The sequence below is a fragment of the Salmo salar genome, chromosome ssa15, assembly GCF_905237065.1.
Source record: "Salmo salar chromosome ssa15, Ssal_v3.1, whole genome shotgun sequence".
Lineage (NCBI taxonomy): Eukaryota > Metazoa > Chordata > Actinopteri > Salmoniformes > Salmonidae > Salmo > Salmo salar.
In genome coordinates this window covers 28,503,442-28,568,075 of record NC_059456.1, presented here as the reverse complement: position 1 = coordinate 28,568,075, position 64,634 = coordinate 28,503,442, and the positions used below count along the sequence as shown (strand labels likewise).

General features: G+C 44.9%; 2 protein-coding genes, 1 long non-coding RNA gene and 1 pseudogene across 4 annotated transcripts; 2 read left to right on the top strand and 2 right to left on the bottom strand.

Moving 5' to 3' along the window:
- Nucleotides 1-15,579: 15,579 nt before the first annotated feature.
- LOC106571186 (potassium voltage-gated channel subfamily S member 3) lies at nucleotides 15,580-22,186 on the bottom strand. The gene is made up of 2 exons (XM_014143961.2): nucleotides 22,008-22,186; nucleotides 15,580-17,871 (listed from the first exon to the last, which is right to left on the bottom strand). The coding sequence occupies exon 2, from the start codon at nucleotides 17,751-17,753 to the stop codon at nucleotides 16,236-16,238; it is 1,518 nt and encodes a 505-aa protein (XP_013999436.2). The 5' UTR covers nucleotides 17,754-17,871; nucleotides 22,008-22,186; the 3' UTR covers nucleotides 15,580-16,235.
- Nucleotides 22,187-22,229: 43 nt separating this feature from the next.
- Nucleotides 22,230-26,581, top strand: LOC106571188 (uncharacterized). The gene is made up of 3 exons (XR_001320869.2): nucleotides 22,230-22,349; nucleotides 22,560-22,646; nucleotides 26,541-26,581. It is a non-coding gene; the product is annotated as an uncharacterized lncRNA (long non-coding RNA).
- Nucleotides 26,582-28,856: 2,275 nt separating this feature from the next.
- Nucleotides 28,857-40,748, top strand: LOC106571228 (uncharacterized; annotated as a pseudogene).
- A 13,961-nt stretch (nucleotides 40,749-54,709) lies between these two features.
- Nucleotides 54,710-60,763, bottom strand: zpax1 (zona pellucida protein AX 1). 2 transcript variants are annotated; one of them, XM_014144027.2, is made up of 21 exons: nucleotides 60,656-60,763; nucleotides 60,507-60,577; nucleotides 60,333-60,428; nucleotides 60,128-60,252; nucleotides 59,743-59,883; nucleotides 59,544-59,633; nucleotides 59,293-59,457; nucleotides 59,095-59,185; nucleotides 58,796-59,013; nucleotides 58,519-58,675; nucleotides 58,088-58,296; nucleotides 57,745-57,862; nucleotides 57,258-57,469; nucleotides 56,864-56,978; nucleotides 56,554-56,723; nucleotides 56,018-56,112; nucleotides 55,809-55,939; nucleotides 55,470-55,659; nucleotides 55,125-55,266; nucleotides 54,919-55,039; nucleotides 54,710-54,822 (listed from the first exon to the last, which is right to left on the bottom strand). In XM_014144027.2, the coding sequence occupies exons 1-21, from the start codon at nucleotides 60,673-60,675 to the stop codon at nucleotides 54,740-54,742; spliced, it is 2,760 nt and encodes a 919-aa protein (XP_013999502.2). In that variant the 5' UTR covers nucleotides 60,676-60,763; the 3' UTR covers nucleotides 54,710-54,739. The 2 variants fall into 2 exon arrangements, with proteins under 2 accessions (XP_013999502.2, XP_013999503.2); XM_014144028.2 differs by having other exon boundaries at nucleotides 54,957-55,039.
- Nucleotides 60,764-64,634: the final 3,871 nt, after the last annotated feature.

Sequence of the window (64,634 nt, the reverse complement as noted above, 5' to 3'; positions counted from 1 at the left end):
GTGCTGTTATTGTGAAGTGGAAACGTCTAGGAGCAACAATGGCTCAGCCATGAAGTGGTAGGCCACACAAGCTCACAGAACGGGACCATCGAGTGCAGAAGCACGTAGCGCGTAAAAATAGTTTGTCCTCGGTTCCAACACTCATTATCGATTTCCAAACTGCCTCTGGAAGCAATGTCAGCACAATAACTGTTCGTCTGGAGCTTCATGAAAGGGGTTTCTGTGGCCGAGCGTCGGCTAGAGGGGTGTAAAACTCACCGCCATTGGACTCTGGAGCAGTGGAAACGCATTCTCTAGAGTGATGAATCACGCTTCACCAACTGGCAGTCTGACAGCCGAATCTGGGTTTGGCGGATGCAAGGAGAACGCTACCTGCCCCAATGCATAGTAACAACTGTAAAGTTTGGTGGAGGAGGAATAATGGTCTGGAGATGTTTTTTATGATTTGGGCTAGGCCCCTTAGTTCCAGTGAAGGGAAATCTTAGTGCTACAGCAAACAATTACATTCTTGATGATTCTGTGCTTCCAACTTTGTGGCAACAGTTTGGGAAGGTCCTTTCCTGTTTCAGCATGACAATGCCCCTGTGCACAAAGCGAGGTCCATACAGAAATGGTTTGTCGAGATCGGTGTGAAAGAACTTGATTGGTCTGCACAGAGCCCTGACCTCAACACCATCGAACACTTTTGGGATGAATTGGAACGCAGACTCCGAGCCAGGCCATCTGACCACTTCCGCTCAATACGGAAGTGGTCAGATGACGCGGATGCTACGCTACAGGACTCTTTTGCTAGCACAGACTGGAATATGTTCCGGGATTCATTCAATGACATTTAGGCGTATATCACCACAGTCATCGGCTTCATCAATAAGTGCATTGACGACGTCGTCCCCACAGTGACCGTATATACAGTGCCTTGCAAAATAATTCACCCCCCTTGGCATTTTTCCTATTTTGTTGCATTACAACCTGTAATTTAAATTGATTTTTATTTGGATTTCATGTAATGGACATACACAAAATAGTCCAAATTGGTGAAGTGAAATTTAAAAAAAGTATTGTTTCAAAAAAGAAAAAGAAATAAAAAACGGAAAAGTGGTGTGTGCATATGTATTCACCCCCTTTGTTATGAAGCCCCTAAATCACATAATTAGTTAGATTGCACACAGGTAGACTTTATTTAAGTGTCACATGGTCTGTCACATGATCTCAGTTTATATACACCTATTCTGAAAGGCCCCAGAGTCTGCAACACCATTAAGCAAGGGGCACAACCAAGCAAGCGGCACTTTGAAGACCAAGGAGCTCTCCAAAGAGATCAGGGACAAAGTTGTGGAGAAGTACAGATCAGGGTTGGGTTATAAAAAAATATCTGAAACTTTGAACATCCCACGGAGCACCATTAAATCCATTATTAAAAAATGGAAAGAATATGGCACCACAACAAACCTGCCAAGACAGGGATAACGCTCTCGGTAACGCTCACCAAAACTCACGGACCAGGCAGGGAGGGCATTAATCAGAGAGGCAACAAAGAGACCAAAGATAACCCTGAAGGATCTGCAAAGCTCCACAGCAGAGATTTGAGTATCTGTCCATAGGACCACTTTAAGCCGTACACTCCACAGAGCTGGGCTGTACAGAAGAGTGGCCAGAAAAAAGCCATTGCTTAAAGAAAAAAATAAGCAAACATGTTTGGTGTTCACCAAAAGGCATGTGGGAGACTCCCCACACATATGGAAGAATGTACTCTGGTCAGATGAGACTAAAATTGAGCTTTTTGGCCATCAAGGAAAACGCTACTTCTGGCGCAAACCCAACACCTCTCATCACCCCAAGAATACCATCCCCACAGTGAAGCATGGTGGTGGTAACAGTATGCTGTGGGGATGTTTTTCATCAGCAGGGACTGGGAAACTGGTCAGAATTGAAGGAATGATGGATAGTGCTAAATACAGGGAAATTCTTGAGGGAAACCTGTTTCAGTCTTCCAGACATTTGCGACTGGGACGGAGGTTCACCTTCCAGCAGGACGATGACCTTAAGCATACTGCTAAAGCAACACTCGAGAGGTTTAAGTGGAAACATTTAAATGTCTTGGAATGGCCTAGTCAAAGCCCAGACCTCAGTCCAATTGAGAATCTGTGGTATGACTTAAAGATTGCTGTACACCAGCGAAACCCATCCAACTTGAAGGAGCTGGAGCAGTTTTGCCTTGAAAAATTGGCAAAAATCCCAGTGGCTAGATGTGCCAAGCTTGTAGAGACATACCCCAAGAGACTTGCAGCTGTAATTGCTGCAAAAGGTGACTCTACAAAGTATTGACTTTGGGGTGATGGGGGTGAATAGTTATGCATGCTCAAGTTCTGTTTTTTTGTGTTATTTCTTGTTTGTTTCACAATAAAAATATTTTGCATCTTCAAAGTGGTAGGCATGTTGCGTAAATCAAATGATACAAAACCCCCAAAATCCATTTTAATTCCAGGTTGTAAGGCAACAAAATAGGAAAAATGCCAAGGGGGTGAATACTTTTGCAAGCCACTGTACATATCCCAACCAAAAGTAATGGATTACAGGCATCTTCCGCATCAAGCTAAAGGCTAGAGCTGCTGCTTTCAAGGAGCGAGACATTCATCCGGATGCCTATAAGAAATCCTGCTGTGCCCTCAGATGAACCATAAAACAAGCAAAGCGTCAATACAGGATTAAGATTGAATCCTACTACACCGGCTCTGGCGCTCGTTGGATGTGGCAGGGCTTGAAAATTATTACGGACAACAAAGGGAAATCCAAACGCGAGCTGCCCAGTGACGCGAGCCTACCAGATGAGCTAAATGCCTTTTATTCTCACTTCGAGGCAAGCAACACTGAAGCATGCACGAGAGCACCAGATGTTCTGGATGACTGTGTGATAACGCTCTCGGTAGCCAATGTGAGCAAGACCTTTAAACAGGTCAACATTCACAAAGCTGCGGGGCCAGATGGAGTACTAGGATGTGTACTCAAAGCATGTGTGGACCAACTGGCAAGTGTCTTCACTGACATTTTCAACCTCTCCCTGACTGAGGCTGTAATACCTACATGTTTCAAGCAGACCACCATAGTCCCTGTGCCCAAGGAAGCGAAGGTAACCTGCCTAAATTATTACGCCCCATAGCACTCATGTCAGTAGCCATGAAGTGCTTTGAAAGGCTGGTCATGGCTCACATCAACAGCATCCTCCTGGACAACCTAGACCCACTCCAATTAGCATACCACCCCAACAGATCCACAGATGATGCAATCTCAATCGCACTCCACACTGCCCTTTCCCACCTGGACAAAAGGAACACCTATGTGAGAATGCTGTTCATTGACTACAACTCAGCATTCAACACCATAGTGCCCACAAAGCTCATCACTAAGCTAAGGACCCTGGGACTAAACACCTCCCTCTGCAACTGGATCCTGGACTTCCTGACGGGCCGCCCCCAGGTGGTAAGTGTAGGCAACAACATGTCTGCCACGCTGATCCTCAACACTGGGGGCCCTAAGGGGTGTGTACTTAGTCCCCTCCTGTACTCCCTGCTTGCCTATGACTGCGTGGCCAAACATAACTCCAACACCATCATTAAGTTTGCTGACGACACAACAGTGGTAGGCCTGATCACCGACAATGATGAGACAGCCTATAGGGAGGAGGTTAGAGAACTGTCAGTGTGGTGCCAGGATAACAACCTCTCCCTCAATGTGAGCAAGACAAAGGAGCTGATTGTGGACTACAGGAAAAGGCGGGCCGAACAGGCCCCCATTAACATCAATGAGGATGTAGTGGAGCAGGTCGAGAGCTTCAAGTTCCTTGGTGTCCACATAACCAAAGATCTATCATGATCCAAACACACCAAGACAGTCGTGAAGAGGGCACAACAAAACCTTTTCCCCCTCAGGAGACTGAAAAGGTTTGGCATGGGTCCCCAGATCCTCAAAAAGTTCTACAGCTGCACCATCGAGAGCATCCTGACCGGTTGCATCACCGCCTGGTATGGCAACTGCTCGGCATCTGACCGTAAGGCACTACAGAAGGTAATGCGTATGGCCCAGTACAACACTGGGGCCCAACTTCCTGCTATCCAGGACCTACAGTTGAAGTTAGAAGTTTACATACACCTTGTCAAATACATTTAAAACGCAGTTTTTCACAATTGCTGACATGTAATCCTAGTAAAAATTCCCTGTTTTAGGTCAGTTAGGATCACCACTTTATTTTAAGAATGTGAAATGTCAGAATAATAGTAGAGATAATTATTTCAGCTTTTAATTCTTTCATCACATTCTCATTGGGTCAGAAGTTAACATACACTCAATTAGTATTTGGTAGCATTGCCTTTAAATTGTTTAACTTGGGTCAAACGTTTCGGCTAGCCTTCCACAAGCTTCCCACAATAAGTTGGGTGAATTTTGGCCCATTCCTCCTGACAGAGCTGGTGTAACTGAGTCAGGTTTTTAGGTCTCCTTGCTCGCACATGCTTTTTCAGTTCTGCCAACAATTTGTCTATGGGATTGAGGTCAAGGCTTTGTGATGGCCACTCCAATACCTTGACTTTGTTGTCCTTAAGCCATTTTGCCACAACTTTGACAGTATGCTTGGGGTCATTGTCCATTTGAAAGACCCATTTGCGACCAAGCTTTAACTTCCTGACTGATGTCTTGATATGGTGCTTCAATATATCCACATCATTTTCTTTCCTCATGATGCCATCTATTTTGTGAAGTGCACCAGTCCCTCCTGCAGCAAAGCACCCCCTCAACATGATACTGCCATCCCTGTGCTTCACGGTTGGGATGTTGTTCTTCGGCTTGCAAGCCTCCCCCTTTTTCCTCCAAACATAATGATGGTCATTATGGCCAAACAGTTCTATTTTTGTTTCATTAGACCAGAGGACATTTCTCCAAAAAGTATGATCTTTGTCCCCATGTGCAGTTGCACAGTCTGGCTTTTCTTTCTTTTTTTTTTGAGCAGCGGCTTCTTCCTTGCCGAGCGGCCTTTCAGGTTATGTCGATATAGGACTTGTTTTACTGTGGATATAGATACTTTGTACCTGTTTCCACCAGCTTCTTCACAAGGTCCTTTGCTGTTGTTCTGGGATTGACTTTCACTTTTCGCACCAAAGTACGTTCATCTCTAGGAGACAGAACGCGTCTCCTTCCTGAGTGGTATGACGGCTCCCATGGTGTTTATACTTGCGTACTTTTTTTTTGTACAGATGAACGTTGTACCTTCAGGCGTTTGGAAATTGCTCCCAAGAATGAACCAGACTTGTGGAGGTCTACCATTTTCTTTCTGAAGTCTTGGCTGATTTCTTTTGATTTTCCCATGATGTCAAGCAAAGAGGCACTGAGTTTGAAGGTAGGCCTTGAAGTACATACACAGGTACATCTCCAATTGACTCAAATTATGTAAATTAGCCTATCAGAAGATTCTAAAGCCATGACATCTTTTTCTGGAATTTTCCACGCTGTTTAAAGGCACAGTCAACTTAGTGTATGTACACTTCTGACCCACTGGAATTCTGATACAGTGAATTATAAGTGAAATAATCTGTCTGTAAACAATTGTTGGAAAAATTACTTATGTCATGCACATACTAGATGTCCTAATCGACTTGCCAAAACTATAGTTTGTTAACAAGAAATTTGTGGAGTGGTTGAAAAACGAGTTTTAATGACTCCAACCTAAGTGTATGTGAAGTTCCAACTTCAACTGTATATACACTAGGCGGTGTCAGAGGAAGGCCCATAAAATTGTCAGAGACTCCAGTCACCCTAGTCATAGACAGTTTTCTCTGCTACCACATGGCAAGCGGTACCGGAGCGCCAAGTCTAGGTCCAAAAGGCTCCTTAACAGCTTCTACCCCCATGCCATAAGACTGCTGAAAAATTCATCAATTGGCCACCGGACTATTTACATTGACACCCCCCCCCCCCATCTGTTTTATACACTGCTGCTACTCGCTGTTTATTATCTATGCATAGTCACTTCACCCCTACATACATGTCACGTCCTGACCAGCAGAGGGAGTAGTGGTGTAGTATTTTGGTCAGGACGTGGCAGAAGAAGTCTGTATGTGTTGTCTAGTATGTCTGTTTCTGTGTTAGTCTTGTGACTCCTGATCAGGAACAGCTGGGGATCGTTGTTCCTGATTGGGAGTCATATATTTAGGAGTATGTTTGTCACTTGGGTTTGTGGGTGGTTGTGCTAACACTGCTAGTCTTTTGTTTGTACGTAGCCTGTTAGCATGTCGTGAGTGCGTGTTTATTGTTTTCCTGTGTATACTTTGCTTTAATTTATTATTCTTTACATTAAAAGATGAGTATCCACATTCCGTCTGCAGTTTGGTCCATACAACACGGCTTCAACTATTATGACAATACATGTACAAATTACCTCTAACCTGTACCCGCGCACACTGAATCGGTACCGGTACTCCCTGTATATAGTCTCGTTATTGTTATTTTGTGTTACTTTTTATTATTTTTTACTTCAGTTTATTTGGTAAATATTTTCTTAACTCTTCATGAACTGCACTGTTGGTTAAAGGCTTGTAAGTAAGCATTTCACAGTAAGGTCTACACTTGTTGTATTCAGCACATGTGACAAATAAAGTTCGATTTGATTAGAATCGGCCAACATCATTGCCCGACCTCACTCATGCTCTTGTGGCTTAATGGAATCAAGTCCCCGCAGCAATGTTCCAACATCTAGTGGAAAGCCTTTCCAGAAGAGTGGTGTCCACTCTCTGTTATAGCAGCAAAGGGGGACCAACTCCATATTAATGGCCATGATTTTGGAATGAGATTTTCGAGCAGGTGTCCACATACCTTTGGTCGTGTATGTTGGATGTCTGACCGTATTCACTGTCAGTAGCTAGATGGGATCTGATGATTGGACTTATCCCCCACTCCCATCCTTATAACCTTTCTCTTTATTAAAGAGCTACAGATGAGAATATATAGGCTCTGTTTGAAACGGCACCCTAATCCTTCTTTAGTGCACACTACTTAGGGTGCAAAGGCATAATATAATATGCCTTTCTATAGGAGTTGTGACCCCCACTTCTCTTTGCCACCCACCCGCCCTCCTTCCTCCCTCCCTCACAATCATTAGCAAGGCTCAGAGAGTTCTCCTTCCCTCTTTTTAGTACCTCAATAAAAGCCTTGATCTCTCCATCTCAGACCACCGTGGAGAGAGAGAGAGAGAGAGAGAGAGAGAGAGAGAGAGAAAGTGTGTGTGTGTGTGTGTGTGAAACAGAGAGAGAGTTTCACTCTATCATCTGAACTCATGGCAGCCTGGCCACTCTCTCATACACATTTTTCATCCTATTCATTTTAGCCCAGCCCGTCTCGGCTCGTTCAGATGGGCTCATCAGGATTGTTGGGACCAGATTAACGAGGTGTACATTTATACCACGCCTGGGCTGCTGATGCATGCCGTGTAAAGGATATGACCCAATCTGTCCCTGACTGACATCTGATGATGTACAGCGGAGGTAAAGTGGAGATAAATGTGACGTGGATCGGTGAAATATCTCCCTAAGTTCCCCTTCAAAAGTTGCTTTAAACTTTGACTGTTGCATTTATAATTTATTTCAAACCTCTTCATATTCAATATATGCCATTTAGCAGACACTTTTATCCGAAGCTACTTACAGTAATGCGTGCATACATTTTAAGTATGTGTAGTCCCGGGAATCGAGCCAACTATCCTGGCATTGCAAGATCAATGCTCTACCAACTAAGCTACAGAGGACCACTCTTCAGTTTCACTCTTCTTATTTGACTTAGAAAATAAATACAGTTACATAACAACCCCTGCTGCAACCTCACACAACCTTTACTTATCTGCCAGTACAGTTGAATCAGCAGGCAGTAAGTACCAAAAGTCCCAAGAGATGGGGGGGGTGTAACTGTTGCGGGGCTTGTGGACTCCCCCATGGGAGTGTATAGTAGGGTCCACCTGGGACAAGGCATTCTCCCTCTAATCCCCAGTCTCTTAATTGGTGAGGCTTCCTGGACACGCCTCTGATTGGAGGACAATAGAAATGTCTGTGTACAAAATGGCACCCTTTTCCCTATATACGGTAGTGCACTACTTTTGACCAGAGCCCTATGGATCCTGGTCAAAAGTAGTGCACTAAACAGGGAATAGGGTATAGGGTTTCATTTGGGACGTACCCATGGTCAAAGAGGTTAATTGAAAAGGCATTACTTGTTTTCTTGTCTGTGATGAAGTGAAATGAGATAAGTCTCACTCACGGCTCAAGGAGACGAGGTAGGGAGAAGGTCTAAAAGGACTTGAGGGGGAACCTGAAGTTCAGTTAAAATATTAAGCTGATGCTTTTGGGATATAAACATCAAGGAATACTTCTGTATGAAGGGAAAATATAGTTTATGGTGTTGCACCAATAACAACCGCAACACAAGCTGTGGTCACTGTAGTAAATAATGATTAAGTGGCACAATAAAAAATGTTTTCCAAACCCAGTGTGACAAAATGGAGCTGGGAGCTTTCCATCTGCACTGAGAAAGTAGAACTGAGAAAGGGCAAGACAAAAACAATGTAAAGTGTTTCTTTCTTGCAACACAAGCCCATAGCTAATAGACAACCATCAGTAATAGCCTTTGATGTTGGACTGAATATAAAGTACACAGATCAATATTCTGTTTATTAGGCTGGAGTCCAGAAATGTAATAATCAAAACCTTACAAAGAGTCATCGGACCAAATCGGAAAATGAATGCACAAATCAAACAGCTTCCTGGCACCAAACCTTGTTGTTTTCTTTCCTCTTAACCCCCAAAAGGAAAAGTAGTACTGTATTTTCTTCCCACTACTCCAGACCTGGGTTCAAATACTATTTGAAATCTTTCAAATACTTCTAGCGTTTGCTTTAGTTTGAGTCAGCCTGAAGTGCCAGATGGGTGGGGATTGCACTTTTATGACTAATCTATTGGTTCCACTGCGCTAGGCAAGCTCAATCAAGCCCAGATAAAGTATTTGAAATTATATCAAATAGTATTTGAACCCAGGTCTGCTCTACATCTGAGTTCAGCCAAGCACCGCCGAACACTTTCCAGCTCATTACGACTTCAAAAAGACATAAACATATGAGGTTGGCTGAGTGCTTTTTCTCGGCTATAGGGCCATTATCTCACTGTGGGCTAATACAGTATGCTGCTGAACTACAGGCAGTGTGTTCTTGGAAAAGCCTTTTATATATACACCATGATATAATACATTAATGTTTATATATCCATCTGGGTCGTTGTGTGCTCAAGTGAAGTGAAATCCAATGTTTTTTATGATGATGATTGGCACAGGTCTGTTTGAGTTACCTCAGGGGATGTGCCACCTCTATCCACCACATTTGATGGTTAAATGGTCCTGCTAGCTCTGAGGAATGTGGCCTGGTATTTCTGGTATATTCTGTGGGTGAAATACAAACCCACAAACAGTAGACACATAACATAAGGACAAACACGTACACATGTGCATTCCCCTCTGCTCAGGGGTCAGTGACCTTTCCCCATTCCAATCTTAGAGAGCTAAAAAGGTAACAATAGTTTTTGCAAACCCCGGGGCACTTTTTGTACATTACATTACTGTATGAATTCTGGTTCTTACCGCCCTGAAAGGAAATAGCTCTTTAGGAAATGGAGAATAGATTTTTCTGATATACAGTTGCACTCATCGATATAACTTCCATTGAAACCTAGCCATATACTGAAATATTAATATTCTTGATGGATGACATGAACTCCCATTTTCTTACTCTGTAAATCAACTAGTAAACAAGACAGTGGTTGAAATAAATGTAATTCATGTCATTCCTGCTTTATGATATTGTCACTGTGAAAGGACAGTGTTTTATCCTCCTTCGTAACTATGTCTGAAAAAACAGATTGATTAAAAAGCTTACCCATGCACTATATCCAAGCATATAAAGGAAGGGAACTGAATGGTTCTTTGCCACTATAGTGTATGCATTTGGGGGGCCGCCATCACAGAGTCAATGGGTTTGCAATCTTCACATTCATCAATATAAAATAGCCCCATGTGTCAGAAGGTTTCCCCGGTCTCCCAGGCACTTCATTCTCCCGTTCATCAACAATACCAGCAGAGGCCAACTTTTTGTTTAACATGTCAAGCCATGAAGCCAATATAGCTCTACGGCCTTTATAAAACAAGGCCGACAACCCTGAACCACACTGACATCTGAGAAACAACAGCCATCTTTCTGTTAGATCCACTAGGACCACTTGGTTAGAAATTGAAGAGTCGCACTGTTGAGCATTGATTAGGAATAAAAATCATAATGGAAATAGCTGCCACAAATTCCTCCTCCATCTTTTTATTCCCTGAAGAACCTTTGGTTTTAATGGCCATCTTGACCGCAGTGTCTTTGACTGAACTTTTTCAAAACTTAATGACACTACATACACTATTAATTGAATGCTATTAAACCACTACCACATCCAAACAGTAATGGCTGTAAAAATCCGACTTCCTGTGAAAGAGAACTGGGTATGAACAGTATAAACAAAAACCCAGACTCTATCTATATATAAATATAAGAGAGAGAGATGACTCTGCATAAACCCATGTTCTGAAGATTTACCTGAAACCGAGAAAACACACAACCACCACACAATATTGTCTCAAAGTTAGGGTTGCAAAATTCCAGGAACTTTCAATAAATTACCTGGTTTTTCCGAAATCCCGGTTAGAGGATTCCCAGAAGTATTAAGCAGGAAATCCGGAATCCTTCAACCAGGATTTCTGAAAAAAAATAGTGAATTAATTGAAAGTTCCCAGAATTTTGCAACCCTACTCAAAGTTGACTTAAAGTTATTGACCTCAACGTGAAGGTGCATAAAATCATTTAAAGACCCTTCCAGTCTATGCCTACTAGCCGTGGGTCATGTTCATTAGGGCGTGCAATGGAAAACGCATTGAATTGTTTTTAAAATGGTAGTTTCTCCATGTCAGTTTTCCTACATTTGGTACCTAATGAACACAACCAATCTCTCCCATAACCATTAGACCGAAGAGTAATTTCTTTGATTCATCGTGACAGTATGTTGATCCGTCCTTGGTGCTGAAACCCATACAGACCCACGTCTCCACTGACCCATATCCCATAACAGAGGAGGGGTCTGTCTGCATGGTTGAGTAGCCTGGGAGAGACAACAAAGACAGGGGCCACCTCTGATCTGATCACTGCCCCCTGGCATAAAGCTTAGCCTACTCCTCCCTTGCCACACTCCCTGGCAAAAATCTAATAGCCAAATATATTGCGTTGGCAATAAATACATAACTGAATATTGAATATTTCCAGGGAGGTTACTGACTGCACTTCCATCAATGTATCTCTTGCTCAAATATACAGTATTGGGGAGTAATGATGTATAACGCATACATTTATGCACTATGTTGCAGTGGTTTGGATTCATTGCCATCTGAAACTCCAGGGATGGTTTCTATCAGAACCAGACTGATCTCACTGTCAACTAAAACACAGAATCAAGGAGTTTCCTTGATAACGTACTGTGATTCAAACTCATTGAAGCCGAGGGAAAAACTATGAATGGTTGTACCAACTGTTAATTCATGTGTTGGGAGTTTGGCATTTGACATCAGCAGAAAATAAGTAGATTAAGCGATTGATATATCTTAAAAGGGATAGTTTGCCCAAATTACAAAATTACATATTGGTTACCCTGTTAGCAGTCCTTGGACAAGGACAGACAGCAATCAATGCTTTGGTTTTGTTTACCTGGCTGCTGTCACCAAAAGAATGCTAGCTTTAGCATTTTTTGTCCAAAAACCAATGCAAGTCAATATCCCCGAAGTTAGCATACAGTATATATACAAAAGTATGTCAACACCCCTTCAAATTAATGGATTTGGCTATTTCAGCCACACCCGTTGCTGACAGGTGTATAAAATCGAGCACACAGCCATGCAATCTCCATCAACAAACATTAGCAGTAGAATGGCCTTACTGAAGAGCTCAGTGACTTTCAACGTGGCACTGTCATAGGATGCCATCTTTCCAGCAAGTCAGTTCGTCAAATTTCTGCCCTGCTACAGCTGCCCCGGTCAACTGTAAGTGCTGTTATTTGAAGTGGAAACATCTATGAGTAACAACGGCTCAGCCGCGAAGTGGCTCACAGAACAGGACCATCGAGTGCTGAAGTGCGTAGCACGTAAAAATCATCTGTCCTCGGTTGCAACACTCACTACCAAGTTCCAAACTGCTTCTGGAAGCAATGTCAGCACAAGAACAGTTTGTTGGGAGCTTCATGAAATGGGTTTCCATGGCCGAGCAGCCGCACACAAGCCTAAGATCACCATACGCAAAGCCAAGCGTCAGCTGGAGTGGTGTAAAGCTTGCTGCCATTGGACTCTGGTGCAGTGGAAACGCATTCTGATGAACCACGCTTCACTAACTGGCAGTCCGACGGACACATCTGGGTTTGGCGGATGCCAGGAGAATGCTACCTGCACGAATGCATAGTGCCAACTGTAAAGTTTGGTGGAGGAGGAATAATGATCTGGGGCTGTTTTTCATTGTTCGGGCTAGGCCCCTTCCTATCGCTTCAGCATACAATGACATTCTAGACAAGTCTGTGCTTCCAACTTTGTTGCAACAGTTTGGGTAAGGCCCTTTCCTGTTTCAGCATGACAATGCCCCTGTGCACAAAGCGAGGTCCATACAGAAATGGTTTATCGAGATTGGCATGGAAGAACTTGGCTGGCTTGCACAGAGCACTGCCCTCAACCCCATCGAACCCAACCCTCCGCAGCAACTGGCCCATGCCCCCCCCCGCTTCTCCTTCACCCAAATCCAGACAGCTGATGTTCTGAAAGCTGCAAAATCTGGATCCCTACAAATCAGCTGGGCTAGACAATCTGGACCCTCTCTTCCTAAAATGATCCACCGCCATTGTTCCAACCCCTAATACTAGTCTGTTCAACCTCGCTTTCATATCGTCTGAGATTCCTAAAGATTGGAAAGCGGCCGCGGTCATCCCCGTCTTCAAAGGGGGAGACACTCTAGACCCAAACTGTTGCAGACCTATATGCATCCTGCCCTGCCTTTCTAAAGTCTTCGTAAGCCAACTGAACAAACAGATCACGACCTTTTCGAATCCCACCGTACCTTCTCCGCTATGCAATCTGGTTTCCGAGCTGGTCACGGGTGTGCCTCAGCCACGCTCAAGGTCCTAAACGATATCATAACCGCCATCGATAAGAGACAGTACTGTGCAGCCGTCTTCATCGACCTATACAAAGCCTTCGACTCTGTCAATCACTGTATTCTTATCGGCAGACTCAACATCCTCGGTTTCTCTAATGACTGCCTCGCCTGGTTCACTAACTACTTCTCAGATAGAGTTCAGTGTGTCAAATTGGAGGGCCTGTTGTCCGGACCTCTGTCAGTCTCTATGGGGGTGCCACAGGGTTCAATTCTCGGGCCGACTCTTTTCTCTGTATGTATCAATGGTGTCGCTCTTGCTGCGGGTGATTCTTTGATCCAGCTCTACGCAGACGACACCATTCTGTATACATCTGGCCCTTCTTTGGACACTGTGTTAACAAACCTCCAAACGAGCTTCAACGCCATACAACACTCCTTCATGGCCTCCAACTGCTCTTAAATGCTAGTAAAACGAAATGCATGCTCTTCAACCAATCGCTGCCCGCACCCGACAGCCCGACTAGCATCACTACTCTGGACGGTTCTGACTTAGAATGTGGACAACTATAAATACCTAGGTGTCTGGCTAGACTGTAAACTCTCCTTCCAGACTCACATTTAAGCATCTCCAATCCAAAGTTAAATCTAGAATTGGCTTCCTATTTAGCAACAAAGCCTCCTTCACTCATACTGCCAAACTTACCCTCGTAAAACTGACTATCCTACCGATCCTCGACTTCAGCGATGTCATTTACAAATTAGCCTACTCAGCAAATTGGATGCAGTCTGTCACAGTGCCATCCATTTTGTGACCTGTATGCTCTCGTTGGCTGGTCCTCGCTACATATTCGTTGCCAAACCCACTGGCTCCAGGTCATCTATAAGTCTTTGCTAGGTAAAGCTCCGCCTTATCTCAGCTCACTGGTCAACAGTCACCAGCAGGTATATTTCACATCCCCAAAGCCAAAACTTGCTTTCGCCGCCTTTCCTTCCAGTTCCCTGCCGCCAATGACTTGAACGAATTGCAAAAATCACTGAAGTTGGAGACTATCTCCCTCACTAACTTTAAGCGTAAGCTGCCAGAGCAACTTACCGATCGCTGCAGCTGTACACAGCCCATCTGTAAATAGCCCATCTATCCAACCAACTACCTACCTCATCCCCATATGTTTTTCTGCTCTTCTGCACACCAGTATTTCTACTTGAACATCCTCATCTGCACATATATCACTCCAGTGTAAATTGCTAAATTGTAATTACTTCACCACTATTGGCCTATTTATTGCCTTACCTCCTTACTTCATTTGTACACACTGTATACAGATTTTTCTATTGTGTTATTCACTGTACGTTTGTTTATCCCATGTGTAACTCTATGTTGTTGTTTTTGTCGCACTGCTTTGCTTTATCTTGGCCAGGTCGCAGTTGTAAATGAGAACTTGTTCTCAACTGGCCTACCTGGTTAAATAAAGGTGAAATAAAAAAAATTATAATAACAATCGAACACCTTTAGGATTAATTGGAACACCGACTGCGAGCCAGGCCTAATCGCCCAACATCTGCTCCCTCAGCAATGTTCCAACACCTAGCGGAATGCCTTCCCAGAAGAGTGAAGACTGTTATAGCAGCAAAGGGGGACCAACTCCATATTAATGCCCATGATTTTGGAATGAGATGTTCGACAAGCAGGTGTCCACATACTTTAACATCACCCCAAAAAGTCTGAAATTGATTATGTCGCTAAAACATGCTAATTACATAAATACATGTAGCCTAATTATTATTTTCAGCAAAGTTATGTCTACTGAGGGAGAGGAGCTTCTTAACATCTTGACAGAATCCTTTGTTTCTGGAATCCAGTTAACGTGCTCATTGCACCATACCATTGTTCTTATGGACGGGAGAACACCACAATGGTTACTATGTAAATGTGCCCAAACCTACAGTGGTTTGGGCTCATTTCCCACATTTCTGTTCTACTGGGACAGCAGCTCATCCATCCAGAGAAGAAGAGACATGACAGGAAACCAGTGAGAAGAAGCCAGATAAACGTATAAGGAGTCAAGAACACCAATGTATTGCCTAGGAGTTGAACGGGTATAGTTTTTTTTTTTTTTACAGGATTTTACGACCCGTGTTATGACTTTTATTCTGATGTAACCCCAAAGTTGATTTGTTTGAGATTGTTTGATTTACTGTACCGCTAAGTGTAACCACTAATTTAAAGGGAATACGTATTTCGCAACTAATTCATGTACATTCCTAGTCCATCAATGAATTAAAACGCATGAAGCAAAGGCTCCAATCGATGTCAAAATAAAGAGACATAATTCATCAGCTTTCGCAGGTCTGACTTTATTTGATTAGTACGTCCATACGGCCTAACCCAGGGAGCTAGCATGCCAACATATATTTCTAAGACAATGTCTCAATGACTTTCTAATCAAATGACTTGTACATCAGTGCTTATAGCATGAGAGGTTTTGGAGAGAGGTCATTTCTGTCTCTTTATCTACAGTAACTGTGGTCTCAAAGTAATGATCCACTACCCATGATTGATGACTTGTCTTATGTGTTTTTGTTCATGCAGAGGTTGAAACATCAATCGAACCCGGAATCTGAAGTCACTCTTTTCTTTTTTATCAAATCAATTACATTTTTCTTTGCATATGCAAACCTTTACTGAACTTCTGAGCGGATAAATCTGTACGATATAATGCAAATTCCTTCACATACGCATGCAACGTTGCAATATCTGGCCTAATAGATGAATTACATTCAAACCTTTATAAGGGGGATCCAAGTCAGTCATCTGTGCCCTCTCATTTCAGTGATATATTTATCAGAATAGAAAAAATCCCATGGCCACAGTGTTGTGAAAGTCCAGAGTCAGCCATGAAAGGAAGACATATTAAGAGTTAACGATGGAGAGCTTGACCCTGAGAACCATAAAGGGCTCCTTTGAGGTGTATTGAGCTTTCTAAAGCCTCAAGCTTTATTTTGCTGCTCCATTGTCCAGAGTGTCTGTGTCACACACCTCCTCTATGTCCTGTAGGCTGGAGGCGTCCGTATCATCACCGCCGCTACTCTCACTGTTCTTGAAGGCGAGGCCGCCCATGAAGGGGTACACGCCCAGACTCTGGGCGTAGAGGTCTCTGATGTTATGGTAAGGGAGCTCCAGGTCGTGTCTCTCGGACGCCTTTTGACTCAGACACAGGCCCTCCTCAATGGCTTTGTTCCTCTGGTAGTACTTGGAAAACTTGTTAAAGATTATGGTGATAGGCAAGGCAACCACCAGCAAGCCGCAGAGGATGCACAGGGTGGCCACCAACTTCCCCAGCAACGTCACCGGGCAGGTGTCACCATAGCCCACGGTGGTCATGGTGATGGTGGCCCACCACCAGCCCATGGGTATGGTGCCCAGCTCAGTGTCCTCCTCCTCTTTCTCTGCTGAGTAGATGAGCACGGAGAAGATGGAGATGCCCACAGATAGGAAGAGGAGCAGCAGGCCCACCTCGTGGTAGCTATGGCGGACAGTAGCACCGAGCGCACGCAGACCCACCGAATGGCGGGCCAATTTTAGGATCCTGAAGACGCGCATCAGCCGGAGGACCTGCACCACCTTGCCCACGTTCTCCAGGTTCTCGTTCTCCTCGCTGTTCTCATCATCCACCGTCTCAAAGGCCAGCGTGATGTAGAAGGGCAGGATGGAGGCCACGTCGATGATGTTCAGGGTGTTGCTGAGGAACTTCCTTGGGGAGGGGGCTACGATCAATCGGATGATGAACTCGGCCGAGAAGCAGACGATGCAGACCACCTCCAGGATGGCCAGTACGGGGTCCTCGATGTGCCTCTCGTTCTCGTCCAAGATCTGAAACTCGGGCATGCTATGGACGCACATGGCCACGATGGAGGTGAGCACCACGCTCAGCGAGGCCACAGCGATGATCTTGGACGAGAGCGAATGACCGGGGTCCTCTAGCCTAATCCACACGTAGCTCCGCACCTCTGCGCACCACGCCCCCTTGAACTTCTCCAGGTCCTTGTCGATGGCTGAGAGCTCTTCGAAGGACGAGTCCAAGCTGGGCGGCTGCACGTCGTCGCTTTGGACGTCCCAGTCGCGGTCCTCGATGTACTCCTTGCGCTCCTGGAACCAGTTGCTGCAGCAATCCCCTAAGTGGAGCTCCTGGATGCCCCAGTACTCAATCTCCTGGCTGAAGGAGAAGACGCATACCTCTTCCATGATGTGGATGCGGCCTGTGCGGTAGAAGTTGATCACGCTGATGAAGATGTGGGGATTGCGGTCAAAGTAGTACTCGCGCTCGGTGGCACTGTAGTCGTCGCATAGCTCCAGGATGGCGTCCTCGCTCCGGCAGTGCAGCAGGCGGCCCAGGCGTGTGTGGGGGAAGCGGAGCAGCGTCTCCTCTGCCACCTCGTGCCGGACACCTCCCACGTTGAGGTATACCTGGTCTTCCTCATTTCCGCATCGGTGGAGGACTTGCCCATATCCCATGTTGTTGATGATGAGCCATAGGCCACATGGGCAAGGAGGGGGAAGTGCTGGTGGGAAATGTAGTTTGGGATGATCAGCCTCCGGTGGCTAGCAATGAGGTTAAGGCTCAAGGGTCCATCTATGAGGAGGAGAAACATTCCAATTATCAATAGTCATTCTACCACCCATTTTAAGTTTAAGGAATAGGGTTGTTCCATGTGATATCAATGACTTTCTGACTGCACCCCTTTTGATTTGAACAAAACCTTCCATACATGTTTTCCCATGGTAGAAGTGGTCAGAAAGTGACTTTTAGGGCCTGAATGCCATAACCTTTAGGAGATAAAGGTGCTCATATTTCACTCATTTTTCACACTGCACCCTACCATTAGACATCCATGTCTTCATCACTGAAAATGATAAACGGATGAGTTTGATATAATTTGAAAGCCTACAAACAGGGTTGTCAAACAATTAGATTATGTCTTGAATAAAAAAAAAAACATTTTTATAATAATGTCTTTAACCTTTAACATGAATTATCAAAAAGCGTCATCAGAGGTGTTTGTACCCACCATCGGTTGAGACACAGCTTGTTCTTGAATAGGTGTCATGTTTTGGCTGTACTACAGTGTCAATAAAATGTACATTTCTACTTTAAAATGGTACCACAAAGATGGTTGGAGGTCCACACATCAGATAATGTTGACTTGAGTGGGAATATCCATGGTCTTCAATGAAACTGTCAATTTTGAAACATTCCCATTCAAGTTGACATTCGACAGTGGGTGGATATATTTCTGGTAGTAATTGGAAGTTGAAATTTCAATTCAATTTCAATGGTGTACCATCTAAATTGCATTGGTCTGAAGGGATAAGTCCATTCTATGAATTCTGTTTCTATGATTGAAATGACACCCACCATGTATTCAAGAGTATGCTGTCTCAGCCATGAAATGCACAACACAAACACCTCAGATTATGTAAAATAGGGTCTAAGATATAGTACATGACCAAAAGTATGTTGACACCTGCTCATCGAACATCTCACTCCAAAATCATGGGCATTAATATGGAGTTGGTTCCCCCTTTGCTGCTATAACAGCCTGCACTCTTCTGGGAAGGCTTTTCACTAGATGTTGGAATATTGTTGTGGGGACTTGCTTCCATTCAGCCACAAGAGCATTAGTGAGGTTGGGCACTGATCTTGGGCGATTAGGCCTTGTTTGGAGTCGACGTTCAAATTCATCCCAAAGGTGTTCCATGGAGTTGAGGTCTGGGCTTTGTGTAGGCCAGTCAAGATCTTCCACAACGATCTCGACAAACCATTTATGTGTGGACCTTGCTTTGTGCACAGGGGCATTATCATGCTGAAACAGGAAAGGGCCTTCCCCAAACTGTTGCCACAATGTTGGAAGCACAGAATCGTCTAGAATGTCATGTATGCTGTAGCGATAGGAAGGGGCCTAGCCCGAACAATGACAAACAGCCCCAGACCATTATTCCTCCTCCACCAAACTTTACAGTTGGCACTAGAGGGTCTCAGAGGGTTGAGGGGAAGTTCTCGGGAACTGTTCGGGGATCTTGGATGGTTGGTGGCCTGGCTGTTGGGAGCTTGGGCCGGTGGCCAATAGGTTGCTGGTCCGGCTCCCCGATTTGACTTGGTGGGAGATCTGTTTGACGTGCCCCTGGTTGGGGCACTTGACCCTGGTTGCTCTGGATGGGAGTGTCTGCTAGATGACTGAATGTAATGTAAATGTTGAGCGGTTTCTCTCCAGGTAGATTGTATGTTTTAATATTCAATCAAATGAAATAAAAAATATTTCCGTTCACTGGAACTAAAAGCGCCTAGCCCGAACCATGAAAAACAGCCCCAGACCATTATTCCTCCTCCACCAAACTTTACAGTTGTCAATATGCATTGGGGTAGGTAGCGTTCTCCTGGCATCCGCCAAAACCCAGATTTGTCCGTTGGACTGCCAGATGGTGAAGCGTGATTCAGAGAACGCGTTTCCACTGCTCCAGAGTCCAATGGCGGTGAGCTTTACACCACTCCAGCCAATGCTTGGCATTGCAAATGGTGATCTTAGGCTTGTGTGTGGCTGCTCGGCCATGGAAACCAGTTTCATTAAGCTCCTGACAAACAGTTCTTGTGTTGACGTTGCTTCCAGAGGCAGTTTGGAACTCGGTAGTGAGTGTTGCAACCGAGACAATTTTTACGCGCTACGTGCTCAGCATTTGGTGGTCCCGTTCTGTGAGCTTGTGTGGCCTACCACTTCGCGGCTGAGCTGTTGTTGCTCCTAGACGTTTCCACTTCACAATAATAGCACTTACAGTTGACCGTGGCAGCACTAGCAGGGCAGAAATCTGACGAACTGATTTGTTGGACAGGTGGCATCCTATGACAGTGCCACTTTGAAAGTCACTGAGCTCTTCAGTAAGGCCATTCTACTGCTAATGTTTCCAAATGGAGATTGCATGGCTGTGTGTTCGATTGTATACACCTGTCAGCAACGGGTGTGACTGAAATATTTAAATCAACTATTTTGAAGGGGTGTCCAAATGCTTTTGTATATATAGCGTATGTGAAAATTAGAAAAATCTGAGTTTACACCTTTTTTTTGCATAATTCTTTATTACAAAACTTTTTCAGTAAATTATAAAATAGTTTGATAACCCTGTTGGTAAGCTTTCAAATTATATCAAACTAAACCGTTTATAATTTTCAGTAATAAAAACATGGATGTCTCATGGTAGTGTGGGGTATGCAAGAACTTTGAGCACCTCATCTTGTTTTGGTATTCAAGTCCAAAAAGTAACTTTATGACCACTTCTCCCATGGGCAAACATGTTTGGAAGGATTTGTTCAAATCAAAAAGGGTACAGTCAGAAAGTGACTGAATTCATATAGAATGAGTCAATTGGTGTATAAACGTATCTGTCCTCTTGAATCAGCCTGGTGTCATAGACTAGACATAGCAAATGTAAATCCAGGACACTGAAATAGTATGATATGTTACGTTTGGTATGGTTACATAAGACAGAAGGTTACTTAAGATAAAAATGAAAGTAAAGTGGTTGGTCAGGGTGGATGGGTAGACATATAACAGGAACATCTAGTAACCCAAAGGTTGCAAGTTTGAATCTCATCACAGACAACTTTAGCTGTTAATTAGGTAATTAGCAACTTTTAAACTATTTACTACATTTTAACTACTTAACATGTTAGCTAACCCCTTTCCCTAACCTTAACTATTTTAGCTAACCCATCCCCTAGCCTTAATCCCTTTAACCTAACTCCTAAACTTAACCCTAACCACTAACCCTTACCCCTGCCTAGCTAACGTTAGCCACCTAGCTAGAATTCGTAACATATTATACGTTTTTGAAACTTCGTAACATATTGTATGTTTTGCTAATTCATAACATATAATATTATTTGTAATTTTTAACATATACGAAATGAGTGATGGACAGCTACAAATGAATACATACCATACCATTCGCGACGTAACATATCATACTAAATTGTGTGTTTCGGATTGATGTACTGAATAATACGCAATGCTGAGACCAGGTTGCTTGAATAGCATTCCTAGGACACATTTGACTGCTCTTAAAACCAATAATATATTACACCATGAAAAGTTTCTTCCCTGTGCCCACCAATGTTTAAATCAACATGCAATGGCTGGCTTAAATGGGAAGAATATAAGAATAGGGTGGGTGTGTGGTGTGTTGATAGTACTGAATCACCGTTTAATGCTTATCACTTCCTCAAGCAGGCAAAAGTACTAGATTATCACCAAGGGAATCGAATTACAGGCCCTCAGCACCAGAGAAATAGGATTTGACAACAGGATGAAATGGGACTTTACATCGAGCAATTATTTAAAAAATGTATCTTAATTTTTGCGGACAGCAAACTATTTCGACAAGTGTTATTATGGACCCCTTCATCCGACACGGGACAGCTAAAGAACGAGACTACCTTTAAAATGTTATTTTGGTTAGTCTTGAATGGCGACTGTAACTTTTATGTCAAATTAAACCTGATAGGCTACAATTGTTTTAGTTAGGCAAAATGTAAAAGAGAAAAACAAGTATAGCCTATATACAGTCTCAAATACCAATTAGACTGAAGTCAATTTCCGTTTCTCACAACAATGTAGGCAATCAATTATATTATATTCTATATTAGGCAAGCATGTTTAAACAAATCGACATGATGGGCTCCTCGATAAGTTCAACATGATAATAATACATAAAGCATACCTGTTCCTGTGCCCTTTCTTTCCATTAAAATAACTTTCCGGGTACTGATTATCCGATTATTCTCATCCCCAAATAAATAGTAGTCCCATGCTTCATAAGGAATTATCCCTAAACCGAAACGTTGTTGGTGCTCGGAGCCCGCCCGCAATAATGATCGGACCGGGACTGTAGCAGGCTGAATCACTCAGTCCGCTACTCCGACAAGGACGCACCAATAAAAACGGCGCGAGGATTTTGTGGTCCAAAGCCAAGCAATGGTTTCCTTCAATCTCCGAGAGGGGAGGTGCATCGGATTTGTTGGAGATTTTAGTCTTATGATTAAATGTGGCAAATTGGATCTGGGTTAGTAGCGGGCCTAGAAGAGTCCTATGCGACCTAAACATTTGACTTGTCTTCATTCTCGTTTTAATCATTTTTTAAATGCCTTACCGGTGGTTTTGCCTATTGATGGTAGCTGGGAGCATACAAGCACAGACACCTTCTACAAGTAAGATTACTGTATTCAGGCACTAAATGTTTGACAACATTTTGACTCCCCTTTCCCATTTCCAGATGACCTCAACTCTGAATGCCTGGGGAACATTATTCGTTTGATTGTGGATCCCCTTTACAGGAGGTTTGAAGTTGACGTTATTGTCGGTGAGTTTGACTCTTGAATCTCTTCTTTCATAATTCATGCATTGTAATTGTACATGTATTTGCCAACTTATGCTTACACCCTCTCCAACCCTTCCAGATGACCTGAAAGTCATAAACTTGACACCCAGCCTAGCTACTCGGTGTGGAATGAGCGTGAAAATGGACCCGATGGTTAATGTCATGTTTGCTTCTGTTCTAAGCTGCTTTGCCCAGAACGTGGGCTGTTTTTGCTTCAGCTTCAAATGGGCAATTTGCCATTTAGTGTCTGCAATTGCTATCTGTAATGTGTCATGGGGGTCATGTTTTAAATTGCATAATCAGTCAACTTTTTGGGGTATTTTTTATTTTTTAGGATAAGACCTTCAGCTTGGTCAGACAGCTAAGGCTGCAGGGAAACCACATGAGTGCCAATTTAGCAGTATTCAGACCCTTCTAGCGTCACCGTTCCACCCAAAACAAGCTGTCATTTATGGTTAAAAAAATTGACTCTGCAAAGAAGGCTGAGGCCACCATGGCATTAGCTATCGCTGAACACTGTTCCATGCTGGCATGTGATCACATTGTAGAAGCATGTAGAGCTGCTTTCTCAGACTCCACTACTGCTACCCACTTCAAAATGCACAGGACAAAGTGCACAGAAATGATTAATGGTGTTCTAGCACCATACTTTCTGAAAAAGTTTGTCGTAGATGTGGGTGACCAGCGTTTCAGCCTCCTCCTCGATGAGTCCACGATGTAAGTGTTTCTAAGTACCTGGAGGTTGTGATAAGGTACTTTAGTGACACCAAGCAGACAATTGTATCAACATTTCTGGGGCTTGTTGAGTTGGAGGGAGGAGATGCCAAATCTATAGCCCGTGCTGTTGTGGCTTTCCTCGAGAAGTGTTGTCTTAAAAAGAGAAACTCCTGGGGATAGGGACTGACAAAGCCTCTGTTATGACGGGGATTAACAATGGGGTCCATAAAGTGCTGAAGGAGGACTATGGCCCCAAATATCTGGTTCCTATTCGCTGTGTGCCACTCTGCAGCTTGCCGTAAGTCATGCTTCCAATGACACCATCCCCCGTAGTGTGGAGTACTTGGTACGAGAGACTTATAACTGGTTTTCAGTGTCTCCAAAGCGTAGGGAGGCCTACAAGGCCATATATGAGACCATCAACTGTGGGGAGAATCCTTTACAGATAACCAAGGTGTGTGCCACACGTTGGCTCTCAATTGAACCCGCGGTTTCATGCATTTTGGACCAGTGGGAGGGGCTTAGGTTGCATTTCGCAGTCACCAAGTCCAGTAAACACTGGTTTTATACTCCATGTACAGTGATCCTCAAAACATATTGTATCTGAATTTTTTGAAGTCAGTGCTGGGTGAGGTACAGTTGGCCATCAAGGCTTTTGAGGGAGAGCAAGTACTCCCAAGCTACTTGACAGCTTGGTTAGCCTGATCAAGTCTGTGAGCAGCAGCAGGGTGCTGAATCCACTGGCAAATGTTGATGTACTCAAAGGGCCAATAGATGGATACATCAGTCCCAAACCGTACCTTGGTTACCTTTTTGAGTCAAATGCAGCTGAGCTCCACCTTGCGCCTGAGGATTTAAACAATGTCCGAAAGCGGTGTGTAGCCTTCACCATCTCCCTCCCTAATGAGTTGAGGGTGAGACTGCCGGACAACATCGAAGCATTGCAGTACATGCCAGTTTTCAATGTGGAGGAAACTCTAAAGCACAATGAGAGCCCTGGAGAAATAGAAAAAATAGCCAAGCTCCTTGGCTACTCCCCTTTAGAGATAAACAAGATTGTCCAGCAATGGCGTGCCATCCATCTTAGTAAATGGAATGAGACAAAAAAACACACTGGGCTTCTGGAGTGAGATTTGGAAGTTCAGGGATGCAGCTGATATCAACCCGTTTCAAGAACTTGCCATGGCTGCTGTGTCTGTGTTGTCCTTGCCACACTTGAATGCTGAAGTCGAGAGAGTATTCAGCCAGATGAGTGTGGTAAAAAGCAAATTTAGAAATCGGATGTCCTTGCAGACCCTTAACTTTTTTGGGCACATCACTGCCTTCCTGAAGACAAACAATGTATACGAAACGCTTCAGTCTGGTTTTAGACCCCATCATAGCACTGAGACTGCACTTGTGAAGGTGGTAAATGACCTTTTAATGACGTCAGACCGAGGCTCTGCATCTGTCCTCGTGCTCCTAGATCTTAGTGCCGCTTTTGATACCATCGATCACCACATTCTTTTGGAGAGATTGGAAACCCAAATTGGTCTACATGGACAAGTTCTGGCCTGGTTTAGATCTTATCTGTCGGAAAGATATCAGTTTGTCTCTGTGAATGGTTTGTCCTCTGACAAATCAATTGTAAATTTCGGTGTTCCTCAAGGTTCCGTTTTAGGACCACTATTGTTTTCACTATATATTTTACCTCTTGGGGATGTCATTCGAAAACATAATGTTAAATTTCACTGCTATGCGGACGACACACAGCTGTACATTTCAATGAAACATGGTGAAGCCCCAAAATTGCCCTCGCTAGAAGCCTGTGTTTCAGACATAAAGAAGTGGATGGCTGCAAACTTTCTACTTTTAAACTCGGACAAAACAGAGATGCTTGTTCTAGGTCCCAAGAAACAAAGAGATCTTCTGTTGAATCTGACAATTAATCTGGATGGTTGTACAGTCGTCTCAAATAAAACTGTGAAGGACCTCGGCGTTACTCTGGATCCTGATCTCTCTTTTGAAGAACATATCAAGACTGTTTCAAGGACAGCTTTTTTCCATCTACGTAACATTGCAAAAATCTGAAATTTTCTGTCCAAAAATGACGCAGAAAAATTTATCCATGCTTTTGTTACTTCTAGGCTGGACTACTGCAATGCTCTACTTTCCGGCTACCCGGATAAAGCACTAAATAAACTTCAGTTAGTGCTAAATACGGCTGCTAGAATCCTGACTAGAACCCAAAAATTTGATCATATTACTCCAGTGCTAGCCTCCCTACACTGGCTTCCTGTTAAGGCAAGGGCTGATTTCAAGGTTTTACTGCTAACCTACAAAGCATTACATGGGCTTGCTCCTACCTATCTTTCCGATTTGGTCCTGCCGTACATACCTACACGTACGCTACGGTCACAAGACGCAGGCCTCCTAATTGTCCCTAGAATTTCTAAGCAAACGGCTGGAGGTAGGGCTTTCTCCTATAGAGCTCCATTTTTATGGAATGGTCTGCCTACCAATGTGAGAGACGCAGACTCAGTCTCAACCTTTAAGTCTTTACTGAAGACTTATCTCTTCAGTAGGTCCTATGATTAAGTATAGTCTGGCCCAGGAGTGTGAAGGTGAACGGAAAGGCTGGAGCAACGAACCGCCCTTGCTGTCTCTGCCTTGCCGGTTCCCCTCTTTCCACTGGGATTCTCTGCCTCTAACCCTTTTACAGGGGCTGAGTCACTGGCCTACTGGTGTTCTTCCATGCCGTCCATGGGAGGGGTGCGTCACTTGAGTGGGTTGAGTCACTGACGTGGTCTTCCTGTCTGGGTTGGCGCCCCCCCTTGGGTTGTGCCATGGCGGAGATCGTTGTGGGCTATACTCGGCCTTGTCTTAGGACGGTAAGTTGGTGGTTGGAGACATCCCTCTAGTGGTGTGGGGGCTGTGCTTTGGCAAAGTGGGTGGGGTTATATCCTGCCTGTTTGGCCCTGTCCGGGGTATCATCGGATGGGGCCACAGTGTCTTCTGATCCCTCCTGTCTCAGCCTCCAGTATTTATGCTGCAGTAGTTTATGTGTCGGGGGCTAGGGTCAGTCTGTTACATCTGGAGTATTTCTCTTGTCTTATCCGGTGTCCTGCGTGTATTTAAATATGCTCTCTCTAATTCTCTCTTTCTGTCTTTCTCTCGGAGGACCTGAGCCCTAGGACCATGCCTCAGGACTACCTGGTATGATGACTCCTTGCTGTCCCCAGTCCACCTGGCCGTGCTGCTGCTCCAGTTTCAACTGTTCTGCCTGCGGCTATGGAACCCTGACCTGTTCACCGGACGTGCTTGTTGCACCCTCGACAACTACTATGATTATTATTATTTGACCATGCTGGTCATTTATGAACATTTTAACATTTTGACCATGTTCTGTTATAATATCCACCCTGCACAGCCAGAAGAGGACTGGCCACCCCTCATAGCCTGGTTCCTCTCTAGGTTTCTTCCTAGGTTTTTGGCCTTTCTAGGGAGTTTTTCCTAGGGAGTTTTTCCTAGCCACCGTGCTTCTTTCACATGCTTTGCTTGCTGTTTGGGGTTTTAGGCTGGGTTTCTGTACAGCACTTTGAGAATATCAGCTGATGTACGAAGGGCTATATAAAAATAAATTTGATTTGATTTGAAATTTGATCAGCTGCTTACTCATTTAAGTCAGCTCCCTCAGTTGCTGAACCTGCCATAGAGAGCATTGACCAAAATGACGATGACCCACTCTTTCTGTGAGCCAGCCCAGCCTGTCTGCCTGTCAGCCTGTCTGGGAAAAAAAACAATTAACCTGAATTATGGCCAGACTAGTTACCATAATTTTCTCACATTGCCATTGACAGTTTTTTCTATTGTTTCTTTTTGGTCCATTTAGATTGTTAATGTAGATTGTATACAAAAAAATGTTATGGTTAAAAATGTTCATGTTTTACTGACTTGTTGTTGGCTCCTAAGTGGACCTTAAGGTTAAAAACCAAACCAAATTAAGAAAACTAAACTAAAAAACCAAAATAAAATAATAAACTAAGTAACTCCGTCAGAGTGTCTCTTTTGGGTCACTTTTGCCGGCCCCAAGCCAAGATAAAGGAGGAGGGTTGGAATTGTGACATAAAAAAAAAAGAATTGACAGAAGAAAGTTCATTTGTAGTGCTAAACATATTTAGGGTGTTTTTACTCACTTTTTGTCTCTCCCACGACATTATTCCTCTCTCCTACAGCGTCCATCACAATTACATGCACATGGCCAATTATGCAAATTAGGTGATGATGTCATTTAGCGACTTTTAGGACAGCCAATAGCTACTTTCCTTACTGAGGAGTTGGCAACACTGCTCCGTGTACAGAGTAGGCAAAATACTGTAGCTACACCCTATGGGCCTCCCGATAGATTCTGTGTGACCGCACCTACATGGAGGTAAGTGAGCAGAGCATGCCCCAATGGACTAATGGAGGCCAACGTTACGCCAAAGGCCTTACATGTTCTGTTTTAAAGGCAAATATGCACTGGAAGCCAAATACTCCATCTGCATGTGACTCGGTTTTTATTGCAGTACAGTTCTAGAGACATACATCCCTCTACTTTCATATCACATCAATAATTTCCCATGCGAAGTACACACTTGCTGTACACTTAACAGTTGCAGCGGACAGTATTTTTCAGTAACATGTTTGTGGCATCAGTGTTGTGTACACAGATGTTAGGAGACGCAGATGGCTAATTAGCACAGATTGTCTGTTTTCTGTAACAAAGCAGTGTGTGAACCTTAACCCTACAATGGTATGTAGTAATCAAACCATGTTTTTGATACGAGATATTCCTTATGTTTCTGAAACTGTACTGCAGCGACTAGTGTTAACCTTTTTTAGAGCAATGTTAACACTAGTCACTAAACAAAACTCACCTGGCTAGAAGATGTTATCGTCAATAGGTAGTTAAGGTAGTTGGCGGCTGACTGGGCTAGCCCCTATGGAGAACTGTCGCGCTTGTCCTAAATGCCTGTAGGAATTATCTGTCTAGCTCTACAATTCTCCACTTTAGTTTATTCTGCAACAAAGCAGAGGTCTTGGCTTTTTCTCAACTGTTCTTGATTTCACTCACCACCTCAAAATGCTTACAGAATATGGTCAGAGGAACATTGGCTCTTCATTGCGTTTTTAGGAGAGCAGACTGAAATTGACGAGACTATTAAGAAATGAGTTGACTTGATTTCCTATTGTATGGGAGGGAGAATATATTGCCATATACTGTATGGGGAGTAATGGCCTTTCTCCCCTAGGTGTCGGTCAGGAGTCTTCCAGCATTCCAAACCGTCCTTGAGCAGCTTAAGGCAAGGAGCGGCAACCTCAGAGGTGCTGAGGTAGCCACGTTTCTTTAATTCCATTGCAAAATGATAAGTTGGCGCCGAACAATTTGCCTTTAGTAAGAAGTTGGTTAATTCATGTTTCCATTTCCTAAAACAGGATCTTGCTTCAGGATGCATGACAGCAGTGGTCTTCAGTCCTAGCAAGAAGGTCATGAAGGTGGATGAGCTCCAAAGAAAGGGCTATGCAATAGGCAACACTCCCAAATGGCTAGTGTTGAGGAGCCCTGATAATGCAGAGGAGACATACCTACAGGATGTAAGCTGACTTTCTCCACTTCCTCCATGAGCTAACTGTTTATCCCCCCTATGTTTTCTGACTGGGTTGTGTTCAGTAGAGCAAATGTTTGGAAACCAAGTGGCCCTACCTGAACTTGTCAAATTGTTAGTTTTTTGCTCTGTGCAACGTTTTACTACACGGTGCCCTACTGAGCACAGCCCTGGTGTGGTTGCCCCCTGAACAGGTAGCTGGGGTTCCGATGAGGCTGATCTCAACCTTTGAGCAGAAGTGGCTGGTGACTCGAATAGATGCCACTGCTGCTTGTCCAACACCAGTGAACTATTGGCACGACTTTCATTTGTGTTGCTTGATCTACCTAGGTAGTGTTCAGTTGGGAGTTTTGAAACAAAGAACTACCTGAATTTGTCAAAGGGCACATTTTTTATTTGCTACAAGGTTCCCTGGTCTACTGAAGATGTTTCACTACAGGGGCAGTGGCCTTCACTCCAGAAATGATCACCTGGTACATGCCCAGGCACCTAGACCCACTGATCTCCTCTGATGCCTTCACCATGTTGGCGGTATACATGGGGATTGATGCCAAGAGACTGGACCCTGAGGAAATGGCTGCCATAAAATACTACTTTTCAGTCAGTGACGCACTTGTCAGTGCTTTGCAGTAACACTTCTCCCTTTGCTTTCTTTCAGGGGAAAACTCTAAAATCTGACTTGTGTAAAATGTATCTTATCAAGAAATATTACTAAATGATCACTTGACTATCTAACAGCCATATTCAGGATGACCACTACTTCACTTACACCATTGAGCCCATGCTTGAGTTGCTGTGGATTGAGGAGGATGCAAACGAGGACACCAGATACAAAGTCCTCTTACCTATCACCACACCTCCAATGGCCAGGCCTCCACAAGTTCGCAACTGAGTAAGGTTTAGTTTAAAGGTGCTGTTGGGATGCTGAGTCCAGTTAATTAGGCACTGAAAGGAAGACAATGTACTGAAACATGGTGGGATTATCCCCAAAATGCAGGTTTCTGCTAAGCATTTAAATGATTTATTTTGTGCCAATGAACAGACACGCCCTTGGACGCTGAACAACCAGTGCTTGTGTTTGAGTTGGGGACTTTCAACATTGATGTGGAGCTGCTGAATGTCACCTTTCCCATCTGTGTGCTAACTGTTGCAGAGTGCAATGCCAAAGGCTTTAATGTTCAGGAGCACAGATCCCTGGACAACACCTCAAAGACCTTCACAATGGAAGTTCCCTTTTCTGACTCAGTGGTCTTTAAGGAAGTACCTTTCGCTCTCTAAACACAAAGCCGCATTGCCTAATAGGTATGGGTCAACAAATTGAGTGACTGTCATGCCGTCTTTACATGCAAATGGTGCTTGATTTTATAATGCGTAGTCGTTGAGGAATGTGGCAACATTGCTTTTTAGAATGTTTATAACTCGTTTTCATATTCCCCAATGTACTTGACATTATCCCTTGATGTTGAATAGTTACAATGTTATCAGTTGACCAATGCTTTTAACTTACAGTTGAAGTCGGAAGTTTACATACACTGTCACGATTACCAGGATCAGTAGAGAGGCAGAGTCAGGTGCAGGAGACAGAGGTCCGGAGTAATAGTGGGTTTTAATAGAAAATCCGGGAACAACACAAGAAGCCGAAAGGCACAGGGCGCACATAAATTCAACTCGGGAAAACACGTTCCCAAAACAAAAGACGCACGGGGCGCAGCCGGTAAATATAATTAGCAACGAGCGCAGCGCTCACTCACAACTGTCCAGAGTTGACATAAAACAATCCCGCACGAGAACCCAAACTGAAAATACACACTAAATAACCCCCCACTAATGACAGACACGAAACAGGTGCGGGATAAACAGACAAAACCAAAAGACACAGAAACATAAATCGGTGGCAGCTAATAGGCCGGCGACGACGACCGCCGAGCACCGCCCGACCGAGGAGGGGCGCCACCTTCGTTGGATACTGTGACAGTACCCCTCCTCCCTGGTGCCGTGCGCCGACGCCGGCCTCGGGGACGGCCCAGAGGGCGAGGCGCTGGCCGATCCGGACGGCGACGGTGGAATTCCTGCAGCATAGGTGGATCCAGAATGTCCACTGCCGGAACCCAGCACCTCTCCTCCGGACCGTACCCCTCCCAGTCCACGAGGTACTGCAGGCCCCCTACCCGACGTCGGGAGTCCAGGATGGCTCGGACTGTGTACGGGGGGCGGGGGGACCTCCAGCACCTCATCGTCCTGTAGCGGACCAGCTACCACCGGCCTGAGGAGAGACACATGAAACGAGGGGTTAATGCGGTAATATGAAGGGAGTTGTAACCTGTAACACACCTCGTTTATCCTCCTCAGGACTTTGAACGGCCCCACAAACCACGAACCCAGCTTCCGGCAGGGCAGGCGGAGGGGCAGGTTCCGGGTCGAGAGCCAGACTCTGGCTTCACTGCAGTGGCGGTCAGCTCTCTCTTTGTGTCGTTCACCAGCCCTCCTTAGACACTCCTGGACCGCATTCCAGGTCTCCAGAGAGCGCTTCACCCATGCCTCCACCGCAGGAGCATCCGTCTGGCTCTGTTGCCATGGCACCAGGACCGGCTGATACCCCAATACAACCTGGAAGGGTGACAGGTTAGTAGAGGTGTGGCACTGAGAGTTCTGGGCCATCTCGGCCCATGGTACGAACTGCGCCCACTCCCCTGGCCGGTCCCGGCAATATGACCGCAGAAACCTGCCCACATCCTGGTTAATGCGCTCGACCTGCCCATTACTCTCGGGGTGGAAACCCGAGGTCAGGCTGACCGAGACCCCCAGCCTCTCCATAAATGATCTCCACACCCTGGACGTGACCTGGGGACACCGATCAGATACGATGTCCTCGGGCACCCCATAGTGCCGGAAGACATGGGTGAACAGGGCCTCCGCAGTCTGCAGGGCCGTAGGAAGACAGGGCAAAGGGAGCAGACGGCACGACTTTGAGAACCGGTCCACAACGACCAGGATCGCAGTGTTCCCCTGGGACGGCGGGAGATCCGTGAGGAAATCCACCGAGAGGTGAGACCAAGGCCGTTGTGGAACGGGGAGGGCTGTAATTTCCCTCGAGGCAGGTGTCTAGGAGCCTTGCACTGGGCGCATACCGAACAGGAAGAGACATAACGCCGAACATCCTCAACCAAGGTGGGCCACCAGTACCTCCCCTTCAGGCCCCGCACTGTCCGTTCCACCCCAGGATGACCCGAGGAGGGTAGAGTGTGGGACCATCGGATCAGGCGATCGCGCACACCAAGCGGAACGTATTTCAGGCCCACGGGACACTGAGGTGGAGTGGGTTCTGACCAACCCGCCCGCTCGATGTCCGCATCCACCTCCCATACCACCGGTGCCACCAGACAGGAGGCGGGAAGTATGGGAGTAGGATCGATGGTCCGCTCCTCGGTGTCGTAGAGACGCGACATTGCGTCAGCCTTCCGGTTCCGGGAACCTGGAATGTACGAGAGGGTAAAGTGAAACCTCGTAAAGAACATGGCCCACCTTGCCTGACGGGGATTAAGCCTCCTCGCTGCCCGGATAAACTCCAGGTTACGGTGGTCGGTCCAGATGAGAAAAGGGTGACGTGCCCCCTCAAGCCAATGTCTCCACACCGTCAAAGCCCTGACCACGGCTAACAGCTCCCGGTCCCCTACATCATAGTTGCACTCTGCCGGGCTCAGCTTCTTGGAAAAGAATGCACATGGGCGGAGCTTCGGAGGAACGCCCGAGCGCTGCGATAGCACAGCTCCTACCCCAGCCTCGGACGCGTCCACCTCCACTATGAATGGCAAAGAGGGATCCGGATGCGCCAGGACAGGAGCGTTGGTAAACAGCACCTTCAGACGATGGAAGGCTCTGTCCGCCTCTGCAGACCATCGTAGCCGCACCGGACCCCCCTTCATCAGTGAGGTAATGGGAGCCGCTACCTGGCCAAAACCCCGGATAAACCTCCGATAATAATTAGCGAACCCCAAGAACCGCTGCACCTCCTTCACAGTGGTTGGGGTTGGCCAATTATGCACAGCCGTAACGCGGTCACATTCCACTACCACCCCCGAGGTGGAAATGCGGTATCCCAGAAAAGAGACGGCTCGTTTGGAGAACTCACATTTCTCAGCCTTGACGTATAGGTTATGCTCCAGCAGCCGCCCAAGCACTTTACGCACCAGGGACACATGCTCGGCGCGTGTGGCGGAGTAGATCAGGATGTCATCGATGTACACCACCACACCCTGCCCGAGCATGTCCCTAAGGACCTCGTCCACAAAGGATTGGAAGACAGCGGGAGCGTTCTTTAACCCATATGGCATGACGAGGTACTCATAATGGCCCGATGTGGTGCTAAATGCGGTTTTCCACTCGTCTCCATCTCGGATATGCACCAGGTTATACGCACTCCTGAGATCTAATTTCGTGAAGAAGCGCGCCCCGTGAAATGACTCCACTGCCGTAGCAATGAGAGGTAGCGGGTAACTGAAACCCACTGTGATAGCATTTAGACCTCTATAGTCAATGCACAGGCGCAGACCTCCCTCCTTCTTCACGAAAAAAAAACTTGAGGAGACGGGGGACTTGGATGGCCGAATGTATCCCTGTCTCAAGGACTCAGCGACGTATGTCTCCATAGCCGCTGTCTCCTCCTGAGACAGAGGATACACGTGACTCCTAGGAAGGACCGCGTCGGCCTGGAGGTTTATCGCACAATCTCCTCGTTGATGGGGGGGGGGGGGGGTAATAGAGTCGCCTTCGTCTTACTGAAGGCGATAGCCAAATCGGCATACTCTGAGGGAATGTGCACGGTGGAGACTTGGTCTGGACTCTCCACCGTAGTCGCACCGATGGAAACTCCCTCGACCACCCCGTAAGAGCCCTCTGCCTCCACGAAATCTGAGGGTTGTGAGTGGCTAGCCAGGGGATTCCCAGTACCACCGGAAACGCCGGGGAGTCAATGAGGAACAGGCTGATACGTTCCTCATGACCCCCCCACGTCTGCATAACCAGTGGCACTGTGACCTCCCCTACTTGGCCTGACCCTAGCGGTCGACTATCTAGGGCGTGCACGGGGAAGGGGTGGTCCAGCTGAACCAGGGGAATCCCTAACCTCTTAGCTAACCCACGGTCCATAAAACTCCCAGCTGCACCTGAATCGACTAGTGCCGTATACTGGAAGTGAGGGGAAAAATCTGGAAAACTAACGGAGGTGTACATGTGGTTGACAGGGGGCTCTGGGTGTGGCTGGTGCGGACTCACCTGGGGGGTCGAAGTAGTGCTCTGCCTGCCCTCCGAACTCCCGGGTGGACCTCCCCAGCACCGGTCCACAGTGTGTCCTCTGCGCCCACAGCGGGTGCAGGAGAGACCCCCCCTCCGGTCCTCCTCGATGCAGCCCCCCCTATCTCCATGGGCTGTGGAGCAGGAGGACTGGGAGGCGGAACGAACAGACCCCGACTGGAACGTCCCCAGGCAGCCAGTAGGTTGTCCAATCTAATGGACAAATCCACCAGTTGGTCTAGGGTGGAGGTGTTGTCCCTACAAGCCAGCTCCCGGCGGACGTCCTCGCGAAGACTACACCTATAGTGGTCTATCAGGGCCCGCTCGTTCCACCCCGATCCAGCGGCGAGAGTCCGGAATTCCAGAGCGAAATCCTGAGCGCTCCTCGTCTCCTGTCTCAAGTGGAATAGCCGCTCAACCGCCGCCCTGCCCTCCGGGGGATGATCGAATAGTGCCCGGAAGCGGTGGGTGAACTCTGGGTAGTCGCCCCGAGCCGAGTCTGGGCCATCCCAGACCGCATTGGCCCATTCCAGGGCTCGACCCGTGAGACACGAGACGAAGACGCTCACCCTCTCTTCGTCAGAGGGAGGGGGTCGGACGGTCGCCAGGTACAGTTCTAACTGGAGCAAAAAACCCTTACACCCAGTGGCCGTCCCATCGAATTCCCTGGGAGGTGTAATTCGGATAACGCCGGAGCCCGCTTCAGTGTGTGTTGGTGGGGGCGCCGGATGAGGACCCGGAGCTGGTCTGGCTGGGGGAGCACCTCTCGCCCAGCTCTCCAACCGGGCTAACACCTGGTCCATGGCCGAGCCCAGGCGGTGGAGAAGGCTGGCGTGTTGCGACACCTGCTCAGCCACGGACGGCGCTTCTGCTCCTGCTGACTCCATCGGGGGTGCGGGATTCTGTCACGATTACCAGGATCAGTAGAGAGGCAGAGTCAGGGGCAGGAGACAGAGGTCCGGAGTGATAGTGGGTTTTAATAGAAAATCCATGAACAACACAAGAAGCCGAAAGGCACAGGGCGCACATAAATTCAACTCGGGAAAACACGTTCCCAAAACAAAAGACGCACGGGGCGCAGCCCGGTAAATATAATTAGCAACGAGCGCAGCACTCACTCACAACTGTCCAGAGTTGACATAAAACAATCCCGCACGAGAACCCAAACTGAAAACACACACTAAATAACCCCCCACTAATGACAGACACGAAACAGGTGCGGGATAGACAGACAAAACCAAAAGACACAGAAACATAAATCGGTGGCAGCTAATAGGCCGGCGACGACGACCGCCGAGCGCCGCGCCGACCGAGGAGGGGCGCCACCTTCGTTGGATACTGTGACATACACCTTAGCCAAATACATTTAAAATCAGTTTTTCACAATTCCTGACTTTTAATCCCAGTAAAAATTCCCTGTTTTAAGTCTGTTAGGATCACCACTTTATTTTAAGAATGCGAAATGTCAGAATAATAGTAGAGAGAATGATTTTTCAGCTTTTGTTTCTTTCATCACATTCCCAGTGGGTCAGAAGTTTACATACACTCAATTAGTATTTGGTAGCATTGCCTTTAAATTGTTTAACTTGGGTGAAATGTTTCATGTAGCCTTCTGCAACGTTTCCACAATAAATTGGGTGAATTTTGGCCCATTCCTCCTGACAGAGCTGGTGTAACTGAGTCAGGTTTGAAGGCGTCCTTGCTCGCACACGCTTTTTCAGTTCTGCCCACAAATGTTCTATAGGATTGAGGTCAGGGCTTTGTGATGGCCACTCCAATACCTTGACTTTGTTGTCCATAAGCCATTTTGCCACAACTTTGGAAGTATGCTTGGGGTCATTGTCCATTTGGAAGACCCATTTGCGACCAAGCTTTAACTTCCTGACTGATATCTTGAAATGTTGTTTCAATATATCGACAATTTTCTTTCCTCATGTCATCTATTTTGTGAAGTGCACCAGTCCCTCTTGCAGCAAAGCACCCCCACAACATGATGCTGCCACCCCCGTGCTTCACGGTTGGGATGGTGTTTTTCAGCTTGCAAGCCTCCCCCTTTTTCCTCCAAACATAATGATGGTCATTATGGCCAAATAGTTCTATTTTTGTTTCATCAGACCAGAGGACATTTCTCCAAAAAGTACGATCTTTGTCCCCATGTGCAGTTTCAAACCGTAGTCTGGCTTTTTTATGGTGGTTTTGGAGCAGTGGCTTTGTCTGTGCTGAGCGGCCTTTCAGGTTATGTTGATATAGGACTCGTTTTACTGTGGATATAGATACTTTTGTACCCGTTTCCTCCAGCATCTTCATAAGGTCCTTTCCTGCTGTTCTGGGATTGATTTGCACTTTTTGCACCAAAGTACGTTCATCTCTAGGAGACAGAAAGCGTCTCATTCCTGAGCAGTATGACAGCTGAGTGGTCCCATGGTGTTTATACTTGCGGACTATTGTTTGTACAGATGAACGTGGTAGCTTCAGGCGTTTGGAAATTGCTCCCAAGCATGAACCAGACTTGCAGAGGTCAACCATTGTTTTCTGAGGTCTTGGCTGATATCTTTTGCTTTTTCCCATGATTCTACACCTGCATTTTCCCGTGCTTCTACACCTGCATTGCTTGCTGTTTGGGGTTTTACGCTGGGTTTCTGTACAGCACTTTGTGATATCAGCTGATGTAAGAAGGGCTATATAAATACATTTGATTTGATTTTGATTTGATGATGTCAAGAAAAGAGGCACTGAGTTTGAAGGTAGGCCTTGAAATACATCCACAGGTACACCTCCAATTGACTTAAATTATGTCAAGTAGCCTATCAGAAGCTTCTAAAGCCATGACATCATTTTCTGGAATTTTCCAAGCTGTTTAAAGGCACTTAACTTAGTGTAAACCTCTGACCCAGTGGAATTGTGATGCAGTGAATATCTGTCTGTAAACATTTGTTGAAAAATTACTTGTGTCATGCACAAAGTAGATGTCATAACCGACTTGCCAAAACTATAGTTTATTAAGAAATGTGTACAGGGGTTTAAAAACACTTAGGTTGGAGTCATTAACTTGAATGTAAACTTCCAACTTCAACTGTATCTACAGAAAAGACTGGAACAAGGAGTCACATCCTTCACTCTTCAGCTGATCTATGGCCCGGTCATCTTGCCGGAGTACGCCCCTTTCCCTCACCCTGCCGTTGTGTATGCTGTACTGCAGGATGTTGGTATGGAACTGTGTTCTCTGGACTATGCCCTTTTCTCTCACCCTGCCGTTGTGTACGCTGTACTGCAGGACGTTGGTATGGAACTGTGTTCTCTGGACTATGCCCTTTTCTCTCACCCTGCCGTTGTGTACGCTGTACTGCAGGACGTTGGTATGGAACTGTGTTCTCTGGACTATGCCCTTTTCTCTCACCCTGCCGTTGTGTACGCTGTACTGCAGGACGTTGGTATGGAACTGTGTTCTCTGGACTATGCCCTTTTCTCTCACCCTGCCGTTGTGTATGCTGTACTGCAGGACGTTGGTATGGAACTGTGTTCTCTGGACTATGCCCTTTTCTCTCACCCTGCCGTTGTGTATGCTGTACTGCAGGACGTTGGTATGGAACTGTGTTCTCTGGACTACGCCCCTTTCTCTCACCCTGCCGTTGTGTACGCTGTACTGCAGGACGTTGGTATGGAACTGTGTTCTCTGGACTACGCTCTTTTCTCTCACCCTGCCGTTGTGTATGCTGTACTGCAGGACGTTGGTATGGAACTGTGTTCTCTGGACTACGCCCCTTTCTCTCACCAAGGAGCTTGCTCAACAGTATTTAAGAGGGTGACTCAAACATCACTATCACAGTGCCCTTCTCTTCACCGAATACAGTGTTTGAGGTATGACGCTCTCCCTGAACACGTTAAGCTAAAATTCTAAATGAAATTGACTAATGAATGCTCCAACTGTTTCCCAGTCTGTTCACTCTTCATTTACAGTGAGGGAAAAAAGTATTTGACCCCCTGCTGATTTTGTACATTTGCCCACTGACAAAGAAATGATCAGTCTATAATTTAATGGTAGGTTTATTTGAACAGTGAGAGACAGAATAACAACCAAAAAATCCAGAAAAACGCATGTCAAAAATGTTATAAATTGATTTGCATTTTAATGAGGGAAATAAGTATTTGACCCCCTCTCAATCAGAAAGATTTCTGGCTCCCAGGTGTCTTTTATACAGGTAACGAGCTGAGATTAGGAGCACACTCTTAAAACCTGTTAGGGACAGACGTTCCGCTAGCGGAACGCCTCACCAATATCCAATGGTAGAGCGTGGCGCAAAATACAAATACCTTAAAAATGTTATAACTTAAATTTCTCAAACATATGACTATTTTACACCATTTTAAAGACAAGACTCTCGTTAATATAACCACATTGTCCGATTTCAAAAAGGCTTTACAGCGAAAGCAAAACATTAGATTATGTCAGGAGAGTACCCTGCCAAAAATAATCACACAGCCATTTTCAAAGCAAGCATATATGTCACAAAAATCAAAACCACGGCTAAATGCATCATCAGATGACACTCCTAGGACATTATGTTATACAATACATGCATGTTTTGTTCAATCAAGTTCATATTTATATCAAAAAACAGCTTTTTACATTAGCATGTGATGTTCAGAGCTAGCATACCCACCGCAAACTTCCGGTGAATTTACTAAATTACTCACGATAAACGTTTACAAAAAACATAACAATTATTTTAAGAATTATAGATACAGAACTCCTTTATGCAATCGCGGTGTCAGATTTTAAAATAGTTTTTCGGCGAAAGCACATTTTGCAATATTCTGAGTTGATAGCTCGGCCATCACAGGCTAGCTAATTTGACACCCACCAAGTTTGGCGCTCACTAAACTCAGAATTACTATAAGAAAAATTGGATTACCTTTCCTGTTCTTCGTCAGAATGCACTCCCAGGACTTAATTTCAATTTGACCCCTGGCCTCTACATTTTAGTCAGTCCTGATCTGAGGATTGAATATTCCATCATTGGCATAAACTTAGCAGGTCTCCTTCACTGCATTTATAATCTTGATAAATTGAAAAAATGTAAGCAGTATTGTCAAGGCTTAATCTTGCCTTCTGATTGCCTGGGTGGAAATATTTCCAACCTGTAATACTTCCACTTATCCAACCAGCTCCGGTCTGCAGGAGTAGTTATGGAGTAGGTGGTTGGTGAATTCAGCAGAAGCCTCTAGTTGATGTAGCATTTGCTATAGATCTGTCATGTTTATTGGGGCACAACAGGATATGAAAATGAGCATTTCTTATTGGATAAGTTCAGGTACCTCCCTGTTTCATGGCCGCTGAACACTTCCCCCAGTTTTCTATTTCTATGTTCCAGATGCCTCATATAACTCGTTCCACCAGGAGGAGGACAACCCCGTGGTGACATACCTAAGACAGCCTCTGTACTTTGAGGTGGTGCTTACCAGGTCCACTGACCCCAAGGTGGCGCTATTCCTTGACCACTACTGGGCCACACTCAACAAGGACTGTCTCCCAACCCAGATGGTATCTCATTAATGGGTAACTTGTTCTATTTTTGACCCAGACAAGTGTTTTGGGTAGTGGGTTACTTTGGATTTAATGCTGACTTAGCGTTCCAACCCTGATAACTTTTTTGAGTGCATTATTTCAATCTAAATGAACATGGTTGTATTCAGTAGATCTTTCTAAAAAGTTATCAGAATATGTAGGTATGTTAACTCCTTGAACCTGCTTTGTAGTATACCCCCTCAGGTAGGGCCAGCCTAATCAGGCTATTTCTAAAGAATTCAGACCAAACCACCGTAGGACTTCATTCACAAGGTGGTTGTGGTTACAGCTTTTTTTATTTGTCTGCTTAACTTGGTTCCTGTCTCCACTGGCAGCTGTGAGAAACCGGAGGCTCTGTACCATGTGGTCTTCCACCCAGTGGTGGATGACTCCAGGGTCCACTTCCCCTCTCACATCATACACTTTGAGGTCCAGATGTTCTCCTTCTCCAAGGATGTTAATTACCTTAGTGGCCAGGTAAAGTTCACAAAATAGTTTCTGTTTAGGTACATTTTGTTTGAGTGGTAATCATCCCTTTGTCTATTTGGTTCGTAGCTCTTTGTCCATTGCGTTGAGCTCATCTGTGACGCCAGTAGTCCCTCTGGCCTCTGTAGTGGATGGTGTGTGAACCAGGACAACAATGAGAAAGGTATGGAATGATTTTCAGACTCTGTCAAACACAACTGAACTAACAGGTTTTTCTCTCAACAGGGCAAAGACATCTGAGGAGCATCGCATATGTTTCATCTGGACAGGTTCTTCGTGTGTAAATGTCCGATGTGAGGAAAGTTCAAATAAAGTGTTCTACATTATTTGGTTTGATTCACTTGCACCTCAATCTATCAATTTCTCTAATTTGGCTTTTCATCAGGCATGGCAGTGTGAGTGGGTCGGAAACGGTAACTTAAAATTAAGGTATCTTTAATGCTCATCTGGTTATTTGCATTCAACATCAAGGCATATACTTCAGTCATCTGACATGTATAAATCAACCCCTTTTGTAATTCTGCAACTCGGCACCAGTTTTAAGCTGCAAACCAATTTTCCATCTGAGGGAAAAGTAACTTTTAAAATAAACAATTGGTATAAAAGCAGAACAGGCTTCCAGTGTAGTAGGAAGAACTGACTCAGTGTTCCAGCATATTCCCCCAAAGTGATGCCAGCAGGGCTCCAAGGCTGTGGATGGAGGCGAGCTCTGACTGCAGCGGTGTTGGTCTTTCAATTTTGGAAGTAAACAGATTCCAATTTCTCTCTTCTGAGGCATGTAGAATTGGCATTTTGATTTACTTCCTGAACGAACTTTACCTAATTCAACGGTCCATGCATTGAGTTTACTGATGTTTAGGCTGTTAGTGCCGCTGAGTCCCAGGGTGAGACGGCGGAGTACTGGTATCTAGCCTGAGGCAGCATGTGATGAGTCGGGTCAGTCATTACACCAGTCAGTGCTGCAGCAAGACTGGACTCTGTTGGGATCCTCCCTGTGAGGTGTACACAGTAACTGTGGTATTGAGGGATAAGGTGATCCTCTGTGCACATGCTGTGACACAATCCACTAACAGTGTTGCTTTTTCACTCCCGACAGTTGTGCAAACTCCTGTTGAGTTTTTCAAGGTGAATTCTACTCGTCAGAGGGAAGGACCTGGAAATGTAAACGAGTGGCTACTTTTCCCAGTCTAGACGCACATGCTACAGCTTCTCACTAGTGTAACACATGATCATTGTTCCTGGCAGATGCCCTCATCCAATGCTATTGTGCGTAAGACTAGTTCATCAACGACTCAAAGTTGGCCGTTGTGGGAGTGACTATAGGTGTGACCTTACTGAGTAAAGTGTTTCATTTAATTTTTAATCACAACTGTGGCTCCGTGCTTGTGGGGTTGTCCACAAGTCATATTGTATTTTTTTTAAAGTGTGGTTAGGTTAATTTATTTATTTTTAGTTACTAATGTTCCGGAACTCCAATTTGAGCAGCAGCAGCTGAAAAATGAGCTCCTACAAATATTGAAATTTACATGGTTTTTAGAGTGAAGTACATCGGAAAAAAGCAAAAGAAAACTGCAAGACTGAATAGGAGAAAAAACAAGCAACAAACAAAGAAGATAGGCTTTTGAAAAATAACTATTTTTCATAAAATTGTAGTTATCTTAGCTAGCTGAATTGTTTACCAGTTGCTAAGCAGTTGCTAGGGACTCTTTTGGAAGAAGCTAGCTAGCTAACGAAGAACAACAAAGAATATCTAGTTAACAGAAGAAAAGAAATAGAAAATCAGGACAGAAGAAAAAGGATATCAAAGTGAAACAGTTCTCTAAAGACACAGGAGTCAATAATACAAGAAACAACACTTCTGTAGCTTGTCAACTATGTGTCTGTCTATCCCTGTTCTCTCCTCTCTGCACAGGCCATACAAACGCTTCACACCGCGTGGCCGCTGCCACTCCAACCTGGTAGTCCCAGTGCGCACGACCCACGTGGAGTTCCAGGTCTCCGGCAGCCTCTGGAACTGCCGGTCTGCAGCCAACAAGGCTGAGTTCATCTCAGCCTATGCTACCCTCCAGTCCCTAGACTTCCTGGCGCTGACGGAAACATGGATTACCACAGATAACACTGCTACTCCTACTGCTCTCTCTTCGTCTGCCCACGTGTTCTCGCATACCCCTAGAGCATCGAGCCAGCGGGGTGGTGGCACTGGAATCCTCATCTCTCCCAAGTGGACATTCTCTCTTTCTCCCCTGACCCATCTGTCTATCTCCTCATTTGAATTCCATGCTGTCACAGTTACCAGCCCTTTCAAGCTTAACATCCTTATCATTTATCGCCCTCCAGGTTCCCTTGGAGAGTTCATCAATGAGCTTGACGCCTTGATAAGTTCCTTTCCTGAGGATGGCTCACCTCTCACAGTTCTGGGTGACTTTAACCTCCCCACGTCTACCTTTGACTCATTCCTCTCTGCCTCCTTCTTTCCACTCCTCTCCTCTTTTGACCTCACCCTCTCACCTTCCCCCCTACTCACAAGGCAGGCAATACGCTTGACCTCATCTTTACTAGATGCTGTTCTTCCACTAATCTCATTGCAACTCCCCTCCAAATCTCCGACCACTACCTTGTATCCTTTTCCCTCTTGCTCTCATCCAACACTTCTCACTCTGCCCCTACTCGGATGGTATTGCGCCGTCCCAACCTTCGCTCTCTCTCTCCCGCTACTCTCTCCTCTTCCATCCTATCATCTCTTCCCTCTGCTCAAACCTTCTCCAACCTATCTCCTGATTCTGCCTCCTCAACCCTCCTCGCCTCCCTTTCTGCATCCTTTAATTTTCTCTGTCCCCTATCCTCCAGGCCGGCTCGGTCCTCCCCTCCTGCTCCGTGGCTCGACGACTCACTACGAGCTCACAGAACAGGGCTCCGGGCAGCCGAGCGGAAATGGAGGAAAACTCGCCTCCCTGCGGACCTGGCATCCTTTCACTCACTCCTCTCTACATTCTCCTCTTCTGTCTCTGCTGCTAAAGCCACTTTCTACCACTCTAAATTCCACTTTCTACCACTCTAAGTCAAACGACACCGCTGGTCCTGCTCACACTGCCCTACCCTGTGCTTTGACCTCTTTCTCCCCTCTCTCTCCAGATGAAATCTCGCGTCTTGTGACGGCCGGCCGCCCAACAACCTGCCCACTTGACCCTATCCCCTCCTCCCTTCTCCAGACCATTTCCGGAGACCTTCTCCCCTTCCTCACCTCGCTCATCAACTCATCCTTGACCGCTGGCTACGTCCCTTCCGTCTTCAAGAGAGCGAGAGTTGCACCCCTTCTGAAAAAACCTACACTCGATCCCTCCGATGTCAACAACTACAGACCAGTATCCCTTCTTTCTTTTCTCTCCAAAACTCTTGAACGTGCCGTCCTTGGCCAGCTCTCCTGCTATCTCTCTCAGAATGACCTTCTTGATCCTAATCAGTCAGGTTTCAAGACTGGGCATTCAACTGAGACTGCTCTTCTCTGTGTCACGGAGGCTCTCCGCACTGCTAAAGCTAACTCTCTCTCCTCTGCTCTCATCCTTCTAGACCTATCTGCTGCCTTTGATACTGTGAACCATCAGATCCTCCTCTCCACCCTCTCCGAGTTGGGCATCTCCGGCGCGGCCCACGCTTGGATTGCGTCCTACCTGACAGGTCGCTCCTACCAGGTGGCGTGGCGAGAATCCGTCTCCGCACCATGCGCTCTCACCACTGGTGTCCCCCAGGGCTCTGTTCTAGACCCTCTCCTATTCTCGCTATACACCAAGTCACTTGGCTCTGTCATATCCTCACATGGTCTCTCCTATCATTGCTATGCAGACGACACACAATTAATCTTCTCCTTTCCCCCTTCTGATAACCAGGCGGCGAATCGCATCTCTGCATGTCTGTCAGACATATCAGTGTGGATGACGGATCACCAGCTCAAGCTGAACCTCGGCAAGACGGAGCTGCTCTTCCTCCCGGGGAAGGACTGCCCGTTCCATGATCTCGCCATCACGGTTGACAACTCCCTTGTGTCCTCCTCCCAGAGTGCTAAGAACCTTGGCGTGATCCTGGACAACACCCTGTCGTTCTCCACTAACATCAAGGCGGTGACCCGATCCTGTAGGTTCATGCTCTACAACATTCGCAGAGTACGACACTGCCTCACACAGGAAGCGGCGCAGGTCCTAATCCAGGCACTTGTCATCTCCCGTCTGGATTACTGCAACTCGCTGTTGGCTGGGCTCCCTGCCTGTGCCATTAAACCCCTACAACTCATCCAGAACGCCGCAGCCCGTCTGGTGTTCAACCTTCCCAAGTTCTCTCACGTCACCCCGCTCCTCCGCTCTCTCCACTGGCTTCCAGTTGAAGCTCGCATCCGCTACAAGACCATGGTGATTGCCTACGGAGCTGTGAAGGGAACGGCACCTCCATACCTTCAGGCTCTGATCAGGCCCTACACCCAAACAAGGGCACTGCGTTCATCCACCACTGGCCTGCTGGCCCCCCTACCTCTGAGGAAGCACAGTTCCCGCTCAGCCCAGTCAAAACTGTTCGCTGCTCTGGCACCCCAATGGTGGAACAAGCTCCCTCACGACGCCAGGACAGCGGAGTCAATCACCACCTTCCGGAGACACCTGAAACCCCACCTCTTTAAGGAATACCTAGGATAGGATAAAGTAATCCTTCTAACCCCCTTAAAATATTTAGATGCACTATTGTAAAGTGGTTGTTCCACTGGATATCATAAGGTGAATGCACCATTTTGTAAGTCGCTCTGGATAAGAGCGTCTGCTAAATGACTTAAATGTAAATGTAAATGTTAAATCACATTTTAAGAGTAGAAATGGCCAGTGTATGACTTTGGCTGTGTTAACAGACTACCACAGGTTTACGGGGAAGGTGTGAGGTTGGTAGATTAAACCTATGCGCTGGTAGTTTCTGTTGGCTAATACAAATACAAAGTTTGAAGGTCCACCAGACTACTCTTCACATCTGGGCGGAGCATCAACTGAAAATTCATGAATATAAACTTCACTGATTGGTAGCTGTTCAATAGACAACTTTCCAAGTCAAATTTGCACTCAATACTGTATGGTCCAGCCTGACAAATGCACAATTCCACTTTTTTGGGACTATTGTAATAGCCTTAGAGGAAAACAAGTGCGTGCCGTCAATTACACTTATTGTCGACGGTTCCAGGATCGTACCCTTTCAATTTTCACCTAAAATAACATACCCAACTCTAACTGCCTGTAGTTCAGGACCTGAAGCAAGGATATGCATATTCTTGATACCATTTGAAAGTACACTTTGCGGTTTGTGGAAATAGGAAATTAGTAGGGTGACCAGACGTCCCCGTTTTTGGTGGCCTATCTCCAGCTGTAGCTGTCCCCGGAAATGTCCTCATTTTTAACTGTGCATTAAAAACAGACCGCAAAGTGAAATAATATTTTACATGGCAAGAAAGACCAGGCAGAAGAGCCTACCGTTTGACGTCTCAGTCACGTTGTGCTTGTTTTTGCCAACAGAGCGGGCTGCTCGCTATAGCAGCTTCATTCACTCTTCTTCTACTAACTACTTGCTCACGATAGTTTTAGAGAAAACTGATGTGGGAAAACTCAGCCAGAAGCTAGCAAGTGTCAAAGTTAATACACAACATCACCACAAGCGTCTTTTCAAGCCAGCTAAGTTATAATCGTTTCTGATACTAGCTAGTGATGTTATGTCATAATTTATTATATAGATAGATTATCTGCTCTATAAGGTTTTACATATGTTATGCTATCTAACATTAGCTATGTAGACTAAGTTAGTTATCTAGTTAGCTAGCTACTGTCATGGTAGCAAGGTTAAAAAACATTCACATGCCTTGGACTGGCTATTTTGAAAATATATTAAATGAATGCACAATTAATTGAGAATATTTATTTGTAGATTACAATTTTAATGGTTTGGCATTATAATAAGTGTAGTGTGAAAATATAATTAGACATTTTCATGGATAACATTAGCATAATGTTTTCTGTTAGAGTGGAAGGAGAGGAGGAAGACTGGATGAATGAATGAGAGAGGAAAGGTAAAGATATGATTACAGAGCCCGCCAATTTATTATTCCAAACAATGTTTTTGAGATAAAATACAAAAATGAGGCAAGCAATGGGAATCTGTTAACCAAAGTATTTTATCTAATAGTGTATTATTTATTATTAAAGATTGGAGAGGAAGGAAAAGAGAATGAGAAGGAAAAATTAAGGGAGTAAAAAAAGTGAAGCGAGGAGAGTGTAGAAGAGTGAGGTGGAAAGGTGAAGAGAAGGAAAGGAAGAAAGAGAAGGAAGATGAGTGAAGAAAAGAGGAGAGAGATTGGAGAGAATAAAAAGTTAAGAGTAAGAAGATTGACACAAGGAGAGTGAAGAAGAGCAGACAGAGGATGGTTCTTTCCAAGAAACGGAAAATGCCATTTTAATGGCAACATGATGAGAATTTCCGTTTATACACTCAGGTCAAGACGATAGAATGGTTCACAGCAACCTTTGTAATTCCTCTTTTTCCGAATTGGCAGCGGGGGAAGAACGGCAGTGGTAGAACATCAGCAGACGAAAAAGCATAAAGCCTCTCTGATTGCCCGTGTTGGTGTGCACTCTGTCACCACATTCTTCAAGAAGGTAGAGCCTTCCCAAGAAGAATATGATTTAGCTGTGCAGGAGGGTGTCTTTGTATACCACACTATGCGACACAATCATAGTTACAGATCTATGGACTGCACAGCACAACTGACACGGAAGCTTAATGAGCCAAAGTTTACATGTGCTAGGACAAAATGTGACACCATAGTGAGTAAGATATATGATGGCAGCACAGCTGTGGAAACAAAACTGCTTGATTTTGTTGAATTGAAAGGAGAAACAGCAAAGGAAATTGCAGCTGAGGTCCTGGTGGTCATCCAAAAATGTAACCTGGAAAACATTCTCTGCCGACAACACAAATACCAACGTCGGAGGACTGAATAGGCCAGGGAGGGTCAATGTCCATATCAAAGTTAAAAAGGCTCTGCAGCGGGAGGTGATTGGCTTAGGTTGTCCTGCCCACATCATTCATAACACGGCCAGAACAGCTTTGGATATGATTCCCCTTGATGCTCACCTGCTCACAAAGATATTTTCATATTTTCACCATCAGAGTAGAAAAATTGAAGAGCTTTTGTGAGTTTGTTGGCCAGGAGTGTCATAACATTTTAGGACACCGCAAGTCCATGCTCCCTGCTCTAGAAAGGGTGCTGAAAATGTATGTGCCATTTGAAATCCTTTTTTTCTTTCTGAAGACAAATGCCCTGTTGTCCTGCGAACAATGTTCGATGATCCACTGACTGAACTTTGTCCATGGAAACCTGACCGTATTCAGTGACGTGAACATGATGCTTGAAGGCCAGGACCGCTGTGCTGTGGAGTCAACTGCAATTCTGAGAAACATTGAGGCAAAATTGACTGCAAGACATGACAACAACTTCATTCCAGTTTTGGTCAGAGGACTTCTGAGAGAGCTAGAGGAAAATGGAGCAATGTCTAAAGAGAGCTTTCTCAAAACATCCCAATCATTCTTCACTATGGCTGTGAATTACTTGCAAGCATGGGGAAAGCACACAGATAATCTAAAAGATTTACATTGTCTCCTTTTAAAAGGCAACCTCAGCGTGAAGAGATCCAGAAGGCAGCAGCCACACTGCAGGAAAAATGCCCCAATGTGACCATCAATGAGGATGCATTGTTTGACGAGGTTACTGGCCTGCAAGAGTTCCTAAAGGGGGGGGATCACTTGAAGAATGGAAAACATCTGAGACAACACTTAGTCAGAGATGGAGCACGGTGGTTACACACTTCAAAGAGAACGACATCCCACACACTAACCTGGCTAGATTAGCATCTGTTGTGAAGTAATGCACCATTCGAGAGAGTTCTCCCAAATGAATGATATATGGACAGCAGCAAGAAATAGGTTCACTGTTCTGACCATCAAGGCCATGCTTATTGTGAAGACAAACTTCATCCTCCCCTGCCAGGAGTTCATGGAGAAGCTGGCCAAAGACAGAGCAATCCTGAAGATACATTCTTCTGAAAAATATACAGATTAGGTTGGTATAAGTATTTTATGTAGTTACCAATCTCATCATCTTATTTGTTATTATGTTAAGTATTTCACATATACTATTGTCTCTTCAAAAAAAAAATAACTTGCTCATGTTCTCTTCTGCTCTTATTCTACCCAGACTACCAGGACCACTGAATGGCTGTTCAGATCAGACAGTTCTGTCTTGTCTGTAGTGTTTCTATAATATAGTTGTTTTCTCTTTCTATCACAGTGAGCCTGTTAGATTAAATATATGAAACCGGAATTGTCCCCCTTTCTATTTCATCGATAATAACATTGGATATTTTAATGGAATATTGACTGCCAAACTGGAAAAGTCCTGGGTTTTCTTTTCAGAAATCTGGTCACTTTACTCTAGCAATGCTAACATTTCCCCACTAAAACGACATGTGCAAGGTTGATTCAGTCTGAGGTGACAGGTCATGACTGTGTCCTATCAGGGTGAGAAGACAAAGTAGCCAGTAGTGGTTGTAGTTCTGGAGCCTGACCAGGTTGTACAGCTAACAGTACTGGTTGTAGTTCTGGAGCCTGACCAGGTTGCACAGCGAACTGGTCATTCTGGGCAAGCTGCAGCAACAAGGGCAGTATAATTCCTGTATGTTTGGCAGGGTATTCAGGGCTGTGGGGTGATCAATTTCAACAACAGTTGGGTGCAGGCACTCAACAGATGCAGCTTGCATGCCAACGAGACCCATTGACTAACCAGAATGTTATCTCTGGCCTGAATGATGCTGAGGATACTCCAGTAGGGGAATGGTTTGTTGTCTGGTTGTGAAGGAGTCTGTGAAAGGGCTGTCACAAACATACTTGCTTTTCAATGCCTATGTTTTTTTATGTTGGATATGGCCAAGGCCTGCTGGTCATGTCCTACATATTTCTTTATATTCCTTTTGGAAGTCGGGATGAAAATGTAGCCGATATTAACTGTGGGTGGTTGGCATCGATTACTTACTGGGGCACGCCCAGCAGGAAATGTGGAGAGTGACAACCTGTGAGAGTGACCTGCAGTTACTTGGAGGTTAGTGTAGCTTGGTTGTGAGGGACATAGCACAGCTCCATATACATTTGAAGATGATCCCTGGGCTTTGATGGACAGTTAAAGGGTTGCAGAGGAGGTGGAGCTGATCAGGCATTGTGTACAAAGACCACTATATCCCAGTCAATCCCCAGCCTCCGTAAATAATCACATACAGAAAGTTTTACCATCCTAAGGTGCCTCTTGTTTGTCATAAAATGCCATGTCCTTATAGGGATGTTGGAAATACTGCAGACTCCAAGACCAATGCATGAGTCACCACAGCATGAGCTCATTCTTCACATGCTCTTCCAGTTCAGGTGTCACATGGGCTGGTCAGCTATGGTTGGTAGCAAAAGAGTATGAGGGCAATGCACACAAGCAATTTGTGTCTGTTGAATGGCCTGACATGGCAGTCCAGTCTCTCTCTCTAGGTGTGGGAGGAGTGAGCCTATGGAGGATAGTTCTAGGAGATTCACAATATTATTGACATTGGAGTGGTGCAATTCCAATGACATTAAGTTGATGGCATTTCTTGTCAATGAGTGTCATTCTGGTTGCATCCTCCTAATACACATTAATGTCAACATCTACAGCAACTCCAGGTCCAGACAGCCAGGATGATGGACATGACTGTCTGGAAGAAGCAATGTACCAGCTCAACCGGAACAGGATAAGAGTGCACCGGAACATCCCAATGTGCATGACAAATGCAGTGAGCCAGTGGAAGGATTCAGGCAGATGTTTTAGGCTAGCAATGAATCAAAGCTCACTTCTAAATAAGGAGGTGACTTAAGAGCCCAATCCTGGAGGCACAAGTTATACTACAGTGGGGGCAAGTTGTAGAGCTAGAGAGAGGGTGTCTGAGTCCAGGGTTGGATTCTCTTTCCTTGGAGCCTCCCAGTTACCTCATTGATCCTCAGAGACTCCTGACTTGGAATGCTTGGTGTTGCCATGGCAAGCAGTCTGCTACCTTTTTATAAATCCAGACAAAGGTGTTTGAGTGTAAGTGTTGGATTACTAACAGTTGAATTACACAGAAATAGTCTTAAGTAGTGGTCATAAGTGTACATATACAGGTGATTAAACCGCCATTTAATGTTATTGTGGAAGCCATTTTGGGCACCATAATGGATTTGGAGTAAAGTCTAGGGGGTGGGGGCCTAACGTAATTGGAAGAAGCTGAACATATAAAATCCACAGAGAAACCTTTGACTTAAAATACGTTTTCGGTGTCTGAGCTTGCCTTAGCGCCGATTACAATAGCCACAACATCCAAACACTTAAGTATATGCATTTGTCAGGCAGGACCGTACAGCACTGAATGAGAGCACATTTGACTTGACAGTTGTCTGTTTTAAAACCGTTACATTCATCATATTCATAGTTATTTCCTCCTATTGCATCTGTTTACAGATCTATATTTCCAAGATGCATTAAGATATGTTTGTATGTAGGGAAGACAACTAACTACTTGTATTCCAAATTGTAGCAATATCAGAGCTTGTCATTTTGAGTTACATCAGCTTGTGGCTCACCCTACTTCCAGCCATGCATCATTCTGCAAAGTTTGACTTTAGGTGGTGTGTCACTATTTGTCAATTTAACCCCTTTCAGTAAAACATTTTTACACAACCATCCATTTCATATATGGGAGACTTGAGATATGGAAAAACATGGTTGTGCTTTGTTGTACCTGGGGTAGGGATACCGCAAACGAAAGCATTTGAGTATTGGGCACTAGCGTACTAATGATAACTATGAAACTGAGACTCAATACTGAATTAAGACAGTAGTTGATGGGAAAAGGTTAGTACAATGCATATAAAACATTCAACCGTCACAGAATAAGGCAGCAAGAAGCAGACTAGCCTCTGCTTGCGCTAGTCTGTTGTACAGTGCCTTCAGAAAGTATTCACATTACTACTTTTCCCACATTGTTGTTACAGCCTGAAACTTAAATTATAGAGATTTGTCACTGATCTACACAACACCCATTAATGTCAAAATGGAATTTTGTTTGTAGAAATGTTTCAAATAAATGAAAAGCTGAAATGTCTTGAGTCAAGTATTCAACCCCTTTGTTATGGCAAGCCTAAGTTCAGGTATATAAAATGCGCTTAACAAATCAAAGTTGCACGGAATCAGTGTTAAATAGTGGTTAACCTGATTTGAATGACTAATCATATCTGTACACCACAAAATTCTGTAAGGTCCGTCAATCGAGTAGTGAACTTCAAGCAGAGTCAACCATAAAGACCAGGGAGGTTTTCCAATGCCTCGTAAAGAAGGGCACCGATAGGTAGATATGTAAAACTAAAAAGATGAATATATCCCTTTAAGCATAGTGAAATTCTTAGGTTTTGGGTGGTGTATCAATACACCCAGTTACTACAAAGAGTCAGGTGCCCTTCTTAATGCATTTGCCAGAGGGAAAGGAAACTGCTCAGATTTCACGAGGTCAAAGGTGATTTTAAAACAGTAATAGTTGTGATTAGAGAACTGATGGATCAACGTTGTTACTCCACAATACTAACCGAAATGTCGCAGCCAATCTGAATGAGTTTCCCCACAAAAGGGCTTTATTACAGACATACTCAGCACCCTCAGACAATCCTGCAGGTGAAAAAGCCCGATGTAGGTCCTGGGCTGGCGTGGTTACACATGGTCTGCGGTTGAATGTACTGCCAAATTCTCTAAACCGATGTCTGAGGCAGCTTATGGTAGAGAAATTAATGTTAAGTTTGGCGGACATTACTGCAATCAACATGACATGTGAAGGAAGCGTGCAATTGTGGCATCTGTTCATTTTAGGGGCCTTTTGTCCCCAGCACAAGGTGCACCTGTGTAATGATCATGCTCTTTAATCAGCTTCTTGATATGCCACACCTGTCAGGTTAATCTTGGCAAAGGAGAAATGCCCACAAACAGGGATTAAGTGCAAAAAATGAGAAAAGCTTTGTGCATATGGAACATGGCTCTTTTATTTCAGCTCATGAAACTTTTGCATTTGTCCAGTATTTTTAATCCATTTTGAATTCAGGCAGTAAAGTGGATTAAATCAAGGGGTATGACTACTTTGAAGGCACTGCGTATGAGGTAGATGGATACTCTACATGGACCTATTTTCAAGAATAGCAGGCTAAGGCCTAGTTCTGTGACATTGACAACATGGCTAGGAAGGCCTCACTTCACACTTGATGTTCACTCACATGGAGTACAGAGAATGAACACTGAAAATTGACATTGATTAGAGAAATAAAGTGGGACTGGAATTTATTGAAATAGAGGTTTAATAAATGTTAAAGGTTGAAAAGATTGGTGACTATACATTAGGAAATAAATGCATTCAACTGATTAAGAATGTTAGCTTTAAGGTATGAAGCATAGACTTATGCTTCAAGGACAGGGCCTTATAACCCACATGGCTCAACTGCCGTTTTTTTCTGGCCATACATCAGGTCTGGGGTCTATTTCATTTGAGGGGAATGGAACAATAACTAATTGGTGATGCATAATGTTGAGGCAAGGTGGGAGTGGCAGTGCTTGACTTGGGGAGCTCAGAACTTTTACTTCCTAATGTCTGAGCACCTGTTCCTCAGAACATAATGCAAAAGTTGTAACGCCTGCACCTAAATCAGTACTGCCACCTTTTAGGCCAAGTCAAGCACTGGTGAGTGGGAATGTCCATTGACGGAACAGTAAAAGGGTCCTTCTAGCTAATGAGTTATCCCATGGGTCTGAGTTGCTTCAGCCGATGTCAAACGATAGCCAGGGTTCAGAGGAACCGGTAATACGTCGTAAATGTTTGTTTATTCAAGTAGCCTGACATCCAAAATGAAAGAGGGGTCAGATTTAGTAACGAGGCAGTAGACAACACAGCTTGGCCTATTGAAGTGCTTCTCTGCCACATTACAGCTTCCCTTCCTTTTGAGGGGACCCAAAAATTGGCAATTGAGCAGGCATCCCATTACTCAGCACAATAATGCCGGTACACACAGAACTTTAATGTCAAGGAAAACTGGCCATGTCAGACAAATTGGAAGTAATTCAAATCCTACCTACAGGGCAAAAGAAGCAAACATTGGTCCTGCCAGTCAAATACATTGGCACCCTTGCCTCCCTCATTTTAGTTGAGAATTATTCATATTCTGTTGTCACAATACAAAACCCCTTTTCAATGTTTAGAAAACTAATTGCATGGGCAAAGTTGGCACCCAGGTGATTGTTGTAACTTTAACCATCATTAGCTTGCTGCCAATTTGACCCACTTCAGCAGCAACTTCAAAATTGAGTGGTGACTTGCAACTGTTTGATGGGATTCAGATGACTTATCACAGGAAGTCAAGTGTGTAGCAACCATTGCCAGGAGCTTATGTTCAGGTTAACCTGCTGGAAGACCAACCATCAGACCCTGTTTAGACAGTTGGAGGAATATTATCAAGTAGTTTGTGTAAAATCTGCCAGTTTCATGTCTTGCACTTTTAAGGCCCCCAGTACCAGAGGCAAAGTAACCCAGCAGTGTCAAACCTCCATGTGATTGAGTGAGTGTTTTGACTGCTTCATTGTGGTGAACAGGAAGACCCGAAGTCTGTCTTGAACTTCCAAAACTACCTAACACCTTAATTCTGGGGGAATTAAGGTTGCAATACGGTCACCAATACCAAATGAATTAATGCTTGTCCCTACAAACGGTTCAATAATGCTGTGGGGTTGGTAAAGTCAGCTGCTATGCTCAATGTCCAAAAACTGGGTCTCCATTGGTCATGAGCGGTCCAGTAGGATGACCCAAACCACCCATTACGGGAGAAAAACCCCACTGAAAACCTACAGTAACATCTGTACAGCAGGCACCCCTCAACTTGAAGCAAGCCAAATTGCAAGTAGAAAGGTACAGCAAGCTCAGAACTACATGCATTTTGTGCAGTAATTGTCAAAGGTTATTTAACCAAGTATTGCACCTGGGTGTCAATAACTGTCCATGCCTGGGTGATTTTCTTAACATTAAATTAATTTCAGTCTGCAATGTTAACAAACCAAGCTGCAACTTAATTTAGAGTTCTTAACTACGGTGCCAATATTGTCTGGCACTACATGCTGTAGAAGAGGCTTAGTGAATAGCTATTGAGTAATTACATGGAACAACTTCTGCAAAAGGAGTTCATGGAACACAAACCCAGTGTGGAGACTTGAATCAGTTAACCAAAACAGAAGATTTATTATATTAGAACAAGTGTGAGTCAGAGAGAAGAACAGGTCCAGATGAGATCTGCTTCTTATACTGGCTGGCATCTGTAGCTCTAAGACCTAGAACAAGAGCAGACACCAACTTCAGGGTCTGGAGGACATACTGATACCACAGAGCCATCAGCGGCCAGAAATCACTAGACAACGGAGCCATACCTCTTTTTGAGCCAGTTGGTCTGAGAGAGTTTGCATACCTCAGGGCATTTGCACACTGGCCTGAACAGATGCCATCAGGTTTGGTGGTGTCACAAAGGACTGCATCACAATGCACAAAGATCTATGGAGAGAACAGAGCATTTAAAGATACAACTCAGGCTAGCATCTAAGAGATTAGACTTTCTAGAGGAAACAGTCCACATCACCTGTTCTTTCAGAACTGCATCATCCTTGGTGAAGGTGAACATGTTGATGGAGAAGCGTTTGATGTGAGCTGGGACCTGAACCCTTGTGTCCGCAACGACGGGATGGAAGACCGTGAGGTACAGGTCATCAAGATTCTCACAGCTGAGAGTAGGAGTTGTCAAGAGATTAGATAAAAATCATGAAGAATCCTGGCTGTATTCATTAATGCATACCAAACTGTTTTGCAATTGAAGGGTTTTGGGCAAGTAGTCCATTTGTGTCAGCCAGTTTACTAGTGAATGAGACCCTGGCCACTGTTATTCTGCCTGAAATGAACCCAGAAAAAAAAAAAAAAAGCTAGCTACCTGTCAACAATGAGGTCCCAGCTAGGAAGAGAAGTTCTGTCCTTGTGCAGCGTGGCCCAGCAGTTCTCCAACACCACCTCTATTTGAGGGTCAGTGGACTGCATCAGCTCCACCTCAAAATACAGAGGCTGTCTCAAGTACTTTTCCACTGGGTAGTCCTCAGTTTGGTAGAATAAGGCATAAGAGCTATCTGAAAGACAAAGCCAGTGAGCAGAGTTCATTTGAATGTTTACATTAACATGATTGCTTAATTTTAGTCAAGAAATTTAGAACTAGTAACCCAAGCAGTCTTACTAGAACAAGGCTAATTTGTGACACTGTCACTTAAACTCATCTTACCCTGGGACACTCTGATTTGGACCACCAGATGTCCCACCCCAGGATCTGCCACAGGGTCAGTTCTCCTTGGGCTAGCACGGAATGCCATGGTCTTTGTGTAGTTGAGCAGGTAGTAGCAAGAGACGGTGTGCCTGAAACATGAGGGCCAACCAGTGACAATACGCACAGGACGGAAAAATCATTCATAACATAGTGGCATGCATTCTTACCGATACTCTGGAGCGAATGGACCTTTCCTACTTTGTTTGCCTGTGTTGTATGGCAGGGCAATTTCATTCTTATACACCATGACATCGTCAAAGAACTAGAAAGGTAAGAACAATTAGAAATGCAATGTGTCATTCACGACACCGAGGTAGAATCTTAACACATGGGTCCATATGCATAAAGTGTCGTTAGGGGTGCCGATCTAATCCTAGGCCGTTAAATCTGACATGGGGTCCCACCCACCCCTCTGTTATCATATATGCATAGTCACTTCAACCATATCTACCTCAATCAGCCTGACTAACCAGTGTCTGTGTGTAGCCTCGCTACTTCTATAATTGTTCTTTATCTACTGTTCACTTAACCTTTTTTGCACTATTGGTTACAGCCTGTAAGTAAGCATTTCATTGTAAGGGTGACACCTGTTGTATTCAGCACACGTGACAAATAAACTTTGATATCCCCTGTCCATGTAACCTGATTTTAAAGTTGGAGATCCACATTACTGATGAGTTATCAGGCGTAGAAGCAGCCTTACCGTTCTTGTGGTGCCACAGGAGTCGAGTTTGAAGGAGAAGAAAGCAAAGCGGTCATTGCTGAAGGCTGGTTTACATGACTGGTCCCTCAAGGTCAGGTATTCAGGGTTCAAGTTGCTAACAGATTCCACCTTAACTGCCAGTGCAGTCACCGTGCCGTTGGAGTAGCACTCTGAAATGTGTTCAAAGCAAGTGCAGATAAGTCAGTCTCTTGACCTAATGCGAGACTGCATTCCAGTAATATTTTAAGCAATTGCGTTAGCTATTTTTACAGTAACATTAAAATACAAAGCCATTTTAAACAGAACAAACCAGTTGTAGTCAGGGGGAAATAGCAGGCAAGTGAAAGGTCATCGAGTTGCCACATGTTAGGCATCTCCAACAGCAGCAAGTCCACTCTGGCTCTGATAGAGTTGAAGTGAACCAACTGGAAAGAAAGTTACTTTTAGTTTGGGGGGGGGTAGGCAACTAGATTTAAACAGTTTGAGCTAATGGTCAGAACATAATTTAACACCGCAAATAAATCCCAAGAGCGAAGTTGACTATCACAACCATTTGAAATTCCCTAAAAGAACAAACTTTGTTGGGCAAATAAAAGCACCATGTTGCCAACCCCTGATGTATTAGGCAGTTCAATAGTCATCCGAGGCATCATGCGCAGTGAGAGAGTCATGCGGCATTAGTAATCATGGATCAGAACTCATACCTCAAATGCTGCAGCAGGTGCAGTGAAGGGCACCACGATACTGAAGTGTGTGCCATTGCCAGTGAGATTGTACAGCTCTGCCAGCTCAGTATCCAGCTCCCTCCATGAACCAGCATGAAGCATCATGGTTTGGAAGTTATCCTGTTTGCTCCCGTATTTTACAGAGAAGTAGAAGTTCTCCTGGTCGCAGCTGCCGGTGATTGTGGGAAGAACTGAGACAGAAAATGTAACTAAGGAACAAGTTGATCTGAAGCACTGGATGGGTGCTCACCCAGGGCCCAGTTTGCCTATTAGATAGGATTAAGTGCATCAAAGTAGAAACTAAATTGTTTCCTATTCCTATGCATTTCAATTGATTAAATGCATAGGAATAGAATCTGCATCTCCATGGAAGTCAACAATTAAGTGTTGCTTTTAAATCAGATGCCTTACTGGGTCCTGCAGTCAACCTACTGAAGCGATTGATATTTAACCTAGGTGGCCTTACCAACATCTTCCCGGGAGGCCTCCAGCTCAGCAGGGTGGGGGAAGGGTGTTTGTTCAGGCAGGACGAGCAGACCGAAGACCAGAGGGAGGAAGTACACAGTTGTAAGGGGATCAGGGTTCTGCATATATTAAATAGAAAAAAACCATTACATGTAGGTTATGTTCAGCATGAGGCACGTTTCAAATGGATGCAGCATCTAGTCAGATTTACTATGTGAGCCAAAACACCAAGTTGCCCTTTATGAAATCCTGTTTGTGTATATACACACAAACACAACATTAGCAATGTTCTTTTACAGACTGAGTCTGTCATTGCAGCAGTACATTTAACTGAAGGAACACACTTGTTTCAGGACTAATTCATCTGAGAAGGGCACTCTTAGTGAGAAGGTCTTGGAGCTGTTAGCAAAGTGGTGCTCCTGGACATCAAAGCCTCTGGCATTGCACTCTGCAACAGTTAGCACCCTGGTGGTAAAGGTGATGTTCATCAGCTCCACATCATGGAGGAAGGTACCCAGGAGGATGTCAAACACTCTCTGCTCAGGAACAGTGCCTGGAAGAGAGGACATAACATGGGTTAAAGGTAAAGAGAACTTAACAGGTGTTCCAGAAATAGTTTCAAGTATGCAACTTTTATACCATGGAGTTATATTTCCTCCTTGGAGACTGGGACAGCATCTGCTAGAGTGAAGGTTACCGCCACACTAAATGTTTGTGAGCTGTACACCATCCTGAACAGACCCGCCTGCATTCAGTACAAGTGAAGCAGACTTACTGTCAATAACATGTGGAGGCCTGGGCATCAGAGGGGTTGTGATGGGGAAGAGGACTTTGTATCTTGTGTCAGCCTGTGTGTTTTCTGCCCTCCACAGCAACTCAAGCATCGGTTCAACAGTGTAGGTTATGTGGTAAGCATAATCTGGGGCATGACTCTGCAATCAATACGAATAGAAGTTGCATAAATCAAGCAACTGTCAAGACATGTTCTGCTTATTAGGCAGATGAAGACACTGAAACAATTACATTAAGAAACAATATGAAAGTAGTCTGACCTTGTAGTAGCCATCAGGTGACCCCACTGGAATCTCAATGATGATGTGAGACTCCATGACAGACAGCTTGTAGTGTCTGGTGGCCATCTTGGTTTTGTCCAGCCTCTGGCCATAGATGCCCATGTGCGTCTCCAGAATTTTAACAGCACTAGAAATCAGCGGGGTGATGCGGCGAGGCACATGCCAGGTGATGACCTTGTCAGTGAAGACTACACCACCTGACCAGTTGGGCAAGACACAATCAGAAATGTGCTACTTTTGTAAAAAAGCCAGAGATGCCCTTTAGAAAGCATATGTACCAGTAGGACAGGCAGCCGCTGAATCCACAATCAAATTGCCAATCTTGTAGTAAGTGGACACACTGAAGACCTCCATAGGAACTCCAGCCACCTGGTGAGAAAGTAATGCATTAGTCACATGGCATGTTCTAACCAATATGTCATTATGACGACAGGGAAGTGACAACCAAGAAAATTGCTTAGGCCAGTGATGATCACCTCTACAGAATAAGTCTCTGCCATGTTGTAGGGGCTTCGGATCACCAGTCTTGTTTGGGTTATCATGGCACCATAACCAGCCCGCTGAGCATCAGTCAGTAACATGACCTTGGGGTCAGGGGTGTGGAATGTCATCTTCCAGATGCCATTTGGAGTAACAGCAGCCTGTGGTGGATAGGAAAATAGTAACTACAGAGAATGTAGCCAGTCCATATGTATATAAAAAAAGTGAAGCATCTTAAATGACATACATCAGGGATGGCATCTTCCCAGGTATCATGAACCTGCTGGCCAGCGACCATTTTGACAGGGGTCTCTGGAGTGACCATGAGGCTTGACACCTGAACAGAGCAAATCACCAAGGCTAGATCAATAAATTCTACACCAAAGTATTGCACCCACCTTAAAAAGCGGTAAAACTAGATCTAGGGATACTCAGAATGGCCTCACCTCCATGTAGTTCCTGTCACAAAGAATTTCCCGGGAGGCCCAGGGGGAGTAGCTGCACGTCTCGGTCACATGCTTGACCTGCTCTGAAAGGCCATCTCTATACATTCGCAGTCGCAGGCCAAGGGTGAACACCACATCCACCTATGGAACAAATCACTTAGTTCTGGGTCATGTTCATTAGCCACAAAGCATAAGACTAGCCAAAACAGGGAGGGCCTACCTGGAATGCCAAGTTTCCCCATTTAAGGGAAACTTTTGGCATCGTTTGCACTAAATGCATACTGTTCAAGTTGAAATGTATACGTCAGCTGATAAGACTTACAGCAAGATAGACAAAGGACAAGGTAGTTGTCATTTAACTGCAGTGTCCCTTTTGGAAATGTACCTGGTTGTCAACATAACAGCCCAACAAGGACGCAAAGACTTTGGTGTTGCCCCAAGGGTCAGACTCAACGCTGTATCCACACTGGGCAGCCAAGGTGTGCGACAACGGTATAATGTCAGTGCCATCTGAAAGAACAGTTGCGGATTAGACTTTGAAATAGAATGTTCACACCAACTTGTCATGACGCTTCAGTACTTAGACTCACCGATGGCATCAATTTCTAGCTGGCTACCGACAGCCAAAGTTCTGTCCAATGTTAGCCTCAAGACATTGCCAAGACACGCAGACCGCAAGCCATTATCTGGAGAGACGATACCAGTAAGTCCTACTGAGCAGTATTAGTCAGGTACACAACTTCATACAATTAGGGAGCCCTTACTTGAACTAGGCTTGGAACTTGGCCTCTGGAACTGACCAGAGACAGCAACACTCAGCAAAACCCATGTCACACTAAAATGAGAGTACAACATATAAATCACACATTTAACAAACATTAAAAATAAAAAAAATTTAACAAAAAATACTTACAGACATCGAAAAACACACATCACACCAAATGGGCACTTTGGCTTGTACACAGCAACCACACTGTCATACGAGGAAGCTCAGCACAGAAGGAGACTGTACCACTGGAATACTGTGCTTGAGCCCTTTCCCAGGTGTTTTATCTGGTAGCCAATCACACTGGCCACAGGTCATTATCAATCAACGGTCCACACTCACAGCTCGTTAGCTGTAATCAGAGGACAGAACAGTCAGATTGAAACGCATTTTATATGCTTCTCTTTCATGTAGAGAAAATATGTTGTATTTATATCTGAAATGTTATCAGGGAGGTGATCAGCGAACAATGAAAAGTAGGGCAAAGGGGGTGCTGCTGGATTAGGTCTAGATGGGATACAGGTTTTTTCAAATTGACTTCAAAAGTATTTTTTTTTACATTTTAGCTAAGCCTTTTCCTAACCTTAACCTACTTCTCCTAACCTGCTACATTAATTATTCTAACCTGCTGCATAAGTTCTCCTAAAGCTGCTACGAAAAGTCAATTTTGACAAAAGCTGTATCCCTTCGGGACAAAATCGGTTTTACTGGCCTATTTCAATAATAGCATTAATAGTTTACACAGGCAGACTAATTCTGATCTTTGTCCAATAATAAGTATTTTGACCAATCAGATCAGCTCTTTTGCCAATCATTGGGCAAAAGATCAGAATTGGGCTGCCTGTGTAGACACAGCTAAGACACACTATTCAGTGATGTTGTCAAGTCACTAAACCTCAAGTCCGAGTCTGGCCCTAAGTCTCTATTGTTTGAGTCTGAGTCCTTTATACTTGAGTCAAGAGTCCCTTAGTAGTGCTAAATGCTGCGGACCAACCAGTGCTTGACTTGGGCAGGAGCTCACCGGAGCTGAGTATCGGCACCTAAAATATTCTACTGATTGAGGTGCTGTTCCTCTTATAGAATATTAGCTAACAAGTATTGTGGAGCGCCTGCACCGAAATATGAACAGTACCTGCACCCAAAATGAGTTCCGGAACCTATTTCAGTCCAAGTCAAGCACTGGATCCAACCATTTTTTAAATCTAAATTCTGTCCATTGTAAGGATGGTAGCGTACGAGTCGAGTTACGAGTCATGAAAAATGTGATTTGAGTCTGAGTCAAGTCCGAGACGTGGACTTGAGTACAACACTGATACTATTACTCATTAATTCAGAAAAATCACATTTCGTCATGTTGTATATTGCACGCCAAAAATGCATTGATCCTAGGTTACCGATTAACAATTGAAATAACGGAACTGGAGCTTGTTATTGAATACTGTACACACTGTTCACCTAGCATGTGGGAGCCAGAAGCGGTATGGATTAATACTTATATTCACAAGTTTAGGTTCATGATTGTACTTGTAAGACTAGCATCAAACTATCACAAAGAAACCTATTGTGGTTTGCATCAAATTATATCACATAATTATTTATTTGTATTTAACCCTTGTGTGGTGTTCGGGTCTGTGGGACTCATTTTGAATGTTAACTAAAAGATAAATGATACAATTAATTGTTTTTTCAACCTGAGACTCATTGGCCTTGGCTCATTTTCTGTGAAGAACATGTAGTAAAATAACACATTTTCATTGACTGCACACTGTGTACCCCCTACACATTTATATTACATATGTGGTTTTCGGGTCCACTGGACCCGAGGGTAATAAAAATGTGGAAAAGTGTGTGTGTAGGTGAAAACAAGTAAAAATGAAACAAAAAGGTTTGCTGTGTGCCTTCACTCTGCCCTCCTCCTCCCTGGGCCTGCTGTTTCAACATAGCACCAAGAGCCTGTCTGTCTCCCCGCCTGTCAGCCTGTCTGCCACTTTTGTCACACTCTTTACCCTTTGTAGTGTGTGAAACTACACAGTGTCTTGCGGGAACCTGCACAATGTTATTACAATACATTATTTTGATACATTATTTCCGATACATTGTAAAAAATTCTGTTTTTTTCCCACACTCTACCCCTGCCAGGTGCAAATTGGGGGAGGGACACAACAAATAAATAGCTTTGCATGTGTGGCTCCTTACCACAATCAATTAGTATGGCAAAACTAATCTCTGCTCAGAGGGCCTTAGAAATATTTTTTGCAGAGAGAGAAGCTAGTGTGGAAGGAACATCTTCCACTTTGGAAGATGAAAAACTTTCCGAATATGAGGATCATGTCTCTGTCAATTCGGAGTCTGACAGTAAGTTGGAAGAAGGGGATGAGATTGACCCTCAGCCAGCCCCAGGACCAACCCGTCAGCAACCAGCTCATCAGCAGCCTGCAGGAGGATGTCAAAAAAGGATGAAATTGAATAGTCTTCTTGCCCAAAGAATGAGCCACCCCGCATGGCTGCCAATGTGATAAGGATGCAACCAGGGCCGACGCGGACGGCGCTTACTCATGTGCAGGACATAAAGTCTTCTTTTGAACTGTTCATCCAAGGCACTATACAGAAAATCATTCTGGACTGCACTAATTTGGAGGGAAGGCATGTGGACCAAACTTATTTACATACATACTTTGGGGTTGTTATCCTTGCTGGTGTTTTCAGATCCAATGGGGAATCCACAGAATCCCTGTAGGATGCAGAAACTGGCAACATCTGTGCAACATCTCTGGAAAACTTCCACATTATTTCCAGATTATCCGCTTCGATAACTGAGACACCAGACCAGCTCGGTGGCAAAGACAAGCTAGCTGCAATCAGATCAGTGTGGGACAAGTGGGTGGACGCCTTCCCCTGTTTTACAACCCTGGGCCCAACGTTACTGTTGATGAGCAGCTTATGTCATTTAGGGGCTGCTGCCCCTTCAGGCAGTACATACCGTCTAAACCCACAAAATATGGAATCAAGATGTCGGGCTGCCTGTGATGCTGCTTCACCATATGTGTGGAACTGTATTCGGGGAAACCAGATGGAGGAGCCTCTGAGAAGAACCAAGGGATGTGGGTTGTGCTGACCAACTGGCAGGTGTCTTCACCGACATTTTCAACATGTCCCTGATTGAGTCTGTAATACCAACATGTTTCAAGCAGACCACCATAGTCCCTGTGCCCAAGAACATGAAGGCAACCTGCCTAAATGACTACAGACCCATAGCACTCACGTCCATAGCCATGAAGTGTTTTGAAAGGCTGGTAAGGGCTCACATCAACACCATTATCCCAGAAACCCTAGACCCACTCCAATTTGCATACTGCCCAAACAGATCCACAGATGATGCAATCTCTATTGCACTCCACACTGCCCTTTCCCACCTGGACAAAAGGAACACCTATGTGAGAATGCTATTCATTGACTACAGCTCAGTGTTCAACACCGTAGTACCCTCAAAGCTCATCACTAAGCTAAGGATCCTGGGACTAAACACCTCCCTCTGCAACTGGATCCTGGACTTCCTGACGGGCCGCCTCCAGGTGGTGAGGGTAGGCAACAACACGTCTGCCAGGCTGATCCTCAACACTGGAGCTCCCACTGGTGCGTGCTCAGTCCCCTCCTGTACTTCCTGTTCACCCACGACTGCATGGCCAGGCACGACTCCAACACCATCTTAAGTTCGCAGACGACACAACAGTTGTAGGCCTGATCACCGACAATGACGAGACAGCCTACAGGGAGGAGATCAGAGACCTGGCTGGGTGGTGCCAGAATAACAACCTATCGCTCAACGTAACCAAGACTAAGGAGATGATTGTGGACTACAGGAAAAGGAGGACCGAGCACGCCCCCATTCTCATAGACAGGGCTGTCGTGGAGCAGGTTGAGAGCTTCAAGTTCCTTAGTGTCCACATCACCAACAAATTAGAATGGTCCAAACACACCAAGGCAGTCGTGAAGAGGGCACAACTAAGCCTATTCCCCCTCAGGAAACTAAAAAGTTTTGGCATGTGTCCTCAGATCCTCAAAAGGTTCTACAGCTGCAACATCGAGAGCATCCTGACTGGTTGCATCACTGCCTGGTACGGAAATT

Bases quoted from the DNA above. Each gene is read 5' to 3' on its own strand.
- LOC106571186 (XM_014143961.2), bottom strand. From the start codon at position 17,753: ATGGGATATGGGCAAGTCCTCCACCGATGCGGAAATGAGGAAGACCAG.
- zpax1 (XM_014144027.2), bottom strand. From the start codon at position 60,675: ATGTGTGTTTTTCGATGTCT. The intron at 60,253-60,332 runs GTGAGTCTAAGT...CTGTTCTTTCAG, and splicing joins GCTAGAAATTGATGCCATCG to ATGGCACTGACATTATACCG. The intron at 59,634-59,742 runs GTGAGGCCATTC...TGCTCTGTTCAG, and splicing joins GTGACAGGAACTACATGGAG to GTGTCAAGCCTCATGGTCAC.